Source organism: Pomacea canaliculata, linkage group LG9 (genome assembly GCF_003073045.1).
Source record: "Pomacea canaliculata isolate SZHN2017 linkage group LG9, ASM307304v1, whole genome shotgun sequence".
NCBI lineage: Eukaryota > Metazoa > Mollusca > Gastropoda > Architaenioglossa > Ampullariidae > Pomacea > Pomacea canaliculata.
In genome coordinates, this window is record NC_037598.1 from 18,221,535 (window position 1) to 18,291,597 (window position 70,063).

Genomic DNA, 70,063 nt, shown 5'->3' on the forward strand with positions numbered 1-70,063 from the left:
GTCCTTCAGGCGTTTTACCTGAGATCAGGAGGGTCTGGGTGCGGAGGGTCAGGTGGGAGGGTCTGGTGCCAAAGACTTTTGAAAATTTTTCTACATGCGGAGGTGTCAGGTGCTGGAGGGGTGCGGGTGCCAAAACTTGAAAATATGTACGTTGGAGAGTGAGGGTTCTTGGTGCGAGGCCTGTGGCCAACTTGTAATATGTTCGTTTCGAGGGAGGGTCTGGGTGAGGAGGGTCCTTGGTGAAAGTCTTGGAAATATGTATCCGTTGGAGGTAGGTCTTGGTGCGGAGGGCCTGTGTGCGGAATACTGTGTAAATGTTCGTATCGAATTGGGGAGGGTGTCTGGTGCGTTTTGAGTGGTCCTGGTGCCTAAATCTTGGGAAATTAATCGTTTGGAGTAGTGTTGGTCTGGTGCGGAGGGTCCTGGTGCTGATAACTTTGTTAAATGTCGTTCGAGGGGAGGGTCCTGTGTGAATGGAGTGTCTGGTGCAAGAACTTGGAAATATGTACGTTGAAGAGGTTAGGTTGGTGCGGAGGGCCTTGTGCCGAATTGTTTAAGAAGTTTGTCTCGTTCGGGGGAGGTGCTGGTAGGGATGTCTGGTGCATAAACTTGGAAAATTGTTATCGTTGGATGAGGAGGGTCTGGTGGGTAGGGCTCTGCGTGCCAATTACTTTTGTAAAGATGTTCGTGTGTCGTATGGGGAGGGTCTCTGGTGATGAGGGTTGGTGCATGATAACTTGGAAAATGTATCGTTGGAGTAGGAGGGTCCCTGGGTTTGCAAGGAGTGGCTCTGGTGCAAATCTGTGTAATAATGTAGCTTGTTTCGAGTTGGAGGGTCTAGTGTGCGAGGGTCGTGGACGGAGCCCTGGTCATAGGGGAAGGCGTGGGCACATGAGGCGGGTAAGGTGCTAAAATTTCGTGGCGCATATATTAATGGGAGCAGTCGTGTTGCCGACAGGCCGCAGAGACGTGGATACATGCAATTTGAGAGAGAAGGTTTACTTATTAGCCATTGTATGTCTTACCGCAGTTTTTGGATTTTGCATCGGCGAATGAGCGATCGCTCGGCGTGCGACGCCGCTTGGACTTGGGGTCGAAAGTGATCGTTGTCTGCGTCCCGTCCTGCTGCGAGCCGGTTTCGAGCGGACCGAAGGAAGGTGTGGTACGGGTTGGCTCTGCTGCGGTCGATTTCGCGCGGCTTTCGCTGTCGCGTTTCCACGGGCTTTTGCTCAGGCGTGGCGCGTGAGCGGAGAGAGGGTTCGTCGTCGTGCTCCTTTCGGCAGCCCGCGTCGGCGCATCGAATGAAGGCGCTTGACTGTGTCTCGAGTGAAAGTAGCGCGCTCGTGTCGATCGTGGTGTTGGTCGATGCGCCGCGCGAGGGTGTTGAAAATTTGTTTGAACCGATGAGTTCGGTTGCAAGAGCGAAAGCCGCGAACGCCAGAGGCGAGCTTTCTAGGCATGCGGCGACTGCTTCGTGGGAGTCGGTTACATGTACACCCACGACAGCATTCTGGTTGATCCTAAGTAAGTCATGAACATGGCTTGTTTTTCATAGATTAAGCCATGCTTCGTACGGTGCAAAACTGCGCCCTGCGCGAATGGCTCATGAATCAGTCGAGGTTTCCTTAGATTGATAACCATTTCTATTGGATAACTGTGGCAATTCTAGAGCTAATACATGCAAACCCAACTCCGACCCGTCAAAGCCCGGGAAAGAGCGCTTTTAGTTAGTTCAAAATCAGTCGGGGTCTCGGCCCGTCCCTTTTTATGACATCGGTAATACTTATGTGCCGATCGCACGGCCTCGAGCCGGCGAACAGGCATCTTTCAAATGTCTGCCTCTATCAACCTGTCGATGGTAACGTGATAGACCTAAACGCGCCGCCATGTTTGACAATGCGAATTTGGTAAGCGGGAATCAGCGGTGTGATTCCGGAGAGGGAGCATGAGAACGGATACCCACATCTCCAGGAAGCACCAGTTCGCGCGCAAAACTTACCAGCTCTCCGGCTAGCTCTCAGGGAGGTAAGTGACGAAAAAAATAGCAATAGAACTCTTTTGAGGCTCGCAATTGGAAGGAGTACACTTTAAACCCTTTAACGAGGATCTATTGGAGGGCAAGTCTGGTGTCAGCAGCGGGTAATTCCAGCTCCAATAGCGTATATTAAAGTCGCTGCGCTTAAAAGCTCGATAGTTGCATCTGAGGCATGGTCGTGCGGTCCGTCTCGCGACGGTCACTGCGCGAAGCCTGAGCCGGTGCGCGGCTCTTCGCAGGGTCGTCTTCGCAAGACGAACAACTGCGAATAAAAGCATTTGCCAAACAGTATTTTTCATTAGTCAAGAACTAGTCAGAGGTCGAAGACGATTAAGATTACTGTCATTGTGTCTGACCACAAAACGATGCAACTAGCGTTGTGCAAGTGTCGCGTTCAATCGACTCTGAAATCCAAAGTTTCGGGTTCCAGGGGAAGTATGGTTGGCAAAGCTGAAACTTAAGGAATTGACGGAAGGTCACCACCAGGAGTGGAGAGCCTGCGGCTATAATTGATGATTCAACATGTAAAAACACACAGTCCGCACACTGTAAGGATTGACAGATTGAATATCTTTTTTCTTGATATTCGGTGGGTGGTGGCGCAATGGCCGTTCTTGAGGTGGTGGAGCGATTTGTCTGATTAATTCCGATTACGGGCGAGTCTCTAGCCTGTTAATTAGTTCAGCGATTCTTCACGCATCGGTGGTAACTTCTTAGAGGGAGAAGTGGCGTTTAGCCACAAGAGATTGAGCAATAACAGGTCTGGCTGCCTTTAGAAGATCAAGGTGGATGTGACCATGCTTTGAAAACAGTGCAAACCTCTTGAACGTCCTTCGTGATAGGGACTGGGGGCTTGAAATTCTTCTTATCAACGAGGAATTCCCAGTAATTACGTCGATGCCCTTTCTACACACCGCCTGTCACTACTACCGAGTGAACGGTTTAGTGAGGGGTAGCTGGCCTCCACGTCGAGAGTCTGAAAAAGTCTATCAAACCGGAGGGAAAGCTTTTGCCGAGTCAGGCTCTCAGTGACGCCCCAGACTCTCACCTCGGGGGTGGCATCGGCGAAAGTGTAAAGAGAGGCACATTCTCCCGTGGCTGCTCCCTAGCTCTACAATTTTTTTATTCATTTCGCATTTTGTTGAAACCTTTCAAATATCGTTGCAAAGCAGATGAAAAGAAATGAAACAACTTTAGGCGGTGGGATCACTCGACCCGCACGTCGATGAAGAGCGCAGACAGTTGCGTGAATTAATGTGAATTGCAGAACACTCTAACCCTAACTATTTTCGAAAGAAAAAACCCAAAAAACAAACAAACAAAAGCGAACAATCCAGGGGAGGAGGGCCTGGTGCAAAACTTTTTTTTAACAAAAGTTCCACTTCGATGGGAGGGTCTGGTGCAAAGGGAGGGCCTGGTGCAAAACTTTTTTTTAACAAAAGTTCCAGGTCGATGGGAGGGTCTGGTGCACAGGGAGGGCCTGGTGCAAAACAAGAAAATTTGATTCATCAGTTTCTTCGCTTTGGCATTAGAAGACTAACAAAAAGTTCCACTTCGATGGGAGGGTCTGGTGCAAAGAGGAGGGTCTGGTGCAAAACTTTTTTTTTAACAAAAGTTCCAGGTCGATGGGAGGGTCTGGTGCAGAGAGGAGGGTCTGGTGCCTAGGGAGGGTCAGGTGCCCAGAGGGTCTGGTGCCTAGGGAGGGTCAGGTGCCCGGAGGGCCTGGTGCCTAAGGAGGGTCAGGTACCCGGAGGGCCTGGTGCAATGGCGTGGCACAAGGCAGGTATGGTTAAGGTCGGCGCTATATACATGGGGAGCAGGCGTCCCGAAAGGTTCGCGAAAGGGACCGTGGCTATAAAGGTTTCTATATATGAAATGCTCACCCAGTTTTGTATTTTTCATCTGCAAATGAGCGCTCGCACGGCGTGCGACGCCCTCGGTCGAAAGCGATCGTTGTCTGCGTCCCGTCATCTGGCGAGCCGGTTTCGAAGGTCTGGTACTGGTTGGCTTGGTGGCGATTCGCGCTTTCGTTGCCGCTTTCTCACGCTCAGGCGCGCGCTGATGGTGTTCGAGCGGAGGGTCTGGTGCGGAGGGTCTGGTGCAAAACTTGGAAAATGTACGTTCGAGAGAGGGTCAGGTGCGGAGGTCTGGTGCGGAGGGCATGGTGCCAAACTTGTAAAATGTTCGTTCGAGCGGAGGGGTCTGGTGCAAAGCGGATTGTCTGGTGCAACACATTGAAAACACACTTCTAGTCATTAGTAACTTCATTTTGGTACTGGAAGCTTAGGGGAACCTCGTTTCCTTCACGTTTACCGAACAGGAGGGTCTGGTGCGGAGGGTCAGGTGCGGAGGGTCTGGTGCCAAACTGAAAATTTTTCTTACAACGGAGGGTCAGGTGCGGAGGGTCTGGTGCCAAACTTTGAAAAATGTACGTTCCAGAGGAGGGTCAGGTGCGGAGGGTCTGGTGCCAAACTTTGAAAATTTTTCTTACAGCGGAGGGTCAGGTGCGGAGGGTCGGGTGCGGAGGGTCTGGTGCATGGGGAGGCGTGGCACAAGGCAGGGAAGAGATAAGTTGGCGCTATATATATGGGGAGCAGGTGTGCCGAAAGGCGCTAGAAAGTGAACATGGCAAATGGAGACAGGTTGCCATGCAGTGCTCACCCAGTTGTGGTTTTATCGTTGGCAAATGAGTGCTCGCTCGGCGTGCGACGCCCTCGGTCGAAAGTGATCGTTGTCTGCGTCCCGTCCTACCGCGAGCCGGTTTTCTACGCGGACCGAAGAAGGTGTGGTACGGGTTGGCTCGCTGGCGATTCGCGCGGCTTTCGCTGTCGCGTTTCCCACGGCTCAGGCGTGGGCTGGTTGAGCAGAGAGAGGGGTTCGTCGTGCTCCTTTCGGCCAGCCGCGTCGGCGTATCGAATAAGCTTGACTGTGTCTCGAGTGAAAGAGCGCGCCCGTGTCGATCGGGTGAACGCTCAGCAAGTGGAAATGTTTGAACCGATGATTCGGTTGCAAAAAGAGCGAGAAGCATTGTACCGAATGAAATTGCACGGCCACGAACGGCAGAACCTGCGGCCTCGCCGCGGCGACTGCTTCGTGGAGGTTACGGTATTGCAAACCACAAAAACAGCATTCTGGTTGATCCTGCCAGTAGTCATATGCTTGTCTCAAAGATTAAGCCATGCATGTCTAAGTTCACACCTCGTACGGTGAAACCGCGAATGGCTCATTAAATCAGTCGAGGTTCCTTAGATGATCCATTTCTACTTGGATAACTGTGGCAATTCTAGAGCTAATACATGCAAACCAGCTCCGACCCGGTGTCACAGCTGGGAAAGAGCGCTTTTAATAGTTCAAAACCAGTCGGGGTTTCGGCCCCGTCCCTTTTGGTGACTCTGGATAACTTTGTGCCGATCGCATGGCCTCGAGCCGGCGACGCATCTTTCAAATGTCAGACGCCTTATTAACTGTCGATGGTACGTGATAGACCTACCATGTTGACAACGGGTAACGGGGAATCAGGATTTGATTCCGGAGAGGGAGCATGAGAAACGGATACCACTTCCAAGGAAGGCTTACCCAGCTCGGGGAGGTAGTGACGAAAAATAACAATACGGAACTCTTTTGAGGCTCCGCAATTGGAATGAGTACACTTTAAACCCTTTAACGAGGATCTATTGGAGGGCAAGTCTGGTGCCAGCAGCCGTGGTAATTCCAGCTCCAATAGCGTATATTAAAGTCGTTGTGCTTAAAAAGCTCGTAGTTGCATCTCAGGCATGGTCGTGCGGTCCGTCTCGCGACGGTCACTGCGCGGCTCTTTGCAAGGTCGTCTTCGCAAGACGAACAACTGCGACAGCATTTGCCAAGCATATTTTCATTAGACAAGAACGAAAGTCAGAGGTTCGAAGACGATTAAATACTGTCATTGTTCTGACCATAAACGATGCCATCTAGCGTTGTGCAGGTGTTTCTTCATCGACTCTGAAACCAAAGTTTTCGGGTTCCAGGGGAAGTATATTTGCAATGCTGAAACTTAAAGGAATTGACGGAAGGTCACCACCAGGAGTGGAGCCTGCGCCTTAATTTGATTCAACATTGTAAAACACACCCAGTCCGCACACTGTAAGGATTGACAGATTGATATCTTTTTCTTGATTCGGTGGGTGGTGGCGCATGGCCGTTCTTAGGTGGTGGAGCGATTTGTCTGATTAATTCCGATAACGGGCGAGTCTCTAGCCTGTTAAATAGTTCACCGATTCTTCACGCATCTGTGGTAACTTCTTAGAGGGAGAAGTGGCGTTTAGCCACAAGAGATTGAGCAATAACAGGTCTGGCTGCCTTTAGAAGGAATCAAGGTGGATGTGACCATGCTTTGAAAACAGTGCGAACCCCTTGAACGTCCTTCGTGATAGGGACTGGGGGCTTGAAATTCTTCTTATCAACGAGGAATTCCCAGTAATTACGTCGATGCCCTTTCTACACACCGCCTGTCACTACTACCGAGTGAACGGTTTAGTGAGGGGTAGCTGGACTCCGCGTCGAGAGTCTGAAAAAGTCTATCAAACCGGAGGGAAAGCTTTTGCCGAGTCAGGCTCTCAGTAACGCCCCGGACTCTCGCCTCGGGGGTGGCATCGGCGAAAGTGTAAAGAGAGGCACATTCTCGCGTGGCTGTTCAGCTTTACAAGTTTTTTCATTCATTTCGCAATTTGTTGAAACCTTTCAAATATCGTTGCAAAGCAGATGAAAAGAAATGAAACAACTGTAGGCGGTGGGATCACTCGACTCGCACGTCGATGAAGAACGCAGCCAGTTGCGTGAATTAATGTGAATTGCAGAACACTCTAACCCTAACCATTTTCAAAAAAGAAAACAAAAATCAAAACAAAAGCAAACAAACCCGGGGGAGGGCCTAGTGCAAAACTTTTTTTTAACAAAAGTTCCAGGTCGATGGGAGGGTCTGGTGCAGAGAGGATGGTCTGGTGCAAAACAAAAAAATTTGATTCATCAGTTTCTTCGCTTTGGCCTTAGAAGACTAAAAAAAAGTTCCACTTCGATGGGAGGGTCTGGTGCAAAACTTTTTTTTAACAAAAGTTCCAGGTCGATGGGAGGGTCTGGTGCAGAGAGGAGGGTCTGGTGCAAAACAAAAAAATTTGATTCATCAGTTTCTTCGCTTTGGCATTAGAAGACTAAAAAAAGTTCCACTTCGATGGGAGGGTCTGGTGCAAAGAGGAGGGTCTGGTGCAAAGGAGGGCCTGGTGCAAAACTTTTTTTAACAAAAGTTTCAGGTCGATGGGAGGGTCTGGTGCAGAGAGGAGGGTCTGGTGCAAAGGGAGGGCCTGGTGCAAAACTTTGAGAAAAAAATTTGATTCATCACTTTCTTCGCTTTGGCATTAGAAGCTTAGGGTACCTCGTTTCCTTCAAGTATACGAAAAGGGAGGGCCTGGTCTGAGTGAGGGCCTGGTGCATATAGGAAGGTCTGGTGGTAAGTGTGAATGTGAGTGTATGCGTTTGTGTATGCGAATGTGATTCGTGACCTATAATTTCACAGTTGTCATGCTCGCACTTGTTTTGTAAGACTTCTGTAACTAAAATATGTGTATGCTCCTTAGCCAAAGGAATAGGAAAAGATTAACATCTTAGAAGTAGTCGTATGATACGCCATTTTTGTCTCGTCTTTCTATTTTTCCGTATGCATGTATCTCGAGTTAAACAACATTTGCTGCTTACAGAACAGAGCTGAGGTCAAAGTACAAAGTGGTCACGGAGCTCGCCTATCGCAGGAGGAATGTTTGCTGCGCAGGGTACACTGAAGATGGTGATACATGTATCCGTAAGTCCTCCAACTCTTCTGACCTCGTGATTCTGGGTTGCCCTCTGCATAACTTTGTTTGGATGGTTGATTAGGCGTATCCATCCACATCCGCGCACCTGCATCCTGTCGCTAGTCGACCCCCTCACACCTTCCCTCTGTCACGTGGCTGTCACCCGGCCAGCGACCACCCGACCCCACATCGCCAGCCTCCACCCTCCCTGTGTGCGTGCTATGTTCCATCCCCACTAACTGCGATGTCGCACACTACCATACAGTATAGTAATCGAGTTTATTGGCAAATAGCATTTGACAAGGCAGGAACATCAGTGTCAATGAGAGTGACTAGAGTCTCAAATTGACTGACAATAATGAAGTTTGTGAGAAAAGTTCATAAAGTTTTTAGTCAGCAGGTAAAATGACAATATTAGTACTGTATAACTTTGTTCTATGAACTATTACGATTCAGCTAAAATATGCTAAACATTTCTATTTTTATGTCATTTTTACAAAACCTTCTAATCTCCTTAAATATTAAAAGTATTAACACTTACTAGCTAACTAGTCTTTAAAACAGTTGCTTTGTCTTCTAAAACTCAGCAGGTATTTTAACGGCTAGTGACTGATGGGGGTTGAAGTCGACCGAGTTTATGCTTCGTAAAAAGTTGGATGAATTCAAAATTTCTGCTTTAAAGAGTCTGAAGGCGACAGTTCAGTTCAGATATTTGTTTACGTGTAACAGCATGCGTGTGTGTGTGTAGTTATTGTGTGTATGTGTGCGCGCGCGTGTGGTTTTGCTAAAGGAATAATATAGGAAGGGACTTTCGATAGGTGCTGCGTGTTTGTTATGTAAGTTGATAAAAATGATAACTGATGTGTTCTGCTGTTCGTAGCAGCAAACACTTTTTAATGAGGTTATTAACGACACTCGATGAAGACTTGTTTAGGCATTTACTTCTTCGGTTCTTCCTCTTTCCATGTAGAAGTATAAATCACTTACATAGAGAACATTTCCTTGCACGTCAGTGAGCTTAGTACAAAAGCGCAGCACTTAGAACAAAAAGGCTTTGTGATACCTCTACCCGTTGTTCTAATCTGTCGAGGTTTTGACATCGCTGCTGACGTAACAGTCCTTACTAAAGGGGGGGGGGGGTCTGTGGAGCGGGGTGCTACAAGTCTGATCCTTTAACATCCTTTGTCCTCATTTACTAACCACTCGCATGTAAACAACTTTATGTTCAAGTAGTGATGTAGATCCTAGTGCACTTGTCCTAATGTTTGCAGTCTATATTTCGTTACTGAATGAAGTGTAGATATTGAGATTCGAATTGTAAACATACATTATATACTGGGAAAATAATTTACGATTACAAGTACAAGGGGCCCGGAGAGGTCGTCTGCCCCGGGGCCGGGGCTGGCTCTCGGCGGCCCTGTATGTAACAACATAGGTTGCAACAGGGAAGAAGTCAAATATTTGATTTTTTTTACGCTTGCCTGTAAGCGAAGGGTTTGGTCAGAATAACGGCTAAATGCCTACGCTAGTGAGAATGGGCATATATTTGACAAACAGGAGGGGCTATAGCGGGTCGTTACTTGTGTGTGTGTGTGGTGTGTTCTTTTTTTTTAACTGGTGCTTTTCATACCGCAGCGAATGAAAATAATGTTGGAATAAATCATAAGGGATCCCTTGTTGGGTTCTAAGTGGTTGGAGGGTGGAATTCTCTTTCCTAGCCGACATTCACACCTGTCCATTGGTTTCTCCTACCCATCTCCTTGTCACAGGCTATATAAAGGGAGTGAATATTTGTCTTACATAGGGTATGTCGTGAATCTACTTACTCCCCCTTACAGACCGTGACCACATCATCATCAAGTTGTCTGATGCATAGATGATAGATGATATCGGAAAAAAGCGTCAGAAGGAAACAAGAAAGTTGCACGTTGTATGATCTGATTGCAAGCTCAGTCTCGTCAATATGGAAGGGAGTCAATATTTCATGTCTGTAAATAGGGATTAACTGACTATATTAAGGAATCTGTGCCAGGAAAATATAAGATTCAGGTAAGTGTGCATTGAAGAATCGAGATTCGCACAGAGAAATGGCAAAAGAAGAGGACAAATATTCTGGATGTAAAACTACATCATCAACTCGTCGTTCACAACCCTGCCTCTCGCTACCATTGTGGCAGAACGGATTTCCCCCAGCATGATCCCTGGCTATGGATCAAATATGCTCGTTATGTCACCACCCTCGTCTTGCTCAACATGGACTCATGGTGACGAGATACCAAGTTGTGAATGCATATTCTGTCAAACAACAATGTATGCTCGTGTGTATGGTACAGAGAGTGTCCGTGTTTTTTATTTTGGTTTATTTTATTTGTTTGTTACTTTTTGTTGTTTAGAGAGCTACTCTCATTTAGACTATTGCACACCCGGCTAAAAATAGCCAGTTGCCTCAGTCAAGGTGCGCTACTGCAGCAGTGGATCATCTTATTCTCAGTTGTCTCCCGCTGATGTAGAGCAGCGCGTCAGTGCATGTGCAGGCGGACGGAGTTGAACAGGTAAGTCACAAGGAACCATTTCTGACCGATAACTTCAATGTTAGAAAGGGTTTGGCTGACATTCCTTTACTCTACCACAGACAAGGGTTTTTGTGTTTCAGTGAGTGAGTACAGCGAGTTTCCAGTATGTCAGTAGGTACTCAAGTTTACCCAGTGTCAGACAGTCTGGCAAAAGTCTCGACAGAATCCACCCTCGCATGTGCTGTGGTTTTCAGTGGCGGCGGCTGGAAATGTCATGGGGAAGGCGGGGAAAGGGGATGTTCGCGAGGGGAAGGAGAGTGTGCAAAGCTGTAGATATGTTGTTCTCTCTCTGGCGAGTGCAGCAACATATGTTGTCAGGTAACCTCATGCCGCCTTCAATTCTGAGGGAGGATGGCTTCAAACGCATGAAATGTGTCAATGCCCTTTGATCCTTGACCTTTGATAGTCTCCTGAACACGAGAATTATTTTGGTCATGTTCGCGTGAACCCCTCCCCACTCCATACCTTTTTGTTCAATGGTTTGCAAGATATTTTGGAAGCAGGCTGCTTTTATCAAAAAAAGAGAGCACGTGCATGTGTTGGCACTATTCACGTGTTATCAGATGCGTGAAGCAGCCTGTGCAGTGTGTCTGCAATACAGTCAGGGGCCTCCTCACGTTTCGGTCAACGGAAAGGACATTATTCTCGAGCTGAACGTCTGGTGACGTCGTAGCCGTTGTAAGTAGTACAAGGTGTTAGTGACGTGTTTGTGGTGACGTCATGATGGTATCAACACTCTCGCTATTCTGGCCCTCGTATAACTGTATAGCACATACCATTATGTGCAGTAGATAATACTTGACAACGATAATAACAATCTGTGTTTATGTCAGAACGTTTTATGATGTTTGTACAAGCACGGCACTGCCTAACGAACCATTTCTGACAAATCTCTCCGTCGTTGAGCCACGCACGACTCTTTGTACTGTTATCATAATCATCATCCTTTGTAAAACCTGATTCCTCCACATAATGAGGCTTAATGCTTTCTTATATGGGACAGACAAACAAATTTCCCCCACAAAATACTTCATAATAATAATAATGTTGCAGCGACTTACATCAGCGACTGGTAAAGACACAACCTGTTGTTATTTTACCTGAGAACAAACACCATTACGATGGAACAATTTTTTCTTGATTCAGTTTATGAGTCAGTATTACGAAGCATATCACAAGTAGTAGTACTATCGCTCGTGGGTAGCTAGCATTGCTGATTACAATGAACCAGGGAAATAGCCCATGTTTTTATGTGGAATGAAATTCTCGTACTTCATGGTGTTGTCTAATCTAATCCAAGCACATTTCACCTTATCGTCATCAGCAGGCTTGTAGTGTTGTGGTTTTTATTCCATCGGATGGATTTACATTTCACCTGTTATCTGTTTTCGTCCAGTGGATGGTGGTCTGACAGGACGGTATCAGTCGCATAGTACCCGTGTACCGATGCACTGCACCACCACACTGACATCATGACAGAGATGTGACAGACGGGTAGTTCTTCCTAACACCTGGCCGAGGCCGACATCACACAACCTGAGGTGTTTTTATTATGAACTTGCTTCATCTAATGTTACAAACAGGTGGGATCCTTCAAATACAGGTCACAAATCATGTCTCCAGTGAATTTATAGTGGGTGAGCTTTTGATGTCAGCTGATTACCAATACGTGTTTATGTGTAGTTTATACCAGGTGAAACTTGGTTGTCAACTGATTATCATGTGTGTGTGCGAGAGCGGGCATGAGTAGTCGTGGCTAAAACCTATATGTCATGAAGGTAGTACTAAGTGTACGATTTGTTTGACTTTTCAGTCTGTACAAAACAGCGGATGTATCAAGGACAGATCATTAAAGTAGGAATTGGCCGGAGAGCCTTGGACAAAATTTCTTGAAACGGATACACTTCACGACCAGGTCACCAATCCAGGGACAGTCTTGATGAAATCACAGAATTCCTGAGATCCTGGGGCACTGTCTTCGTGGAGACGTTTGTTGTGCTGGAGGAGACATCTGCACTGCAAACGGGTTTAAGCCTTTGTTGAGCATATCACGAGACTTGATATATATATATATAACACTTATTCCAGCAATGAGCACTACATACAGCACAAGACATGAACTTGCCGCACAAGACCCTCTGACTCAGCCTCCCAGCTCAGCAAATGACTATGTTGAGTACGATGGTGATGTCATGTTTAGTAAGAAAGGGGCCTTGGGTCTGTTGAACACTCCTCTCAACGCTCCCGAGCCCTCGCTGGAGTCCGTGACGCACAGACCCTTGCTGGGCTCGACAGACTCGGCGGACCTCGGCTGGATCATCCCTGTCGCCCTCGTCGTCATCGTCGCCATGGTGGGCTTGGCCCTGGGCTGCTATTTCGGCATCCGGGCTCTGGAGATGCGCATGTTGGGATGGTGTTATCGGAAATGTGGATGTTGCTGTGAGCAAGGCGCTTCAGGGACACGGCTTCTGAGTGGCGAGCGCTATGGTAACCTGAAGGAAGAAGATGAAACCAGACATCGCAAGGATGACGTCCGGTTGAAAGGTAAATGCTAATTATCGTCACTTTTGCTTTATGGGTCGTGTTGGACTGTCAGCTGATGTTGGACAAAGAAGTAACTTACTCTGTTCTTTATTTTTATGACAACTCAGAGGCTTCGCCTCCCTCTTTCAACCGAAAGCGAAAAACAGGTGAATGATTCGAAGGACCATTCTATTCCCACAAAGCTGTTGGAAAGAAAAATGATGATGAGGCACTAGATTTACAGAGTCGCTATATTTACAATAACCGATATAAAGGAATCTTAATCCCGCCATTCTGTTATTTAACAGTAAATGTATATTTTCGTATAATACCGTGGTTTTTACCGCTCACACAGTCCACAGTGTTGTAGATGATGTGATCTCTATCATGTATAGCACAGACTAATGATCTTGAACAGGCAAGTGACTGTAAGCCCTTGTCCACTCTAACAATGGACTTATACATTATAATTCATCTCTAAAAATAGACTTATATACAGTGGAACCTCGGTTAACGAACTTAATCCGTTCTCGAAAGCTGTTCGTTATCCGAAATGTTCGTTATCCGAAACAATGTTTTCCATAAGAAATAAAGGAAATAGATTTAATTGGTTCCCAGCCCCTGTTGACTCGCTAATATTTGAAAGTTACAGTAACAACATCAGAAAACTTGCCGTTTTGACGGCGTGGGTGGAGAGGTGAGGGGAGGAAGGTGGAATTACTGCTTGATTCCCCTCCATGAGCACACTTGACATTTTAAAATCTGACTTCCCTTTTCTGTAGCAGGAAAAAAACTTGTCCAGTGTCTGTTGCTTCTGACTTTTTTGTAAAACACTTCGGTAATACATCACATATCCGACAGACGCATGTGAAATCATTTCCTTTTTAAATTCATTTGTTGCTTCCTTATCATTACCTCACTACTATTAATTGCTCTTAATGGAGCCATTATTGAGGATTATCTTATTAAAATAAAGCACAAAATCACTAAATAAGAAGGATGCGCACAGGTAAGGAACGACCGATCGTAACTGTGTCTCGAGCGCGAATGATGACATGCTGGTCGGTCACGTGTGGTTCACGTGGCTGTTCGTTATCCGAAATTTTGTTCGCTATCCGAGACAAACTTTTAACGAAATTTTTGTTCGTTAACCGAAATATTCGCTATCCGAGGCGTTCGCTAACCGAGGTTCCACTGTATTATGATTCTTATATTCTATTTGCAGATTTCCGTCAGATGTCACCAAACTACAGCGGCAGTAGTCCTGTCTCCAAAAGCATCGTAGACTTCAACCCCTTTGACGAGGACTAGTGACCTCTGTGGCGAGGGGCCAGATGTTTGTCAGTAGGTCTGTACACAGGAGTCGGACATCAACACCTCAAAGTGCCAATGTTGTCAGTGGTGTCAACTGCTTCCATTGGTTGTCAGCAGCCAAGGTGTTATTTCCTCTCTCTCGCTGTTAATGTTCTAGAGATAACGTAGCTGAAAAAAGGGGTTAGACATATTGGATCACGTTGAACCACGTGACTTGAGACGTTGGGTGTCGTTAAATGAAATGTGTATATCACAAACTCGCGCCAAGTGACTTAATATGCGTCATAAGCTGACAAGAAGAAAACAAATGTGACAATCCGGGTATTTTATCTTTCTGCTCACTGCTTTCGTGCTTTTATCTTCTTTGCTCACATGACGGCGGCTACTGCCATCTACAACACTCCTGACCCGCTCAACTTGTTCTCCTGTAGATGCTTTCCTGCAGATTTACTTGACCGAGAACTACGGATTTTATTTGGCTTCTGGAAAATGCCAAAGAAGCATTGTTTAGAATTGTAAGGCACTTTCGAGTGGTTTTTTTTTTGTTTTTTTTTTTTTTTTTTTCTCGAGGCACAATCCAGTCAGCCGTGCAGCAATTGGTTGCAAAACCCGGGATTTTTACGATGGGCTACATCGATATTGTAAAGAAATGACAAAAAACACTCTTTTCGTGTGTGTGTGTGAGTGAGTGAGAGAGTAAAATGATTATAACTGTAAATAAGTATTTATTTGAGATGCAAAACTCGGAAAGCAAACTATTTTAAAAGATTGGTGATGGTGTGTTTCCCTGTTCTGGTGCACACTAACTCCTGTCCAAGAGTTGCCTTGCATGAAACGTCTGTCAGTAGATTTGGCAGCTTGAGTGTGTCACTGACTGACTGACTGACTGACAGACTGTCTCTATCCAGAAAAGAATAGCACATACATGCACGCTGACACACACTCTCTCATCACACACACACTCGTTGCCATATAAACACTGTCACTCACCATGCACACGTGCTCTAGATGCCTTCTCTCTCTCTGTCTCTCACACACACACACGTACAATACACTCAAGCCGTCTCTGTCTCTCTCTATAGCGCACACACACGTACGCAGACACAAATGTTGTCAGAAAAGTTCGTTAGGTTCGAGTGGTGGTGTTCCCGATGATCGTCGATGTTTACTTGCTGATTACATGCGATGATTGATGTCGGTATCTGCTGCATGTAGCTGGGAAAAATTAAATGACTTACTTTGATGATATTACTTTTGTGCATGCGTTTGATTGTTGGTTTTTTTTTGTCAGGCGCGCGTACGTGTGTGTGTGTGCCGTCAAATGTATCTGCGAGCTAGCGTACACACGTATGATTGAGCATGCGAGAAGTACACACACACACACAAACACTCACTCACACACACACACACATTCACATTATGTGACATGAATTTGTGTACTATCCTAAATAACTTATGCAAGCCATCGTCTACAAAGCTCGCGCTGTTAAGAATATCATTTTCACGATAGCTTCTTAACACCGGAGAGTGTTTTATTTATCTCATGTGATATTATCGTATTATCATACCAGGCGCCCTACAGCTACCTATCTGCACCAAGGCTTTCTATCTCAGCAGGTCCTGCGATAAGAAGATTGAAATTATTCAGACGATAAGTGCTCACGTCTCCCATAGTCTCCCCGTGTAAGCGAACAGCAGCTTAGCTATGTAGATGTCTGACCTCTGACCTCCAGCTTCTTCCCGGGTAGCTTGATTTCTAGCATCATCACTAGTTGGTAGGTCCATTGTATGTTTCATAGGACTAATAGCACCAGTCAAGGTTGCGGCATGACAGGAGGGTGATCCAGTAAGATGAATCTTATTCTTTAGGATGATGTGTATGTTAATTATATTTGTACCATCTGACATCAAGGCAAAGTGGAATCAGATGAAAGAGCAACACTTCAGGACTTGCCACCATGACAAATAGAGAAACCTTTACTCAGTGCCACGACAGTGAGAAGGTCGGTCATGAGCTTGACAGTTCCTCCACCTTGCTGGCTTGGAGACATTCTCTGGAAACACAGATATATATATATCTCACACATTGATGTCTCTCTACCACAAACTCAAGAAACTCACATGTCTAAAGGTGCCGAAAATCTCTGAAATAACCATCGCCTTCTAGACCTTCTACATACACACAAACACATGCAAGCACACACATATGACAACAACGAAAACATTTTTCATGTGAGAGAAGGATTTGAGTTTCATCTTTATGACCAAAGGCTTATTGGAGAACTGTCCGTGCACTTGACAAGATGTCTGTAGCCCATCGACATACACCTGGTAGGTAAAGACTGATAATGTCATAGGTCTTGGAAAATGGCAGAGAACTACTGACAGTCAGTTCAGGTGACTCCAACACTGATTATTTTAGTCAAAGGTGAACTAAACATCGTTCATAGAAACATTCCCGCTCTGTGCGATGACTACCTTTGTCATTCTTTGCGCAGGCTGACATAGGCACAGGTAGACTTGTCTGTCATCATTTCTGACAGAATACACTAACAATCACAGTAGTTCGTGTGCAGATAGTCAGAGCTCCAGACTTGGGTTTTCGTAGTAAAAAGTAATGGTCAGTGTAAAGACCCACAGAGCGATCACACGGAGGTGTAGAGCAAATATATTTTAACCACGTGGCAGAGTCGTTGTACAAAACCATAGTGTGGGTGGAAGAGTGGAGACAATACACATCTACCCGACCTGCTGTCAAACTTTATAAGGTTTCCAGCATGTCAGTCCTCACTGGCTTCCCTCTCACAGTGAGTGAATGTGAGGCACGCGGTAAAAGCTCGTTGGGTGGTCCAGAATTTTGGACCACGTAGTGTCCACCATCAGACATGGAGCGAGGCGGTCAAAGAAAGGGTCTTTTCGGTTTTTCACCACGGCCCGGCCATGGCGCAGGATGTTATTGCTGTAGATGTCCACTTCTGCCACAAACCGCCTGTCTCTCCTCTTCATTTTGTGCAGATGAATGGTTTTGTGCACAAACTGACCTGTGATAACGAGAGAAACCTAGTTAGACATAGATGCTGCTGAAATCCACGTGGTCGTAAAAGTGTCACAGTTTTATGTCTCACTCCTTAAAATACCAAAGCGACGATAAGCTAGGAATTAAACCGCCAGAACACTGAGCTTTCTTACCCAGAAGTCCAGATGACGCAGGCGATAGCTTAGCCTCGTTCTGAATCTCCACGTTCAGGAAGCCAGGCTCGTTGCCTTTGCTATGCGCATGCCTGGTGACGTCAATCTCAACGCCCTCGTCCGGTGAGAAGCGCAGCGATTGGCCTGTCAGGATGATCCACGCGCCGGGCGCGCGCAGCGACAACGTGTTGTTCCACGTCATCACCACGTGGTTCACGTGCACGTGCGTCAGCGTCACGTCGAGGATGACGTCTTGGTACAGAATGGCCGCCTTCACCAGGTAAGTTCTGTTGCGACCAGCGGGACTGACACTCGGACCTTCCCCGACTTCCACGTTGAGCGTTAAACCTGATGACACGTGAACAAGATAATAAACAATAGTTGTTGTTGTCTGTGGTACTGGAGACGAGGCACGTGGTATTTCCGTTAATGACAGAAGAAAATGAGACGAGAATAAAGATTCAAATCGGTATCGGCACTCTTGCAGGCATATCGCCATGACCGATAAAGACTGGCTTAAGTCTGCTTCTACACATTGTCCACAATAAATGTTTGTCTTCTTGTTCTGTGAATTTTTCTTATCATCATCATCATCGTGGTTGATTGTGTGTACAAAGAAGTGGTCTATTAATTGCACACCTGTGACAGGGTCTCTTAGAAGTTGGAAGACATCCCCGCTGTGGCCGCTGACATCAAAGCAGAGTGGGTAAGGGAGATCACCGGACTCGATCATGAAGTGTGGGTCGCCTCCGCCTAACGACAACATGTTTATGTTTACAAGTTAGTATATTGCATATCAGAACTTGACAAATACTTTACTAAACGTGTTTTTAATGACAGCATGATGAATAGTTTCCGAACACATCCTTCTCGTGATATCATCGGCTTCAACGGCCAATAACTGTGTGGGGGGCAGATGTAGGTACAAATAAAACACCGTTTGTAGAACTGTAAGCAACAGAGTTGGTGTAGCTGCTCTAATTCAGTTTGGCTCGTAACTATTACCACTTCCAATACTTCTTTTACTTTTGTGAACACATGTCCCGTCAGACATACGTGCACTTTAATGTTTAGTGTTTAGTTTGTTCAGTAAGTTGGTTTCATGTAGCCTACCGCCCCATCGTCCAGCCCTGTGGGTCGTTGTGTTAACCTTTCTGATGTGTTGGCCTGCAACTCAGTTTCTTGAGCCCTTGGCAGATCTGAAGTCCGTTTAGGAAGATCTGTAACAGGGTAAAGAAGTTCTAAACCAGTTTAATAGTATATTTAATAGTATATATTGTGACATGCCAGCTGTCTCTCTTCGGTTTGCAAGATATTCAGATATGTTTTATCTACACGACAACCATGTCCAAATATCTAACAAACATATTCCAGCACAGAGAACATTATTATCTCGCAATGAACTTATTGTCGAAAATCAGTAGACCAGAAATTCATCACATAGGCAGAAGAAACACATTATGTCTTCCTCTCATGGAGGTACCACGAAACCCCAGAGAGTGTACCTCCATCCTGGCAATAGTGCCCAGCTTTTGCTGAACTCTCGTTGTCGTAAACCTCTGACCCTATCTTGCGGGTCACTACATATCTTTGAACTTACCTGCGTCGTCGATAATGTCGCTGTCATCTTCCTGCAGGTAGGCCAGCTCCTCGGTGTCTGGTTTCCTAACTACCAGGGATGTCACTGGGGTGACGAACTTGTACTGTCGCCAGCAAAATTACTAAAGGTCAGTGACTGAAGCTGAGAGAGAACTACATCTTTGTAAAGTACACGTGGCTACACGTTTACGGACTACACATAACATAACTACAAGACGCAAGCCCAAGTAAAACAAAATCATGGCATATTTGTGTATTTGTAGGTATTTCGAAAAAAATCTGTAACGAGAAAAAATCCCTCACGTCTCATACTCTGAAGTAAATTATGTAACAGTCGCAGCTTTTCTGTTATTAAATATTTTGTTCAGACCGTTTTTAAGTCATCCTCATGGCAACAAGCATTCAAATGACTGCTTTAATAATTACATTACTTCAGAAAACAAATCTTTGTTTTGAAATCAACAGCTCGACTGAACTTTAAAGAGTTTGTTGTTGTATTGAGGGCTGAGTTCTACCAGACACCTTCAGGGAGAGTTGCACGGCCTTGGCCTTCAGCTCCTGTTTCTTCTGCACGTCTTCATCGTCCTCGCCGACTCTCCTCTGCAACATCTGGCGGATGGTCAGGTACGCCCACATCTTCTCGGCGATCTGAGCCAAGTCTTCCACACTCATCAGCCGACACGAAGCCGCCAGGTCAAGCTCGGGCACGTCGGGTTCAGGGGTCACGGTCAGATTGATATTGCCTTATAAGGAAAACAAAAGTAAACGTTGAATACAGAGGCTGGCGACATGATCGAGTGACACATCAGGTTGTACATATATAATAACTATAAATGTAACCTGACATTAAAAATATACAACTCGTTTGCAATTCTTTACGATCATATCAAGCTTCAGCAACAGATATACAGAATAAAGATATCAACAACAGAGACTGTAGTTTTCCCCAGTTGTTGTAGCTTCTGAAATTTATCAGTCACTCACTTATACACTCTCTCTCCCGCTAGTTTGCTCATTCTTTCATTTGCTCAAGTGTGGCGACCTAAGCACAAAAGCACTTACCTGTTGACCCCGTGGCCTGCACGAGGACCTTAAGGGAGGTCTGATTGAGGTTGATGAGCTTGCCAGCCACCAGCAGCTCCGAACCATTGAAGTACTTGTTCAGGAAGGTCTTGGTCAGGCTCTCCCCCTCCACTTCGTTCTCCACATACAACGCCTTCACTCGAGTCAGCAACAGACTGGACACCTCAGAGTAGAAGCCGTGAATCTGAGGACAGCCAAAGATTTCAAGTAAACAGGTGGTCAGCTCACCTGAACCTGACACCATGCAGCATTATTTTGTCGCTCACCTGTAGAGCCGCATCAGCATCCTGGTAGATCCGTCGGCCCACTCCGTCTGTCTGGGAGGCCAGGCGCTTGACCAGCGGCCAGTCGGCGTCCTGTCCGAAGGCCAGTCCGTACACAGTGATGTTCTTGAGGTTCTGCTGACGTACGTTGCTTAAAATAGCCTCGCGACTTGTTTCACCCCGGGTGGGTCGCCCATCGGTGAGGAAGATAATCAAAGTGTTCTCTCCCTTGACTGTGCTCTCTTCGTTCAAGAAGCGCAAGGCACGTGCAAAGGCCGAGTCGATGTTGGTGTCTGTGAAATAAAATGTTAATAATTGTGCCCGGTCTAAAGGTGTCTTTGCCTCTAGTTGAATGGGTACCTAGAGTACACGATAACTAGCAAGGTAGAGGAGACAGGCAAAGTCTACGACACCAAACTGTCTCTTAACATGTTTATACATCGAGCAAAAGTCTTGAAATGCAATGTACGCTGTCAGACCATCACGTGACTGTCTTAGGTTCTTTGGTGGGAAACGCGCACAAATAAAATAACATTGTTAGTGACACGCAATTCTTTATTTACATCCATGACCTAACAGCTGACTGTCTAAGATATTTAGGTACGGAAGTGACGTCACAGCCGTTGGTCTGACAGTTATTTACTTACAGCCATGAGCCTTGAGCGTGCTGACGTAGTTCAAAGCCGCTTTGATGTTTTCCGGTGTCACGGCCAGCAGCTCCCGGCGCCAGAACGTAGCCTGCGAGTTGAACTGCATCAAGGCAAATCGGTCACGTGGTGTCAAGTCCTGCAAATTGATTGGACAGAGGTATCAAGGTCATCAACCATCAGCTTATAATCACGTTTTATTCTGTTACCGGGTCAGTTCCTACCTCGTCAGACACTCAAACAACTCAAGCATGTCTTCAGTATTGTTGTGGTCTCACCTGCAGGATGACCCTCATGGCATCTTGTAGCTGCTCTAACTTCTGCCACATCATGGAGGTGCTTGTGTCCAGGATGAAGAGCACGTCCTTGGGTAGCGGCTCAGAGATGTTGGGTGCGATGAAGTGCACGAAGTAGCCGTTGACGCTCTGATACAAGGAAAACACACGCAAACATCGTGTATTGTGAACATAGTGTATTGTACAGTTCAGGATGTGAACATAGTGTATTGTGAACATAGTGTATTGTACAGTTCAGGATGTGAACATAGTGTATTGTGAACATAGTGTATTGTGATGAACGTAGTGCAACCTCCGATGACGACAGTCTTTCCAAGATGGCCGTGCAGAGAGCAATTTACAGACAAGGCATTGAGAGGAACTACATGTACATGTATATACAAACCAATAACTCGCCGGCGTCTGGCCTTCTGCTGACGTCATAGTGGACAGTGAAGAGGCCGGACAGTCCGTGGCGGGAGGCGCCCTGCAGCTGCTGATGGCGGACACTCGGGTGGTAACTCACGTGCGCCTGGCGCGCGTTGGGCCTCAGTATCCGAACCAGACTGTTGGTGTCTGAGCAGAAAAGGAATCAGGGTAATGGTGTCTGGACAAAAACTAAACTGAAATTGTTGGGGTCTGACAGAAGCCAAACCATATTTTGGGGTCTGAAAGAAAGATGAACCATATTTTGGGGTCTGAAAGAAGATGAACCATATTTTGGGGTCTGAAAGAAGATGAACCATATTTTGGGGTCCATTCATCCTATCAAAAATAAAAAACAAACATAAGTTTAAGTAAGACTTGTTCAACTTATTCTTTGCAGGATATCATTACTTGAAAAACGTCATTCAGTTTCACTTTCTCCCCGTTACGACTAAATTAATATTCTATCAGAATGTTTCAACTTATTTCTCAGTCATCTACATGAAAAAATTCGACATTAAAGATCCCAAAGAAAAGTGGAAACATTCAGAACAGGGCCGTGGTGGCATGTAGAGAGCACTTCAAGACTTCCTCAGAGTCTCGCTGCTCCTGGAGTGTTTATAAACTTAGCTACGGCGAGGTTGATGCTGATCCATGTTTGAAATGATAAGAGGTCTGATAACTAAACAGTCTTCCAGACTTGAGGGCATCTGTATTTCTCTTTCTCTGTGAATCACCGTGACACAGTCTTAGAATCGTCAGTATTCCTTAGAGCCGTCCTTAGAAGAATTGATACACAAGGATTTGCGCTCCTCCTACACTGCCCCAGGCAGGCCATCCCTTGTGCTGGCACTGATCATGGATTCTGTAAGGGTCTGTGTACAGTTATGTATACGTGTGTCGGTTTTAAACAAAAACATTAAAATATAGCCAAGCGAGCTCCATGTACTAAATAATTTACAGGTTTATGACTTTCCGTAAAGACGAATGAAAAACAAAACAACTTGTGCCATCAACAGGTGCGAGGTCACTCACCTGTCTTTGGCGCGTCTGTAAGAAGTCCACTTCTGATTGGCGGCACGTGCAGAAAGGTTATCTCTCTGTTTTCTTCTATCGTCACGTCCACCCGCATGTCGTCCACTGGGTGGCCGGGGTTGATGTACAGCACGTGGTCGTACGTGCCCTGTCGGCGCTCAAGGATTTCCTGGTAGGTGAGGTTAAAGGTCACTCCATCATGAGGCGCCAGTTGCAGGGAAACTCGGAAAGTGTTTGTTTCTCGGAGTCTGACCAGGCGGCAAGTTCCATCATATCGTTTGACAAATAAAATACATTCAACCACTCGTTGGCTTTAGTACATAGAATATATGTAATCCGTTTACGGCATATAATCAACAGCATGCACAGAAATCAGTGTATTGTGGTATTACGACTACTTTTATTTGGAATCCACAGTTAATGTTGACAGGACAACTGACAAGAGAGAAAACAAAAGTCCGAAATTAAGCATAAAAGCATCTCACCTTTGTGTCACCTGCCCACCGCTGGTCCGTCCCTGCACGGAGTCAACAGCGAACTTGTTGAGGGCGGAGTCCCGCTCCTCCACCACCCCCACGTACACCTCGCCACCCAGGCCGCTGAAGCAGAGTTCAGAAAGGTAAGCAGTAGGTAATGTAATCACATGACTACAGTGACAAGTACCTACCTAATATCTTACATCTCTGTACGCTTTCAACTAGCTCTCTCTCCCTTAGTGTGTTTTATCTCACTGTAGGAAACTAATATGATATGAGATATTCTTTATACTGGGATTCAGTTGGTGTCACACAAATTCAAAAGAGTTTTGGTGAACGTTTTGAAAATTTACAAAAATGATAGATAGAAAAAAATTTACTTACAGCGTAAAGTTTGAGATGAAGGCATCATTCGGTAAGGTGATATCGAAAACAGCCTCTCGCGTTTGATTGGTTGGATTTATCACGTGACTTGTGATGCGCGTAGTGGCGAAGCGGTATTTTATATCCGTGCACGCGTGTAGTGATGTGATTCGAGGAGCCTATCGAGACAAAATTAACGAGCATAACTCACAATCAGAAAGACAGACACCACTAACACACACCCCTCACACCTACACACACACAAATACATTCAATAAGACAGACACAACCAGCACCCACCCACACACAAAACACACAAAACACACAAATAAGTACAATAAGACAGACATAACCACAGGAGGGATTATTTTAGCTGGATTTGAAATGAAAAGAGGAAAGTATTGCAAGCCATCGCTGCATTATCAGGAGATAAGGATTCACTGTGGGGTACATGAGCGCCAGGAGGACTAGGGTAGCGCAGTACCCCGGTAAATGAACTCAGACAAGTCTCCTCATCGCATGATCCCTAGCACATCCATCTATTTTCACGAGAGTGAGAAAGTTTTAAAGTCAGAGATAGTAACCCAGAGAAAGAAAGCACCGCAGGAAGAAACAGTCTCCCGCTGTTCACATCAACGCATCGTTTCAACACTCAGCTCGTGTGTTTTACAGGTTTCCAGGAATTCGAAATTCATGAGCTACTGCAACACACAGATGTATAAATACTCATAGGTCTTGTGGAATTGCGAAATTGTGTCAAGGATTTGCAACCTTCTGACAGCAGGAGCTCACCCTGACGATAAGGTGAAGATTTTTCTGTTTGAATTTCTTGTAGCGCGAAGGGTGAACATAACGGAATGTTAAAGGGCTTTTGGCACGATGATCCTGATTTGTTAGAAATAGTTCCTGTAAGTTCTTTGATGGGTTATCATCATGCAGGAGTAAGCTCCATATACATCTATCTGCTAGCTATCTAACTCATCTAGTTATCTACTACTTTTCTTCACAATCATTTAATCGCTACCATCTTGGTATCATCCCTCAAACATCACCCAAAAGAAAAAAATGTTTATTTTTGGTGAAGTGTTCACAGTAAGGGAGGAAATTTAGTTCGATAAAGGTTCACTAGTCTAGAGGTTATTTACAAACTTGCGAAGATGGTAGACGGCAATCATTCTTTTCTCCTCTTTTAATCCATCTCTCCTTCCGATCTCGCGCTCTCTCACTCTCTGTTTCTCTTTGAATGTATTCTTCCTTCTCTCTAACTCTCTCTGTCCCTCTATCTGTCTATCTCTTGAGAGATCCATACAGCAGAATGTAATCGACGAACCTAGTTTTTTTTAAATAGCGAAGTGACAGACTTTTGGGGAGGAAAAAAAGCCGAAATGTTCCCCCAAGCTGCACTCTAGCATCAAGTTGGGTGTCAACACTTGACATCATCCATTCTTCCAACCCTCACCCCACCCTGCTACTGTTTCTTGCAGACATTAACATTTCGAGAAAGCGATCAAAGACCGTTTGATATTCCACTGCTTTACCCCTCTCCTCCTTTAATCTGACTCATTCAATCTCTCTCTCTCTCTGTTGACAGTTTTATAGTTTACATCTACAACTGTTTAATTGTTATTCAAGCCATAAGCAGCCAATTAATTTTTATTGAAAAAGAAAACTGTGAGACGATGATCGGGTGTGACACAATCTTTGAGGCGCAGAAGGATGTTACAAAATGTGTAAATGTTTATGAATGCGAGTTTCTGAGTGTAAGTGGGGGAGGTTAGGAGGAGCGCACACCATGGCATCAGTTTCATCGGCAAAGTTCAGACAGAGACACGTGCTCGCACGATTGTACGAGGGTTGCTAAAGCACAGGAATGGAGGAAGAGAGAGGGGAGAGGACATCCGGCATCCTCACAAAGCCTCCCACAGTTTCCAAGGATTCCAGCCTTAAAGGCCAGTCACGTGACGACAGAAATGCCTCGCCCTGCACAGAATTGTGTCCAGAGGCGGGAGGGAGTGGCTGGGAGGAGAGAGAAAGAGAGAAAAGTTATGCACATGGTGTTCCAACTAAACTCACAGGTCCTGTGCAACCTCATTATAAAGGCGTGGTGCTTGAATGCCAGAGCTAAATTGTCAGTCTACCCGAACTGTCCTGGTACACAGAGCTAATGTACCGAGCTGATCAATGTACCCAGATAATCAATGCATCTACCCGAGCTGTGTAACCTAGCTACAAAGCTACACCAGATCTGTTGAGCATTAGTTTGTGCCCCGACTGCTAATGTACCCGAGTACTGATCACGATGTACCCGAGCGTGATACTCGAAGAGTCGATGTCTTGCTGACGTGTCGCTGGCTTACAGGAGTACATTGTATGGAGTGTCGTGTACAACCTATCATGTCAACAAGTTTTAGGCTGAATGATGGGCTTGATACGGGTGTTCTCTACCTCCATTGTCGATAATCTACACATCAGAACTCTCGGACACTTTTTGTTCATTTCCACTCCTGTAATAATTTTATTTCTTCATTCCATCCCTTCTATTCTCTACAGACAATGTGACTATCTGAGGTCATAACTGACTGCCTGCTGTGTTTGTCATCACGTGCTGCCTTTAAAGTGCTTCCGCCGAGGGTAGCTGTGTGCCTGTGTGAACAGACAGTCTGGGTGGGGGATTCGGGTGGTTTTATCAGCATTTGAAGTGTACAGGACCGCCCTTCCTTGCCTGCATGTACATCAAGTAGATAAGACACTTTAAAGATGTTTATCTTTTACCTACATGCGTCTGTAGCTGGTTCCTTTTGTAAGCGTCTTTCTGTGTGTGAGAGGGAAAAAGTGTGAGTGTGTGTGTGTATATGCAAGTGTGTGTGCGTGTGAGTGGGTGGGTACGAATGTGTGTATGTGTATGCGTATGTAGGTATATATGTGTGTGTTCGCATGTGTATGTGTATGCGTGTACGTATGCGCATTTCTGCCTGTGTGTGAACACTAGTGTACGCGCGGTCGGTATGATGGCCGCATCCTCAAAACATAGCAAGCACAGGTAAATAATAAAATAAAAATAAAATAATAAAACAAATCATATTCCAGTCAAAAAAAACAAAAAAACAAAAAAACCAAAAAAAACCAAAACACCCTATCTTTTGAAGGATTACTAGACCAGAGAGCAAAGCAGCAGCCAAAGCCTGAAAATAACATTATCTTCGGTTCTGTTATATTCCGTTGTTACTGACCCACAGTTGTTGTTGATATACCCAAAGTAACTATCTGAAAGGTGAACTGACTCTTGGACTCCAACCTTCTGCACACAGACCCTATGTGTGTGTGTGCCGATAGCTGGCTTCAGGGTTTGCCAAAGTGTTTTTATTTTATTTTATTTGCCCTTGATACCTGCCTCTGATACAACACCTTCCAACTGACAAGACAGCCAAGTGCTTGATGATGTGAAAGATGTTTAGAGATTTCTCGCAAATGTTTTCTGCTCACGAGTAAAAGATGACTTAATTTATTACTTTTTGGGAGTAATCGCTAAAGCTTCTGTAGTTTTAGCAAATTTGTTTTGGAAAATTAGAATAGGTTAAAAAAAAATTCCTTTAAAAGGGGTCACAGCTGATGTACACCACACCTTTCAACTGCATCATAAACACCCCCTAAATAATTACAAGTGTAAAGCTGCTCTATCCAAAAAAAAAAAACTTCCAGGAGTAGGACTACAAGGTCTGGAAGACATGCGATTTCTCATCATAGCAGACCGTTAAATCGGTTATTTTCAAGCCAAAGACTTAACGGATGTTTCCAAACAGGGGATGCAGATTTAAAAATTCGTTTTTGACCTGTCACATGACCGATAATGCCATCACCTCCTCCCTCCACCCTGCATACACTCTTCTCTGAAAAGCATGAAAAAGGATGCAAAGATATTCTGGAAATATTTTCCCGAATAAATGATAGCCCTTGATAAATAAACGGGAAAAGTGTTCGCCTCAACAGCTTTGAAGCCTGAAGAGCTTTGCTCGTAGCTTTCTCCGCTCTGACCGTCCACATGGAAACAAGTTAAAGACCATCCACATGGCGCCCCACAGGCCTCAGCTAACTCACTTTATTGTGCATCTCTATTTAAACTAAAATTACTACCGGGTGGAAGGGGAGCACTTATCACAAGACTTTTCTGGAAAACAACAAGAGATATGCATGCAAGCATAAACATACACCTACATGTTCCGACAACAAGCCAGCTGGGAGAGGCAGAAGGTTGGAGAGGAGGAAAAGGCAAGGCTGTTTCCGAAAACAAACAAGCTGGGACAAGTGAAAGGGACAAGTAAAGAGGCAAGCCTGCTTTCGAATCTTATCGAGAACACGAATTCATGTTAAGAGAGGTAAATGAAATATTTTCTCAAGAAGAACTGGAGGGGAAAATAGCAGATAGTCCAGGATGTCTTCCAAACTATTTCTTTACTCTTTGAAGATTTAACTAAAAACATAAAATACGGGTACAACGATTTGAACACAATGTAAACACACGAACAACGCATGAAGCAATAGAAGCCTTCTAGCAACCTTTTACAGCAGATTAACTTTTTTCTCTCCTTTTTAAAACTTACTGTTGCGGTAATTTATAACAGCAGTTTCTCTTCACGCTTACGTGTCTCGGTAATAGCAGCTGAACGGCTAGCCCCCAACTTCCGCTTTAACCACCGACTAGCGCGTACTGCGCATGCGCTGAATAATTGAAGAAATACTCTCATTTTGTAGAATTTTTAGCTTTTTTTCCCAGAAACAGGATTGTATTTTAACCATCCGTTTTTGCACCTGTTCACAAACTGAGGATTTTTGTTTTCAAATTGTGTTTGTGTACATCGCTTTAAAGATGTAAATAAACAGTTTATATTGGATTGATATATTCTCATAGCTATTCAAACAACAGCAGTATAATCAAACTTTCAGCTATAGTGAGAGTTTTTCTCTCCCACCAATGATGAATAATGAATAATGATTTCATCCGGTCTGACAGAGCTTACACCAACTTGATGCTAATACCTCTCATTCCCTTCAAGGACTAAGGGCAGGTGCACTTCATTTTCTTCTTATTGTACCACTCTTTCAGCTTTTTCATCAAATTGGAAAGGAAAACACGTCCAACATAACATGTGACTAGTGAATATTGTACAGTTTTCAAAGGCAACAATCTCAAAGCCCTCTCAGAACCTCGGTTGTAGGTGTAGAAGGGCCCTCGACTGTTACATGCCATTAGTCTTTGTTTTGTATTCATCCTTCTGTATCACGGCAGGCAGTCGAAGCAGGAGGTGTGTATTGAATGTTTCCCTCAACACCTGACTTTCTCTTTTCTTTCCCCAACGAAGATCGCTGATACCGCCTGAAATTGATTGGCTCGTCGGCGGGAGAGGTTGTTGTTGTTGATTTGTTACGTTGATTCCATGCTGCTAGCGATTCTCCGCGCTGCGGAAGGTCTAGTCGGAAGTGTGTGTTGAGCTCCATCACGCCGCATGCTGCGCTTAAATAGGTGGGGAGGGGAATCTCATTGAAGGTAAGAACGGGGGTTATAGAAGACAAGACAATCCCTGGTAATAGTCTTACTTCTGGGGAGTGAACTGCGGATGGTAGTAGCAGACTATGTTCTTACTGATTCACGTGTATGGGAGAGAAGTCGTCGGTCAAGAAGCAGAGGGCGCCATGGATTAATTTCCCCAAATCGTGTCCGGCACGTGATTAACGTCTCGCGATAAAATGGAAGAAGACTTGCGGGAGGGTTTCCTTATCTCTGAACACCGTGGGTCTCTCAGTGATATGACCGCAACCTTCGACATGAAGCTCACTGCACTGGAGATGGCGTCTGTACGCTGACTGCGGTAGAGGCTCTGACACATGATGACGCTCAAGATACCAGCTCACCCTGCTTGTACCCTAGATACTGGCGCAATGATTGGGGTAAGGGTACCAACAAACCCTGATTGGGCTGAAGATGCGAGAAGAACCAAGTGATATGTCTACACAATCGACATTGGCTTGCTTGGACACTGGTGCAGCCAGTTGTACTAAAGACACTGGTACAACCCAGTTGTACTGAAGACACCGGCACAGTTTTATTGTACTTACGACACCGACTTGTTCCGATTGTGCTACAGACACTATGGGACAAGCCTGATCCCGCTAAAAATACAGGACAACCTGAGTTGGCCAGAAGACATTTATTACAATAAATACCAAGAAAACCATGACACAACTCTTACTGTAGCTGAGCAACCCTTCGACTTTTAAAAACAGAGATAAAGTGTCTTTTGTATACGACTCTTTGGTGAACACCAGTGACAGGAAATGTTTACTGTCACATAATGTTTAGTTTTTTTTACTTTTATAAAAATGTTTTTCATATTTAGTAAGGATCCCAACTCATCATATTTAACTTTTTAACGTTTAAATGCATCTTCTGCTTTTGCCCCCTTCCCCATTCTTTTCATCCTCCGAAAAGAAGTCGTATCTTCACATCGCACTTCTGTAAACATTAACGAGAATGCTTTCATCTTGCGCCTCCAATATCTTTGACATGGACGAGAGATTTCGTGTCGAGATGGCAGACACCTTCATTATGAAACTGAACGTACCGACTGCATCTTTCCTTTGATAAATAATCTTCTGTCTGCAGTGGTTACGACATTAAGGATATCGCAACCATTATGTAGCTAACGGTTGTTCATTTGGGAAGGATGGAAGGACGACACAAGGGGAGCGGAGATGAAAGTGCCCCGGGATGTTACGAAGGAAAAGCAGGAAGTGAGGCTTCTGGTCACAGACTGCAAGTTGTGAAGTTGTCTCAGACCTGAGGTGTGACGCGTCTCGGGTCAAAGGTAAAGTAAACAGGTAAAGTAAACAGGCGGATCTGACGCACGGCAACCGCCACAGACCTGCTGCTCGCACTCCATGCACGTGCTGAGCAAGGGGTCGAGGCTAAAGGCCGGGACACCCAGAAAAGAGATAAAGACTCGGAAAAAGAAATGAAGAATAATATGAAGACATCAGTACGGGAGTTTGTCACTGTGAGATAAAGATAGATGGATACTCAACTTAAGGTAGGCAAGAAACAGTCAACGGACAATTGAGAGATCAGAATGTCTTTGTTTGCATGTGTTCAACACCTTTTTGACTTTTTAATTCTTACTGAAGGAAATGATGGAAATCGAAGGTTAATTTTAAAAACAAATATCAATTAAGTGCATCACAAAATGATAAAATGAACAATTTGTTTTATAGAGCGAGATAGAGACACGGGGAGACAGAGAAAGAGATTGTTTCTATCAGAGACAGAGAAGGAACGATGGTGTTAGGTCCACATTACAAGGGTGACTACAAGCAACACTACACACTTATCATCGACAAAACATTTTTCGCGCAGTTTTAACGCCTGAAAACTAAATATTCCGATGTTCTAGATTAGTTGCACAATGTGTATATTTTATAATGCTTTATACTTACACTTTGTAAGGACAAGGATAGTATATTACTGTAAGCAATCGTCAAAACAAAACCAACATGGAGATGCATCTTTCTGCCACTTTTCGTGTTTTCATATTATTTACATCATGTTAAACATTGCTACACAGTAGTTTTGAACACTGAAGTTTTGAGACAAAGATTTCAGCCTTAAAATAAGCAAGTCGGAATTCTCTGTTCATATTGTTTTCCATCTCCTAGTGGCCAGTTTATCTGACAAAGTAAAATGAGACTAATGTCAAATGTGATGTTCCTCCACGTCTGAATTTCCAGCCAAGCATGTGGCATGAGGGCATATTCAAAGAAGGTGAATAAGTTTCTTCTGAGCTCTTACCAAAAATAAAATCACGTATACTGTAACTAAAGAGAGTCTTTGGTCGTTCTCAAATATAGATAGCGGCCTGTCCGTAATATAAACTGCGCTAAAACCATGTAAAAATTGCATCATTTTTCTCTTAATGAAGTTTTGAAAAGATTTCACTAATGATAGTTTTGCATGCGAGTATACGGTGTTCCATTTTTTAACACCTTTCACTGTGAGTGCTGACAGGAGTTGGGGGGAGGGTCATTAATAAAGTCTTGGTGATGATTGTTCTTGTCTGTCTTATCCTCGTGCACACGGCACACGGCGATCATTTATCATGTAATACACAGACACAAAGCACAATGATTTCTCTGTCCACATTTTTATACTCGTTGACCTTTGTTTGGTTGTTGCCGCAGGGCCATTTTTTGTGAAGTCTGTGAACTGCTGCCATGTTCTCTCTATTTACCCAACCTTCAACATGTTGTCAGAGAGGTCAAGGACTTTAATCTCGACATCTTTCTCTCTGGACTTGGCTGCCAAGTCAGTCCCTGCCATTTCTTCCCCGTGAAATACTGAACATATGCAGAATAAGAGTTGCTGTCCTCCGCTGAATTTTCCACTCTTTCGGCAGTCTCTCGTGTCTCTTGTCTACTCTACATGACTGACATTTCTTCAGAATTTAGTTTAAACGGTACTCCTAGAAATTCTTCATTTCCAGTTATCTTGATTACTTTCTTGTAAACAGTCCTTTGACACATTTGTAACAGAGGCCCTGTAGTTTCTTCATTAAGGTCTTTGTTTAAGACTTCTCGGTGGGCAGATGTGGAACGTCCTGAGAAGCAATCTCTTGTTCAGCGACATCGAGTGTGGACTTTATTTTATATTTTTTTCGGTCTTCAACATTTTGATATTTTGATGTATCGATGCTCTTACAGAGTCCTTACCACCACGCGCTGCTAGTTCTACTCTTTATATTTATTTATTTTTCAAAAGTCTTTTTATATTAACACAAACATTATATAAACATGCTCCTTTCATCTGAGACATGAACTTAAGGCAACGCTGACGATATTCGCTGGCTACAATCCGAAAAGGATCAACAATATTGCACCAAGATTCACTGCATCCATGTTTTATTCAGTAAACAGAGTTCAGATCGGGAAAAAATTGACAAGCTTCGATTAACTATTACATTAGAAACAAAACTTTAAGAGAGAGAGAGAGAGCTTGCAGATGTCAAGAAGCTACGTCGCACTATGAAAAAAATCCGTACAAGTAACCGGATGTTGACCATACGAAAAAAGCCCGCATAAGGACCACCCAATGGCAAATACGAAAAAGTGCGAAGATGAAGAATAAAAATTGAGAAGAAAGCCGAAGTTCGCTGTACTAGGTATTCCAGAAAAAAGTAGGTTTTGAGAACAGACTTAAAAGTTTCGATCGTAGTCACGGTTCAATGGAATATGGTGTGAGTTACCGAATGTTTCTCGCCTGATGTGTTGCTCAGAATGGACGAAAGCATTTGCAGATGGAAGACATCAGCTTGGGAGGCAGGGGGCAGTAGCTGAGACAGGTACAGGTATGTTGGGACAAGACATGGATCAAAGACAGAACAAGTCAAAGTAAGAGACAGTGTGCGAAAAATCAGAAACAGAGTGAAAGAGAGCGAAGATTCTTGTACTTACTTCCTGGCCATGAGATAATTGCCACAGAACTCCTACAAGAATCGCACATTTTATCAAAAGCAGCATCGCTCCCACTTTTTCTCGTGCTGCAGTCTCCACTGACTGTTGAAGCCACAGGCGGAGTTCAGGCCATCTGCGCCGCAGTCCCCATTGCGATGGGCCGGCTGCAACTTGGCATCGCGATGCTGGAGCCACACACACCCCAGCCTGGCTCCGGCTACAGGCGGGTACTGGGAGGGAGAGAGGGAGTGGGTACACCTGTGACTGCTCACCTCTGTCGGCCTGTGTAGACAAACGACTTTCCCTGACAAACAACGCCCCGACCTGTCTGCGATTGTAAACACCTGTTGTGAAAGGTCACCATCATTTTCTTTCTCCTTGGCATCGGTGCCAGAGACATAAAAAATAAGTGTATGTTGTCCTCAGTATTTCAAAAATTATTCACATAAATACATAGCACACACGGTGTCACACGGTTACAACTTGTCAATGAAGCTAAACTCAATATTTGGTTTTCTTACAGTTTGCTCACCGTCAGTATATTGACATGTGATATAGACCTGACATGTGGTTGAGTTTTTTTTATACATATCTAAACGTTTCTAGGAGGGCTTTTCAAGAAATATTTATAGTAGTTCAGTAGTTACTAAGTCACAGTTGACTGCAAAAATATTGACAAGTGATATACACATGAAACTTGTTGCCGCTAATATTCGTAGTTTAGTAGTTATACTCTTGAAATCTTTAAAGTTTAACACAGAAGTAAGCTGGTTTGCAAAAGTAGATGCTTGTTTTGGCGGCATTTTTGGAGTTTCCCAGAGACACTTCATAGTCCCAGACACTTCATCCCCAGTCAGCGAAAATTTAATTCAAATTCAAATTCAAATCATGTGGTTGTCGGGATGAAGTGTCGGGGATGAAGTGTCTGGGGATGAAATTAAGTGACTGGACACGTTAGTGTGATAAAAATTGAGGTAGGGGGTTAGAGAGAAAGACGACGACGATGATGACGACGACGACGACGACGACGACGACGATGACGATGACGACGACGACGATGATGATGATGATAATGATAATGGAACAATATCTGAAGTGAATTTTAAAAAAGAAATAAATCGAAAACAGAGAGTAAATGTGTTTTTAACAAACGAAATCAGACAACGGGACAAAAGTAAATCCAGTGAGGCAAACAGAACAATATTATATAGTTATCGAATTATATATACAGTATATCTATCTTCCTTATTCGCTCTCCCTCTTTCCCCCTTCTCTCTCTTCAATTCTCTGTCTCTGCCTCTCACATGGACACAACAGAAACACTCGCAACATGTTACTAATGTGAAGAGAACAAGGGACTGTAATCTTCGATGTCTCCAAAAACGTCGTTGAGGAGTAGCTTCCCTTAAGACGAGGTCCATCTGCTTCTCCACAGACTTTGGAAGAAAACAAATTGGAGTAACACGGTAAATCGCTATGAACCACTTTCAAACTAGTTAAAACAATTTTGTCTTGAGACCACGGAAATGTGCTTTCTAGAAAACTCTGTCTGGACCACGCCACTGTTCTGTTTTATCTCGTGTTGTCTGTGTCTCCATAGCTCTCTGCAGCTCGTCTCATGGCATTTTCTTTTAGCAACACATCTCCAACTGTCTTCCTTATCTTTTATCTCCCTTTAACTATTTTACACAATTACTACCCGGAAAAATATTAAACTATAACATTTAAACAAGTAGTGACCCTTTCAAAACGGTGTTTGAGTGATCAATTTCAAATACAAGTCTAATCCGCCTTCATGCAAGTGAACATTCTGGTGATCTTTACAAATATTGACCAACTTTATTAATCCCAACGGGCAATTATTACTTGGAAAGTGTGTCAAGATAGGAAAAGTTAAGACGAAAACATTCTTTGGCGACAAACATTAGTTCCGCCAGTATAGTTTCAGTCATCGCTATAGCAAACTCCCTCTAGCAACACCGGTCCAGTCGCAACAACGACCGGAAGGCCTGTCGAAACTTGGAGTAGGTGCAGTAGTAGATGAGCCAGTTGATGGAGGGGTGGAGGTGGGCCCACACCACAATGGCGCTGTGAGCCTCGTGCGAATAGGTGTCGTCTGCGTCCAGGATGAGCAGCAAGGAGTAGGGCAGCCAGCACGCGGCGAACACGAGGTAGAGGATGAAGAGCGTGCGGGCCACGCGAAATGTCGTGCTGCTGCCTCTTTGCTTCTTCTTCAATTTCTTCTTCGTCTTTCTCGACGACAAGTTTGGACGTGGTCTTGCCGTCTGCCGTGTTGCTGTGCTGAGAGGAAAGGTCGCGACTGCCGTCTGTGAAGGTGGCTGATGTCTCGCCGCCCGCCGCAGTGTCTGATTCCTCCGTGGCGTTCGTGTCGCTGTCGATCACTGATCTTCCTTTTGCCAAGCTTCTGAAATATTAAACGACACGAAAGGTGGACCTCGATCTTTGAGTTTTTCGGCACTCTGAGCTACATTTGCTCCAGCCCATCAGCTGGACTTTTCCTGGCACCGAAGACGTGCATCAGTTGCTTACCCGGCTGTCCTTTGGTGCCGCGGTCCTAAGCCTCCGGTAGTCGCCATTTCATTGCCCTGGTCCGTTCTTGTGTTGTCTGTGTCGGAAGACATCATTTTGGTTCCCTTGGTGCGGGAGAGGATTTTTTTCGCGAAGCACGCACGTGCAGGAAGATGTGCAAGTAGGAGAGACCAATGATGACGATGGGGATCCAGACGAGGACGATGGCGAAGACGATGGTGTAGTTGTGGTTGGCCATGCGGTCCCAGATGCATTCCAGACTCTTGTGGTCGAAGGCGTGGTCACCCACATCCGCCAGGTTGAGGAGGACGAGAAGGAGGCCGACAGTGTAGACGGAGGCGCACATGGCGATGCTGTTTCGCAGCGTGAAGAGGCGGGGGTACAGGGAGGGTCGGCAGATGAGCACGTAGCGGTTAAAGCTCATGGCGGACAGCGTCATCAGCGACCCCACGCACGAGATGGTGCACAGGCTGCCCACCGCACGACACAGGTAGGGGACAGAGTCGAACCAACGCCACCCCACAGTCTTGGCTAGATGTTTGAAGAGAGATTTTTCGTCCGTTATCTTTCGTTTTTATTGGTGTACAGGATAGTGCAAACCGGAACACAGGAATAGCATGTGATAAATCAGATACTAAAAATTCATTTATTATAAACTGTTATTTGCAACTAAAGAGATTTTGGCAGAAGGACTCTCAATTATCCCAACTTTTTAACACAAGCTAGAAGCAATAGTTGTTTTATTTTTAAAGTGAATAGATTACACATTCCCTATAACATTCTGATTAAATTCCAAAACAGCATATTCTCAAACTGATTTTCAAAAAAGAGCATATGGATTAAACTAAAGATCCTATTCTTTGGGACTTATTTTTCTGGTTTTGACAAAACCTTTACAAACTTCACGTCAAGGAACTTTCATGAGCTACAAGCCATAAATTAATTGGATCTCTGTGACAGGCTTGATGGTCTGAGCATCAAAACCTCGCGCCGAGTGCAGAAGGTCGCTGGGTTTTACCGGGATGGTTAATGTCAAGAAGTCAGCTGTATGTTCATATAACTTTTTATCTAAGTGCTTTGTTCGCTAGCCTAATGACGCACGCAGGCCGGTCCCTGTTGCTCTGACTACAATAACTTCCGGCTTGTAGCTGCTACACGTACCCACAATGCTCAGCGGGTCAGCCAGCATGGTGACGTAGAGGTCGCTGCAGGCCAGATTGACAATGAAGACAGACTGCACGTTCCGCAGTTCCTTCCGCGTGGCCACGGAGATGAGGATGAGGAAGTTTCCAAGGGTGCCCACCACCCCTGCCACTCCCACCACCACCAGCAGCAGGACGGCAAACGCCGGCTGCCGGGAGACGAACTCGTAGGGTTCAAAGCGCAGTCGGTCGTCGGCCTGACCAGAGGAGTTGTCAATCATGCTTGCCCCAGTCCCAGCCATGCTCATCGAATCTGAAATCATTGTACGAAGAACAAAGCAAATAAGACAAACAGTAAACAAAACAATGAATCATACCAAACCACGCCCCTTGGGTTTCCCCGTCATCACATGCAGTTTGATGCTAACAAACAGAATCAGCTTCCGTTCCTTTTAAACAAAAGTGGAGAGTCATTATAGTTGTTTAAATACACGACATGTTAGACTTACACATAGCAAGACAGGTTGCCCAAACTATTTGCATGTTTCCATTTTGACTCTCATAACAGCTGCTCGCTTGTCCAAGAGACCTTGGGTTAGTTCAAATTCAAAACATTTAATTATCACGCACTTTTCGTGGGCTTGAGAAACTGAACAGAGCAGCAAGCAGTTTACATCAGACAGTGTCTAAAAATTTCAAAACTTATTTCAAAGATCTTTATGCGAAGACAACAATCACATACCTATACCACCCAGGTCGGAGTTAGACTGAAGAGCTGTGTGCCGTCTGTGGCTGTCATCACTTCCTAGATGAGAGTGTAGCTGAGTTCTGGATGATATCCTTTCGGGACATTCATTAAAGAGTACATAAGTATGGTAGAGTCTACAGCCAGTTTACTGAAATTTTTAAAGAGAAGTAAATCCTTTTATATTTCTAGATATTTCACTGTGGCTAGTGTCATAGGCTAGTGACGAGAGGTCAGTGGCTAGGCTAGACTGGAAGAAGATGGCTTACAGAAAGTTACCGAAAAACTCCCTCTCAACTCTCAACAAAATTAATTAATTAAACAACCTGATTTATGAAGGAGCAGAAGCAAACTTGTGCTCCGCATTCCACCTATGCTGTGACTGAGCCACTCACAACAACTGTCCGGACACTCGGACATGAGACCTTGACCTCCTTACAAGGAAACCAGGTCAATGTTTCTGACCCCACGGTCAAAGGTATTTCAGTTTTTCTAAGCGACAACGTTCTCTCTAGAAATTGCCATGAAAATCTGTCTATATTAGGAAACATGGCAGAACAAAATGAAGAAGAGACGGATGGGACTTCACACACTCCGTGTTAATCTACTCATCAGACTCCGCCTATCGTTAGAGCAAAAGAAAAGAAAACCTTCCTGATGGAAATGAGGCTTAAGTGTTCAGAGACTTGGAGGAGGAGCCTCGGCAAGTCTAGTTTTTATTCTTAGAGGGAAATAATTTCTTAACCTAAACTTAACACACCGCTATTTCTATGACAACAACTTGCTTGTAATGACTGCTTTAGTGTGTGAACAAAAAGAGGCACGCATACATACACACGCACGCACATAGAAAGGAAGAGATGAGGGAAAAAAGAACAATAAGCTTAATGTGAGACCATCAGTATCCTTTCTAGATGGTGAAGCAAAAATAAAGAAATCAACTGTGAGTGAGTCTCTTACTTGTTCTCAACACTTCAGTCGTTTTTTGTAATTTTATAGACGGTTCGCTGTTTCATTGTTTGTGATTATTGCATTAGGAAAGGATTCTGTGAGAAGGGTCTGCATGTCGCGAGACTGAGGTTTACTTCTTTTTCTTCCCGTTGCCCACCCTCTCGCTGTCACCCTTCTCTTCCTTGGGATTCTACAGTTTTGTGAAGAGATCGGTGCTCAACGTACTTTCGTCGGTGTTAGTTACTTGTATTCTCTTTATTTCTTGGGTTGATTTTTTAGGGGCCATATTTTCTTTCTTGAAGCCAGAAGAACGGAGCACAGATGAACCACCGCCACAGCAAACACAACGCATTTCAGCCGCTGTCCACAAACATGTCCACAAACATGTCCACAAACATGTCTACAAACATGTCCACAAACATGTCCACAAACATAGCCACAAACATGTCTACAAACATGTCTACAAACATGTCTACAAACATGTCTACAATACAAACATGTCCACAAACATCATTACAAGCTATCACAGTCTGGCCCTCACCCGTGGTGTCCTGCCCTGGACTATGCTCATTCTTCGCTACAACTGCATTAAAAATCCAGAGAAAAAGGAGAGAGTAGGAGAGAGAGTAGGTTAGGGAGAGTGTTATTGTAATAGGTAACTAGTATCACGTGTATGTAAGGGATAGAACTGTAATCTGCTGTATTAAAATACTGTTGTTCTGACTGTACATAAAACTTGGTTTTGTGGTAACGAGTTTATTGTAAGATTTTAAAAAGTCAAAATAAACTATTCAACTTTTAAAATGTTACTCACCAACTGATCACTGCTATAGGTAATGTACATGTTTACATTTTGTAGCTGAAAAAATAAATCCAATTTGCAGTCACTTAGAAATGTTTTTCAAATAGAAGTACTTAGGACATACTAACAGAAATTAATTTCGTTACGAATTACAATACACAAATTGTAGACAGCCGCTGCAGCTAGCTTAAGTCTCATTCAAGCTAAATATCATTAAATCCTTCAATTACCTGTTCAACTGCTGATTATAGCAAAGAATTTATGTAATATACTGTTTTCGATGATAAAGACTTTGTCTAATTTATTGTCTTCGATTATAGTGAGTTTATATATGATATCGTCTTTGATTATAAAGACTTTATATTATATATTGTCTTTGATTATAGTGAATTTACAGACGATATCGCCTTTGATTATAGAGACTTCAAAAGTCAGAATTTAAAACACCCGTTGCTTCCGTCAGGTTTCAAAGCCAGACTTGTCACAGACATGCAGGGGGAGGAGAAACAGGTCTAACGGGTTTTCATTATAAACCTGATACTTTTTCAAGCTTATCCGGTGGAGTATTTTCTCTAAAACATCAAAAGGTTGAATAACACTTTCAATGCCTTTGACACAACTAGAGAATTTTGTATGTTAGCTGTACAACTAAAGACTTAAATAGGATTACATGTCTTACTTTCCTATTGCCACTACATCATTTGACACTACAATGTCTGTGAACTTTTGTATAAAGTAAGAAAATAAAAGTTTCAATGACTCCAAGGTTGGCTGCGCGTTGTCCAAAGCAGTTTTTTTTTCCCGACGTTGATGTGGATGACACTGTAAGCATAACAACTTTACAATTTAACACACAGAAAAATCACCCGACAGACTTTATTTACATTAATTAATACAAGTGACTAGGTCAACGTGTTTTTATTAGCATCAGATTAGAAATAAACACGTGGCTTGAAATCGCTGCGCCTCCGACATTCAATATGTCAAAGTGAAACTAAGTGAATCAGGCAAAGTAGCAACATTGCATAAACAAACATTTCCTAAAAAGGCAAAAACAAAAGTTGATTGAAGGGTAATGCAATTTAATTTACTAATCTTAGGCAACAAGGGGCTGTTGACGAGAGGTCTGACTGTGGACCTTAATCCACCAAGTCATGTAGGTCTTCACTTCGTGAGTCAGTGGGTCTCGCACCGGACACGTGATCAACGTCCTTTTCCGTCATGAAAGTGCACGGCCGGCAGTTGCAAAGGTATTGCCTGCTGGATTCAAGTGGGTTAGCGGGTCCACGAGTCCTGGTCTACTCTCTCCTGTCGCCACTTTAAGGATGTCTGCTTCAGTGACGTCACAAGTGTCCGGTGATGCGAGGAAGGAGGAAGTAAGATGCAGTAACCTTGAGTGTCGGCACTTCAGGATAATCAGTCAGCACTTGAACTAAACACTTGCACAGCCTCTGTCGTCTGCTAATTCACTCAACAACAGATGGTTGCTTCTCGTGTTATTGTTTGCTTTAAGTGATGTCCGTTTCGTCTTACCGTTAGCGGGGTCAAACGGGTCAAATGTATGAAGTGGTACAATATCCAAAAAAAGGAGTATCCGAAATAAAATTACAATGTGCCACTAAAAAAAAAACCGTACAATGTTAAGCGGGCACAATTGTTCTCTTTTCTCCAACATAAACAAGAGAAGATGTGTGGTGTCACCGGCTTGTGTCAGTGACACTGGATTTGTTAGAATAGTCGCCATTAAAATTCGCCATTTTCCTGGCTTGGTACATTTGAACACCCAACACTAAAGAAATCATGGCATTAAAAAACTATTCAAGTACTACTAGTAGATACTAAGATGACTCTTCTAGGGAAATCTTTTATTAATTCACTTGTAATTGTTTGTGTGTGATATTTCTTCTCATTTCGTTTGTAACCACCTTTTGCGATAATTTTAGTTTCATTTATAAATTCTTTAAATAGAACCTATTGTTCACGACCTCTATAGATAGACATTGCAATAATGACAATGAAGCTTGTCCGCCGAAATTATCACGACTGTTGGAAACAATCACAATGACCATCGAGGACGATCGGAACTCCCTCCCGAACAACAACAACAACAACAACAACAACAACAACAACAACAACAACAACAACAACATGCGCCGCATCCAGCTTGGATGGACACTACCCTGCTCTGCTCTCTAATCTCAACTAGAGAGATTTACATGTCGTGACTCGGGTACATCTTCCTTCAGTATCTCAGGCCTGAGTAAATTTTCTCCCTCGTTCCTCGTTTGGTTCACCAAACACTTTGTGTCACAGTTAACCCTTTCCCATCTAATGTTCTCATCCATTCACCATACCCTTGCAGTCACTAAGTCGTAAAGGGGTTAAATTAATCTGAAAAACAGGGAGGCACGGACTGGTCCGTGACAGATAGTAAAGTGGTCAAGTTCGCGACTACTGGAGACTGATGCTAGAGTTTCCATTGTTTCAGAAGACAATTAGGAGATAAATTCTACTTTCGTAGGCAAAAACAAAACTGCAGACTTCCCTACAACGGATGACAGACAATGGACTACGTGACCTCTGAAGATGGCGGAGTTTTTGTGGCTGCTGAAGACAATCAGATGTTTGACCACCACCAGTGAAGCAATCGTATGGTAGAGATTTTGGAGAACAATACAATGTCTCACATTCTGCACACTCACAGTAAACTGCTTGGTGGCAACAAACATCCAGTGCTGACAAAATGTTTTTTCTTGCCATCGAGCAGATTACTTGCTAGTAAACAAAGGCAATTAATTCTTTTCTTTCTTTCCTGTATTCTTTCTTCTTTGTAACGTGGGGAAGCGGACAGCCGAGTGGTTAGAGTGATGGCGTCGGGACTGAAAGCCCCGCTGGTTCGATACCCGAGTAGCCCAGTCGACGTAGCTGGCGGAGATGAGTACCTGATTCCATGGAGGGTTGGGGAAGGTAAGCCAGCGTGGGAGAGATGGGAACCGACCTCACATATGTCTGGTCCTGAGAAAAGTGAGACTCACCTCACTCCCCAGTGACCGGAAACGTTTAGGAGATGACCTTTACCGTTACCTTACCTTGTTACTTTCTATTCTTTCTCTCCCTCTTCAGTCTGTCCGTCTATCATGTGTCAGCCATGTTTCTATGCCTGCCCTTCTCTCAGCTTGGGGCTCACCGGTGATAGAAAGGTCTGACGTCATATTCCAGGCTGTTTTTAACCGGTTCGCTGACTGTAGCAACACAGTAGCTAGTAGTGACCACTGGTCTTGTCGACCTTGTCCTGGTTCTTGTCGTCGCTGCATTTCTTAAACATCATCTCATTCTTCTTCGCTCTTTCCGCGCCTGTGTATGCTGAGTCTCAACCGTTCTACGTTTTGTCCTCCCTTCGTTTCTTCGTTCGTTCCGTCGCCTTCATCGTTCGGTCCTGCGCCGTGTAGTCAACGAGGCAGCTCGGACTGTGGACCAGCAAAGGGTCCCTGCACATATCGGACACACAGTGCGGTGGAGGTCAGCGCGAGAGAGTCGCTAAGGCCACAGTAAGTGAAGGAGACAGTGTCAACAGAGTACACAGTGCTCAGGGGCAAGAACTCTAACAGTACTGTGCTGCAGTGTGTTTGGTGGGTTATTTCCCTTACTAACATTTCTCATTATCATTTATTTTGTGGGGTAGTTCCCTGTTTTCTTACGTGTGCGTGTACGCGTAATTATATTTCATCAATCATTTTTTTCTTCTCTTTTCTCGTTTTCTCATTTGTTACGCTCATTTCGTCCTTGTTGAGGTCTATGCTCATCAAAGGTTCGACAGGTAAGTCGTGTCCGGCATCTGTCTGAGGAGTGGGTGTGTGTTCGCGCTGTGTAAACGGTTGTCAGAGTGCATCCGGCGACGCTGGGGATGATACTCGACACTGTCTTTACTCCTGAACGAAAACATTTCCCCCTGTTTTTAGTTCTCTATAGCTGGACTAACAGTCCACTTCTTGTCGACAGCCATTTACACAACACACCTGAGTTGCGCTCGGGCAGGCCATGGACGTAGGTGGGCTGTGTTGACATATCTATTCTGGTCAGTTCAATGAAAGTTCTCTGCTCCAGATACCGGGGGATTTTGCTATTGCGAACATTATCTGTGATCAAACTTTCCTCTTGGATATTTATCCACTTAGAAGACAATATCGGGTATCTGTTTCAGTGGCCGTGTATGACTATAAGCGGGTGGCCAGATAAATCGGATGTAAGTAGTACTCCAGGGAATCTAGGGCGGTGTGCCTGGACGAGCTTCAATATGAACTTAGGCTTACCTTTGATGACTTAACTTGAAGCACAGGGAATATGTGTACACAAGGAAACTTAAATCACTTTGTATACGATTTCTTTTTTATTTTAGGACCACCATTTCCCCAGGCATAACCACTTACTTAGCTAAGTCAAACAACTTAGAAATTTGTAGGCTTCTTCGATCGAAATACAAAATGAAAATGGTAGAACGAACTGTTTTTCTCATGCTGATGTTTAGAAGATATTTTATTTGTCAGACTGATGTTTGAAAAATATTTTAGGAGAGACCATAGGTATATTTTGCTTGAATCCATTTTACCAGTTCAACGACATTCAGTCATATGTCAGATTTCATTCTGATAATTAACACCTTCAAATTCAATCAGTGCTTGTTACGTGGCCCACTTCCATTCTATGGCCACAAGGAACACTCATCATCGTCGTCGTCGTCGTAGTAGTAATAGTAGTCAACACAAGATAAGAAGTCATGGGCTCAGAAGTCGTGGGCGAAGAATTGCTGTGCTGCTGCTTTCTCTAAATCCGTCAAAGTGTTCTAGTTTCAATTTCCCTTTGCTTCCAATCTTTCATTCTGGACCGACCACAGCCGCTGCCAATGAAAATCAATGAAAACCGACAGAAACTCGAATGGAGACATGGAAATTACAGCGGTGCCCAGACGAATTTTGCATCCTGACACATTGTAACACATTCTGACACATGCCGACTGGCTGTCCGCCTGTTCTGCTGATTCTATGGAATGAATGAACGACTTCATCCTTTGCTTGTAGACTAGCCGGAAGCCGATAAGCATTTCCATGGCAATTGTGAAAGGTTCCAACAATGGAATTAGCCGCTTGGGTGGTATCTATTTATTGTATGTAATCAGATACAACAGCTTTTTCATTTTAGCTCCCTTTCTTCTTTTTTTATTTTTTACTCTCTCTCTCTCTTGTTTAGACCGGGAGATATTTTCTTCAAAAGTGCAAAAATTACCCACCCCCACAAAAGAAACAAAAATTAAAATAAAACAAGGAAAAACAATTAGGACAATAGCGGGGTGGAGGGTGATCTGTGTAACTGTCGTCATGCATCCCTGACTACGCATGTCTGTCTATGCGCAGCAACTTGCGGAATGCTTTCCTAAATTTCGAGTTGGTGTAATAATACACAAGCCAGTTGATGGACGGGTGCAGGTGCGCCCAAGCCACGATCACCACGTGTAGCTCGTGCGCGAAGGAATCTTGGGCATCCAGGATGAGGATGAAGGAGTAAGGTAGCCAGCACGCCGAGAACACGAGGTAGATGATGAAGAGCGTCCTCGCAAGCCTCAGGGTGGGGCTCAAATTTCTTTTCTTAAGGCTCCCGAGAGTTCCCCGCAGCCTCTGGCCCAGCGACTTCGACTGTCCCGAGTCTGATGTAGGAAGTTCTTTGTCTACCACGTCTTCTTTTTCATCAGGAATCGTGCTTCCGGCCGGTCGGACAGACGTGAACATCACGGATCGCGGGAGCTTTGGAGTTAGCGTTCTTTTGTCATCTGTCACCACGCCTCGGTTGTTTTCTGCTGCCAACATTTCTGGCCTGACATCATTGGTGTTGCAGTTGACATGACTGTTGTTTGGTCTTTTAATTGTTGCTTTGGTTGCAGGATCAGATTCTTCATCCAATTTTATCCCTTCTTTTGGAAACGTTGTCCTTTCTTCATCTGTTGCCAGGCTTTGGCGATGTTCCGATCCTGAAGCTGCAGTTGAGTCGTCTGCCTTGGGGCCACTATCGTTGCAGTTGATATCACTAAGGCCTGACTTTTCAATTGTTGTATGGTTGGCCTGTTCGTTGAGCTTCCTATTTGCCTGACTTGCTTCCTCGATATCAAGTTGTCCATTTGAGTGATTCGTTCCGTCAGCGGAGTGCTGCATGTCAGCCTGTTTAGGCGGGTACTCATTGTCCGTCTGTTTATCGCGGTACTCACTGGGAGTCTTCTTCACAGGAAAGTCCCTGTCCACGCTCCCATCTTGTCTGCTAACTTCGTCTTTCTGAGCCATAGAGGAAACGACATTCACGCTTGAATGGTTGTGCACGCGCTTGCGGGAGGCGCGCACGTGCAGGTAGATGTGGATGTACGACAGTCCCGTGATCACTATAGGGATCCAGACGAGGACGATGGCGAAGACGATGGTGTAGTTGTGGTTGGCCATGCGGTCCCAGATGCACTCCAGACTCTTGTGGTCGAAGGTGTGGTCGCCCACGCCCGCCAGGTTGAGGAGGACGAGAAGGAGGCCGACAGTATAGACGGAGGCACACATGGCGATGCTGTGTCGCAGCGTGAAGAGGCGGGGGTACAGGGAGGGCCGGCAGATGAGCACGTAGCGGTTAAAGCTCATGGCGGACAGCGTCATCAGCGACCCCACGCACGAGATGGTGCACAGGCTGCCCACCGCACGACACAGGTAGGGGACAGAGTCGAACCACCGCCACCCTACAGTCTTGGCTGCAAACACAAGCATAAAAGGTTAATACAGACGTTTGTTTGTACAGAAAAAATTTAATTAATAAAATTTTATTTCTTAAAATTGAATTATTATTAAATTATTTTTTTCTGTATAATCTTCAGTTTTCTTTTCTTACAATACTCTTTTCCACTTCGATAATGCTTGGTTAGACAATGTTCGCTTGTTCATACGCTTGATTCTGAAAGCATTTTAAGGTTTTATGTTGAAACATCCCATCTAATTTGAAGACTAACAAGCGCGAAAAACGAGCGTGGGGTTTATAATGTATGTGGAGCCAGGAGTAGAGGAGGTCGCCATGAATTCTTACGTGAAGCAGCCAGCTAAACTGCTAACAGTTAACGGCAGTTAGCTGACTAATTGACCATTCAGCCAGTGAAGACATTGTCTCTTGTCCAAGACTGCTCTTCACGGTTCGTTGTCTTTTGTAGAGGTTGTTCTTTGTTATTTTCTGTCAATTATGACATTTTTCTCCGCACGCCCTATGAGTTTATGTCCAACGAGACTTCTCGACATGTCCTTATGAACGGCCGACGTGATAGATGATGTAATTACAGTGATGCAATACAGAGCTCACAACTGTAGTCGAGGGCACTGTGACCAGGAGCCTACATCTCCCAAGGAGCCAACAGTGGTCACGTGACATATCGAAAAGTGGAGGGAGAGAGAAGCATGGAGACACAAAGGGCAGACAACTTAAAGACTCTCTCCGTTTCCTGTTTGTGGTTGTGAATATGCTTTCTCAATAGTTATACCTTTGTGTCAGTGTTAAACAACGACATAAAGGAATACGATAAATCATATCTTTAAATTTCAAACTGGACATTTAAATGGCAGTCGTTAAAATATTTTTGTATCCGCAATTACTATTTTTCAAAGCTCGATAAACGTCTAGTGTGACAACTAAAACACTCTACTGTATTCCGGAGACAGTCATGTAGCAGATGTCAACCAGAATGTAAGGTCCTGACATGATTACCGTGAGACAGCAGCCATCAGTGTTGTCGTGCCAGGGGTCGCTACCAGGACGGCGCAATTAACTTTGTTGTTGTTTTTTTCCCCATTAATTGTCGTCGATGCACGCTGGTTTTCTGAGATTTATCGATAGTTGTCATCTTGTCAGACGCCAGGAGAAGTGCTACCCCCGCCCAGCAACTGCTGGTTTTGTTGTTGTTTAAATGTAATCTGCGGTTTCTTTATCACATCTAACCGTTACACAAACGAGCCTGCTGCACGTAAAGGTTCCTAAAACGGTCGAATTACAAACAAATATTACATATTACTTTCTAAATTCTCGACATCTGCTGCACTTTCTGTTCACTGGGTCCTTAATGTTCGAAACAGGAATGAGTCTGATCGGCAAAGATTTTGAAAATCCAGTGTACATAATTTTATGACTAGCAATACCTGATACATCTTGTTCCTTCTCGACTTTCATTTTAAAATGTTATGTAATAGATATCTGAGATGAGTCTTTATTCAGTTGTCTTAAATAATATGTCTCTAAAAATAAATCATATTGATAATACCACTCTCCAAATAGTTCTCTAGGAATTTGGAACCGAAGTCTGGTGAGTTCTTGCCATGTCTGGCTGCCTTTTCGACTCACTAATGCTTCTCCCGATACCATGTATATTGTATATATTTGTACCACCTGACCTTCCTTGTGTTCTCTGCTGGCAGATATCCTTGTATCACCATGTATATTTACTGTATCGTTAGTTGCATTATGTTGAAATTATATATATATAGATTTATGTTGTGCTTATTTGTGGCTGCACTCAGAGATGTGCAGACAAACCAGCTAACGATCATAACGTGGCCGCCATATCACAGCCAAGAGATGCAAGTGAACGCAGCTCACAACACGTTTTAAAAGGACAAAAGTCATGCCAGCCGGATATCGAGAAAACTACTTTTGTTAGTAAAAGGCCGTTCTGCAAATTGCTGAAAGAAAAACAGAATGGAGGCAAACTAGTGTGTATAACTTGCATTGATTTGACCGCACCATTCCTCCACGGCATTGTGCAAACACTCATCAATGAGGTTCGTGCAAAGCATTGTGGGATAGCCTCACACTTTCATGACTGCCACTGCCTGGAATTAGAGGAGAGCTCTTCTCGTCTCCACCTGCTTAGACGACAGCCTATAGACCGTGGATAATAGGCCAAAATATGAGTTTGGGTGTAAACTCCTTACTGCGCGTGCACTTGCTGACGTGACACGCTGATGTCCCTGTCACCACTACAGGTGTAAAAACGCTGATAAAAACCTCAGGTGAGTCCGGACACGACACTTGTGATGGTTGTTGTATTGATGCCATGTCTGCGAGCAATGTGTGTAGCGACTTTGCTGTTGAGAAATGCGCTGGTTTAACAACAACAACAACAACAACAACAACAACAACAACAACAACAACAAAAACGACAACGACAACAACAACGACAACATCCAAGATGTTCTGCCAGATAATCTAGCAGACGACGTCAGAAGCCTGCTGTCCGGCACCAGGCAAGGATCAGAGAAAATGTAATTTCCGGTGGATAGGAGTGACGATTAAACGAAAGATCGAATGAAACATTTTGAAAAGGGAGGTCAGGCTGACTCTAAGCTCATCCACTGCACGAACCGGTTTCAAAAAAAATGTTTTCCAATTCTTCAAAAAAGATCGACTTCTAGATTTCACGTTGTCTCACGGGTAAAGAGTCGCAATTATCATCCTGCGTGGAAAGCGTCCTCTACCTTGAAGGTAAAGTAGGATGTAGTTTATTTCCTAGCGACTAGGTAAGTCTGAGTATCACACGCATGTAGACAACACCATGCAGAGTCACGGCGCTGCTTGTACATTTGTACACGTTGTTTTCTGAGAGCCAGGGATTGCAAGGAAGTAGAATTTCATCCTGTAAAATCCACCATGGATTACGCAGAAAGTGTGTGACATGACAGTCCGCTTACCCACAATGCTGAGTGGATCCGCCAGCACGGTGACGTACAAGTCGCACATCGCCAGGTTCACGATGAAGACCGACTCCACGTTCTGCAACTCCTTCTGCGTTGCCACGGAAACCAGAATGAGGACGTTGCCCAGCGTGCCCAGGAGCGAGGCGATGCAAAGGACGATGAGGAGGAAGATAGCTAGCCCCGGCCAGGTGTCCACAAACTCTAACGGCTCGAGTCGCATTGTGACGTCACACCCTGTGGCTGTGCTGCGTCCTTGTGACGTCAGAGAGGCTGTACTAGACAAGGGAGAGAACCGAGACAAAGTAATCAGCAGTAATAATCGGACAAAAACAAAAACAACAAAACTCAAAACATTTTCGCTGACTGCCAAGTGTCAGCCATCTAGGAGCTGTTAGAAGTGAACTGCACTCGGTCCTAACGAGAGATTGTAATGAAAAATAAATATGGCGTACATTCTACTCAAGGTTTCTTATCACATACACAGATATTCGGATAAGTAAATACTTTAGTATGCTTGGTATATAATTTGTCATTCATAGTCGTATATTGTACAATATAAGTTTGGTTCAGAAAATCTTTTCTCACTCCATTTAGAGATCGCTTTTGCGAAAACGTTCAGGGAGAAATTATTTCTTGTCTATAGTAACCGATGAAGAATGTAAGAGCTCATAAAAAAGAAAGAAAATAACAGATAATCCTCGCCTCCTTCCCTTGGCTGCTGGGAGGTATTACACGATCGGGTGCTGATGCACCAAGCCATGGCCACCCTGCTCTCCTTTTAATTTCACTGGCTTCCTGATTGCTTTTCTAAAGTTTCAGATAGCGTAGCAAAATTGATTGTTTATAAACCACGCTGAAGATTTTTATTTCAGTTGTTGAGATTGCAGTCTCATGAAGTGGAATTTATGAACAGTAAAGCTTCAGGCACAGAAGCAATTTGCTTTTTTTAAAGGCGAACAATAAAAGTAAGATTGCGAAGCTGCACACCTTTCGTTCAGGAACTGTGGTTTGTGTTTGACACATCAGCAGACACAGCTTGACCAGCGGTTACAGCAAGAAATGTCACATCCAGTCTCATCATCTGGCCAAAGGTTCTCACATAGGACAGTCTGATTGCCCCTCCTGAGTAACTGCAGGAGGCATGGCCTGCAATCTGATCACTTGCAAGTATATAGAGTATGTCAGGAAGAGACAGTGTTGGTGGCTGGATATTGTGTATACGTCCTTCAATCCATTCTTCCTACACTGGATTTATGGCTGGCCGGTTCTTTCTACTTAAGGACTCAATCTGTCAGCATCACAATTCTTGCAACAAATTTTTCAGAGTTAAACATAGAACTAAATGGAGAGTTTATAGTTCTTTTGGAAGGGTAATATTTGTTGTTGGCTTTGTCCTTTTTGGTTTGAGGGATTTACGGACCTCCAGAAGAACAATTCGTGTTCAGGTGCTCTGTGTTTCGGGATAAATCACTCCAGAAAAAGAATTCTTAAGTGGACATTAGAAGTGATATTATTATATTTTTGATTTACTAGTTTTTGGTGCTATCAGGAAAGGGTTAGGGTCAGGTCATTTGGTTATATGAAAACGAATAAAAAAGATGAAGATGTACAGGGAGAAGAGTAGAGAGAGGACTATCATCAGTCATCTGTATTCTCATGTCTATTGTGCGCGTGGCTCTCCATACAGTCTTGCTGCCAAGCATGGTTGTCATCGACACAACGGACATGTTGGCTGTCGTATTATCGTTGATGTGGAGCTTAACATTCCGGAGGTATCTGGTATTGCCTTCATGCCTGAGTTGGCGAAGTTTTAACATCTTCTGCTTGGTTAGGGTTAAGGTTAGGGTGAGGTCAGCTGCCAAGTGAAATTCATCCCTGAACATTGCTTCTCTAATCTCATGATATCGTAATAACTTCATCTTACCTGACCATCTGCAATTTTATGATCTTTGATCTTTGTTTGGTGGCCTGTGGTTCGAACTTTTGTGGGCTTTCTCGACATCAGCAGACATCGCTCCGTCTTTTGTAATTATCGTAATTGTTTCAAAGAAAGCTCCACTGGCATCTCACAATGGTGATCTTACTCTGTGTCCACTAAGCCCATGTTCTTCAGGTTGTGGAGTGTGGAGTGCATTCCCAGACTCTGTAGTTCGCTTGACAGGTGGAGCTGTTTGTCTTGCTTGTAGAGAGAAGGAGGAGGAGAGAGTGAGTGGATCTTAGAGGGATGGATGTGGGGAGATGGGCGCACAATGGACTCCAGTAATTTTTCTTCTTACACAATCACCGAAGGAAATCTGTTCCGGAAGTAATGATGTCTAAGCTAAAGTAGCAGTCATTCTCTTCCCCCGGGTGCATGCCATACGGGGTGAGACTAGTTCATCAATGCGTGTCTCACAATAGTGGGAGACATGTCCTTTTCATCCGCCATGATTTAGTGACGACCATTAACCGAGAAGCCGGACGATCTTATTTCCCAGAGAAATATTTCAAAAAGCTCGAACAGGATGGAGTCGCCCTCCCTTCCCACCATGTAACATGCAGTCAGAACTCGCTAGCTTCCAGCGTCCATTTGAATGTAACATATTTCTAAGTTGAATTAATGTCTCTTCAAACAGCAAATACCGCTTCCTCCAATGTCCTGATATTAGGTGCTGTCTGACATACATAAAAATGTGTGTTTTGCCAATTTTTCTTCACATTAAAGCGTTAGTACACGCGAGTGATTAAAAAAAATATCGAATAAAACATTAGGAACATGATTTAGTCATCACCACGTGTGAAACTTTTTTACCGGGGTTATAATTGAGAACGAAGGGAAAACATTCTGTTAAATGTACAAATATAGTGACAGACAGACAGACAGACAGACAGACAGACAGACAGACAGACAGACAGATGAAATTACATTAAAACAGTGATTTATTCAAGTATTTCAAAGGCATTACTCGATGTGTGTGTGTGTCTGCGCGTGTTTGACTGTGTGAGTGTGGTGCGCACAGACTCTCGGAGACAGAGAACCGTGCAGCTGTGCAGTGTTTTCTAGAAGACCAAAGGACCAAGAAGCACTTTAGGAGACCACCATCCATCAACAGCTGTGTCCGACAGCACTAAAGGGCGCAGCACAAGGCTGTAATTATCGGTTGATAACGAGACAGACCCTCCATTTTTTTTTCTTCGTCCCTTTGTCCCTGTCGTCTGTCTGTCTCAGTCAAAGCAGGAAGTGCCGCCATTTGTGGCGCCCAGTTCTCTTGATGACATGCGCAATGCTTACGTGTTTCACGCCAACACCCTGAGGGCACTTCCGGTCGTGTAAAAGTAAAAGAAGTCTAAAGAGAACAACAGGACCGTACAGGTTGTGTTACAGCAGCAATGGTCTTACTATAATGTGGTTGTAATCAGTAATCACACTTGCATCATATGTTGCCCCTGGTGTTACCAGAAACAAACAGGCGCCAGGCTGAAGCACTGGGTGGGTTCCTGGGGGTGATGAAAATTTAATAAATGTCGGGGAGTGTCCTTGTACCCTTTGATTTTAAGCTCTGCCGCCTTGTCCTGGTGCTTAGGGGAGTAGGTCTGTCGTCAGAAGACTCCCCCTTAACCACCCAGAAGAAATGGAGAAGATAAATCGGAGGAAGGAGAGGGTTGGGCGTCTGACAGCCCTGCTCTAGATAGAGTGGACCACTTAGTTCACTACACCCACCCCTCCATAACGAGATTCGTGACCCTCACTTTTTACCGCCATATTGCAAGACTGTTTTACAGATCGTCACACACATCAAGTGAGAATTGAGAGTCTTCGCAGAAGTGCGAACAGCTCGATCATTATGATACCACTCTGATGAGGAGGAGTCACATGACTTAACGGTGACACGCCTACTGCCATCAACATTTCCCGTTAGACAGCACGTTACATTTAGTAGCAAGTGGACAGAACTGGTGCTTACTACACCTTCAGTTAAACATCCAGGTCACCAGTTCATCCTCTTGACATGTTAACTTCTAGCTTTAAGTTTAATTTTAGGTACATTTAAACACAGGAAAAAGCTCGACTCGAGTTAGTTTAAAAAACGCCTGATATTCTTACAGGCTAAACAGACACTACTCACCGCCATAAAAATGTCATCATGTTTACTTTTATGGAAAAGAAAGAAAAAATCTCGCAAAATGGAGTTACTGTATCTCACATAGCCCGCAGTCTTTCATTTTCAGAGCGGGGTGCATTGTGGGAAGGATGGGCGAGATTTGTTGCCTTATCACGATGCTGGGCAACATGGCAATGTGTTGCAAGGATCATCTGGTGCACATCTTCACTCAAGAACATAAAAACTGAGTGGCAGAAACAACAGTATCACAAGAAACAATGAATGGATATTTGTTCACCGACCTGTAGTGAAAGCACGTGAAAGTCAACCTTGTCTTTTTCCTCGAGGGCTTCTCTGTGTCCGTGCTGCCATCGGGCCAACTGTCTGTGCCTTTAAATTATAGATGCGAGCGTTTCCCGACGACACGTCCCAGCATGCCTCTGGACTTGGGGGAGGTGTGAGACAAACACTGCCCAGCGTTTAGTGCTTTTACACCCGAACCTACTGCACGCTTGTGAAGATGGACCGATAAGGAATGAGAGAGCGATGAAGAAACGGAGGAATGCATGGCCGCATGCAGACATGCACCACTGTGCCACCGCGGAGCGTGCGATCTCACGGAAAGTGCGAGTTGCTGTTCCTGATTTCCTCCCGATGACGTCGCTGCTCCTCAAGTTTCGGCTTGAAAGAGTTGAACTGAACTGCCGCCTACCGACAGCTGTGGCACCTCCACAAAACAAAAAACAAACCCTTGACAACTTCTCTTCATCGTCTATAATGAGGCGACTGTTGTGTGTTTACTTGCTGTAACGGACGAGTGTACTGGAGTGTGGCAGCCAGGAGTAGCGCCTGTGGAGGATTGCAGAGACTGGGAGGTGGTGGGGGATGGAGCACGATTTGAGGACTGCTCTGATTTCCTCGTTAGTGTGCAGTTTGCTCCTCCCCCTCGCTGCCGGCCCCTCGCAGTTAGTAATCTCTTTGATCTGACCAGCACTTCCGAACTCACTGGCGAGTGCCATCGTCGACACCTTGTCTGCAGACAGGCAGACTGGCAGACAGGCAGGAAGGAAGGCAGGCAGGCAGGCAGATTTAATTAAAAAAACACAAGTGTGTTGAAAAAAACATAGTATTTGTTCAGAAGTAAAAAGGGAGATGTATATATCCTGTGATGTGATGTGTGTTGGGGTGACAGTGAATGTTTCTTTGTATGTGTTCATGCGTGTGAGCGTGTGTGTGTGTGCATGTGTGTGTTAGAGAGAGAGAGAGAGTTCGTGCATGCATATTTATTGTTTGCATAATTGTTTTCCATCTGCACTTTCAAGATGATTTACTCAAACCATAAAATATGATTATCCCAAATGCAATGATCTATTAACTTTAGGTCGTAACATTGCATAGGATGACATCTGACCTTAGGTAGCATCATCAGACTTTATATATCATCTTTGGTATCATTACCTCGTCTATACTTTTGCCTTTTCGTATTACGCAGCACGACTATTCACACTGAGGTCGTATAGTTGCAGCAGGACATATTGTAAGGCCTGCTTCCCCCTTTACCTCTCTCTCTCTTAGGTTTCTTTATTTCTCTCTCACACACTCTCTCTTTCAGTAGCTTCCAATTGACTTGTGTTGTCCATGATTATCGTGGATAATGTCTGTCCTACTCCTGTCGGCCACCTCTGCCTTTTCCATCTTGTCGCTGGGGACATTGCATCTTACATTAGTTAGTGCCGCGGGCAGTGCACTTTATCTACTCGCCAGACATCAAATCGTCTGCTGTGTTCCTCAACCACCACCCCCCTTCCCTCCTTTACCCAGACATCGATCTGCGCTGTTTTGTTCAATTTTGTTCTCCAAGCTGAGAAATACACGTGTGAACTCGATTCCTTCCCGCCATCTCCCCTTCCAATGCGTCTCATTCCATCTTTTGTCTTTTTTTCTTTTTTTTCACATGTTTCCTCTGAAAGTAGTGTTTGAGAAACTGTTTCGTTTGTATAATACATAGAAAAATCTCCGTTGGTGGCCAGCGCCGATAGAGTCACATGAAGCGAGCCTTCAAAATCCTCCTCCACCAAAATCACGAAAAATAAATTATTTTTTTTATGAAAACACTTGTTTTACAGTCCAGCTGATGTAAGCATCATGTTTTCCTTAATAAAGACGAGTGGAGAGAGAGGAGTGTAGGCGCGCGTTTGTGTGTGTCGCTGTATCATAAAAATGAAGACACTTGACCAAATGGTTACATTTAGTTTATTTTTCGTTTTGGGATTTGGATCTGTGACAGGATTTGGGGGTTAACATAGTAACTCTTAGCTGACGAGCCACTCAGCAGGTAAAATTAACCCCTCGACCAGCGTGACGGGAATTCTCCGAAGAAAAGTGTCACCGCGTATGAATTATTAGGTGAATGCGATAAACACAAAACTTCATAAACATCGGAGATTAAGTTAATTTAACTTCATTAACATTTAAAAAATAGAAAAGTCAGCAGGAATTTGCGGAAAGTCCAATTTATTCCTTTGACCAAATGCTGCTCCTTGAGCATTTATTAGATGACAAAAATATTTATGTATTTTCATTCGTCAACAAACAGATCAGCGGAGAAAACCAAAGGCATTGTGTCGACTACAATGTTCAGGGTTGTTTTTCTGACATCTGATATCTCAGTGATCTCAGTCTGTTACCATAACAGTTGTGTGCCATTATGTCTGCCTACCTTATTTGTTGTCTAGAAACATTCGGCATTCACTTCGTCTGCACTAAATCATTCAAGAGCCTCTTTGCCCTTGTGTGAGCTGGTTGTCGGAACCGGGCCCATCCGATGAAAACACCTTTATTACTTGTAAAATGATTCGGGTAGGGCTTCTGTCAATCCATGTACTCAATTTACCCATCTCGGATGGGGTAACGGACTGGGTAAAGGTTTCGCTTGAGTACGAACGATTCTAAGGTGAGGGTTAGGATAGTTATAGAGATGTGCCCACCACCATTGCTCACCAGGGATCTCGGACATTTTTTACAGTAACTTTCTGAGAAAGCTGAATAAAATATAGATTTTTTTATAACTGAGAACCTTAATAAACCGAGGAGGTTCTCTGTTTGCAATATAGTTACACTTACATCTAGGATTTTATTCTCAGTTTGATGGATTTGACAAACAGGAGTTGGCGCCTGTGTTTGTGTAAATATGTCCGCATTCACACAATATTTCAGTAGAAAACAAGAAGTTTTGCTGAAAGAGTCAACCACATGGAACTCTTCAGTTTGCAAATATCTAAAAATATCTCCTGTAAGTCAATCAAGCAGGACAATGATGGATGCTTCAGGGAGCTACGAGACATGGCCAACCATGGTAGTGTTTGCCTCAGTTTGCTGAGGTCTTCATGTCTGGCAGACAGCAAACTTCTCTCAGAGAGATGATCAAGAATGTTTTCATACCAGGAAAAGAAATGTTGATTTATGTAAAAAAAAAAAACTATTAAAACTATTTAAAAGAAACTCAACTCGGTCAATGTCTGTTAAAAAGGTCTGGTGTGTAGTTTCCCTGGGCTTTATTGGTGAGATATATTGTTATCACATGTGCAAGTTTTTTTAAAAACTTGGACACTGTCGACACAGGAACCAAAAGGAAAATCTAAGAATAAACCGACTTGTTCTTGGAAAATCTTCTCTCATTTGTCCTTTATTGACAGAGATATATTTGTTCATATCTTGAGATGTGAACACAGAACACAGACTTTGTTGTGTAAGATTTTACATTGTTTGCTTGTTTAGTAGATGGGTGTAGTCTTAAATGACTGTTACCTTATGTGCACATGTTTGTTTTATATTGTGAAAAATTGTATTTTATGTGTTATGCATATGTGAGACAAAATAAATGTTTTTAAAATGTTCATAAATTAGTGAAGTTATCTGTTTTCTGTTGCCCGTAGAGTACAGTGAACTATCTGTTACCACTCCATACAGACAAGGATATTGGTATACTTATTGTATTGTTAAGCTTCAAGGAGAATAGTATATTTGTTATATTGTTAAATTGAAGAATAGTCTTAGTGGAAAAGTTTAAACAAGAAAACACCTTAGCTTTATTGGTTAAAGGGAAAGAAGAATTTCATGTAAGTTCTCTTGCTCGATAAAAAGAAAACAACAGGCTAGTTTTTTTCCCAGTTCTAAGCTAGTTCAGAAATTTGTGTATCAGGTTATCTACCTGCTTATCTAACTTTTTAAAAGAACATTCTCTTTTCGCTGTTCTGCTCTCGTTCTCTTCTTTTTTTTTTATTTTGTTACAGTCGTATAAAGGAGGTTGATTAAACCTTTAACCTGGCCAGCACGGTGGTGTCCAGTCTTCACTTCTCTCAGGCTATGAAAATCTCTGAAGCAGTGGGAGAAAGCCTGGAGTCATCTCACCCTCACCCATTGTCAGTCCACTCGGCAGTGGTCTCGCTTGTAACCAGACCTGGCACCAGCGCCCCTTGTATCGCCTTGCTTGATTGATCGACCATCGATCTGTGGGGCAGGCACAGGTGAGAAGCCTCTCCTCACACCCTGTCATTGTCTGTGGTTACCACACAATTCTACCTCGGGTGTTCGTGTGTCCCAGGCGTCTCAAGCCAAGCCCCTCCAGTGGTCGTCGAGGAATGGGGGAGTGGAAAGGAGGGGGGAGGAAAGGGAGAGGAATGTTTATGTGTTTTGTTTTGAATTGTACGCTGTTGACGCGCGTATGGAATCAACAAAAGCACGGGGACTATACAGTTCCTCCAGGGGAAGGCTTGGGTTGCCACCCTTTATTTCTCTCAATCACTTCAGTTACTGTTGGTTTCACGTGACTGATATTTAGACTGAACCAGTGAGAGGCTTTTTTAAAATGTGGAAAGCCGGTATGTGCAAGAATTTAGTGGATAATTAGTCATTACTTTTCCGAGATTTTATCTTTAAATGTTTCGTTCAAAAACTTTCATGTGTATATTTTTTTCATAAAACCTTAAAGGGGAGTGGTTACTGAGCCTCTTCTCCTTTTTTTTTCCTCTCTATCTCGCTTTATTAGAGACATACACACGCACGCATGCACGCACGCACATAAATCAACAGAAAATACTTTTCTCTTTCTTATTTTGAATGTAGTCTGTTAACACAGCTATTAATTCCTATCACCATACAGTGAGAACCTGGTGAACTAGGTTCAGGTTCCGTCTCCTGTTAACATTAAGTCGACTACACTGCAATGATACATTGATACAGTCTTTGTTGGTGGCTCGGAGTAAATCTTAAGTTTATGCACCAGACCGTGCTACACTGACAATAGATCCAAGAGATCCAAAGTTTACGAACCACAGTACTTATCATCCTACAGGTACTTATCATCTTACAGGTATCTTGTACTTAGACCAGTGAGACGTTTAACGCCTCTTCACGCCGTTGCCAGTAAACACACGATGATGTTGTTGTTGACAACTACTCTTTTTAATGTCCACCGATTTAATCTCTTTTGACTTTTTGTGTTTCTTGTCTGTTAATAATTCGAATAATAAAAGAAGTGTTATTATGACTGCATTGAGGCCTTGTGGCTGCTTTCACCTGTAAGCCTGCACAGGTAAAGGTATTTGCTGTGTGACAGTTTCCATAACAGTCGAGTCAACGACATTTGTTTAGACAGAAAGACGCTGTAACCGTTTGTGATATCCATTAAACATTTTTTACGGTTCCCATTTCAGAATTTTGAATGTCCTGAAAATCGAAGTCACATTTAAAGAGACTTGTGTGGAAACATTAAGTATTATTAAACAGCTTGATTTATTGAGAGGTAACCTCGCCATGCCACTTATCACCAACAGTGCAGTGAGTGCAAGCTTTTGTAGCAAGTCATCATAACTGCTAGTCGCTTGTAATAAGTTTTGAATGTCTTGCGATTAAAAAAACTTGCATTGTTCTCTCTATTTTTTTAATATCCAAACAGTACTAGCTTCAGCAGGTACACAACCCAGCTTCTGATTTCTGACGAGAGAATCAGTTATCATCTGAACTAAGCGACCACCATTTCTGTCAAACAAAGAAACAGCCAATCTTGCAAGTTTGTGGTTTTGGGGTTATTTTATTAACAGCTGATGATTATAAACTACTTTACGAGGAGTGGAGGGTTTATACAACTGTGGGGAAATCATTACGAGTTCCCCGGGCAACAGGAGCACACACAAACACAGCCAGGCATCCATTAAGGGGTTATCAACTGTAATTGTGCACGAACAACAAAAAACAGCATTACACTGGCTTTTATGCAAACAAACAAAGACAATCATCAAAACATTTCAGTTTTGTTCAGTGGCGATTACCTCCACACAATACAGTCCGTGTTGAGAAATATAAGAGAGAGGTGCTCTGACAATGTGTCCAGTGATGCTTGTGTGTATTTAGTGTTGCTTGGACGACTACACTGAAACATGTACATGGTCTCCATATGTAGAGTAGGTGGTGTACAGCTGTGACGTGGGCATGGTGTACAGCAGTGACATGGGCACGGTGTACAGCTGTGACATGGGCACGGTGTACAGCTGTGACATGGGTATGGTGTACAGCTGTGACATGGGTATGGTGTACAGCTGTGACATGGGCACGGTGTACAGCTGTTGACATGGGCACGGGTACAGCTGTACCATGGGCACGGTGTACAGCTGTGACATGGGCATGGTGTTACAGCTGTGACATGGGCATGGTGTTACAGGCTATGGACATGGCATGGTTACAGCTGTGACCATGAAGGCATGGTTTACAGCTGTGCCATATGCATGGTGTACAGCTGTGACGATGGGCATGGTTGTACAGCTGTGTACATAGGCAGGCGTACAGTTGGTGACATGGGCATGGCGTTACAGCTGTGACATGGCGCATGTGTACAGCTGTGACAGGGCATGTTGTTACAGCTGTGACATGGGCATTGGTGTACAGATGTACATGAGCATGGGTTTACAGCTGTGACATTGGGCATGTGTACAGCTGTGACATGGGCATGTGTTGTACAGCTGTGACATGGGCATGGTGTACGCTGTTTGACATTAGGCATGGCGTACAGTTTGTGACATGGGGCAGTGTACAGCTGGCATGGTGTTAATGTGGCATGGTGTGTCAGCTGTGACATGGGCATGGTGTACAGCTGTGACATGAGCATGATGTTACAGCTGTGACATATGGATGGTGTACAGCTGTGAACTTTATGGGCATGGTGTACAGCTGTGATATATTTGATGGTTTACAGCTGTGTTACCATAGGCCATTTGGTTGTACAGCTGTGACATGGGCATGGTTGTACAGCTGTGACATGGGCATGGTGTACAGCTTGTGAATGGCATGCTTATTTTTGGTGTACAGCTTGTGGACATGCAATGGGCATGTGTGTTACCGCTGTGTTGTGCACTTGTCTTAACACTTGTACATGATTCTCGTTTGTAATAATGTTACACACACGCTTTTGTATCATGCTAACATGGTCTTCATTTAATCAGTTTGAAAGAGCGAAAGAATAGATAACAGAAGAGATCAGAAACTGTGTGATTTTAGTGGAGTGTAACGATATGTATCACACGCTTTCGTCATGGTTAAAATCAGGTTTATTTGATGGACCCACTAATAAGCCAACCTTTGCTTACTGGTAAAGGTAGTGAGGTGTTAGAGAGCTCACTTTTTCGGACCAGCTTAATCCATCTTCCTCTCCCTCGCTGCCTTACCTCCCCCAATCCTCTAAGAGTCAGGTACGCTAGTAACATCCTGTCAGACTGAGGTAGTTTGATACCACTAAACGGGTATCCACCGGTCGATCGCCTTTTCATTTGCACACAAGGCACTCTAACCACTCGGCTGTCAGCCCAGGGACCAGTGCATCATTAGTTCGTGTTGAGTTTTTTTTTCAGGGGAATAAATTTATGTCTCCAGAAATAAGTGGAATTGTGAGCTTTGAAGAAAAAGATGAGTGCAGTATGACAGGGTTTAGCAGGGAGCTGAACACGACCGGATTCAGTATTAAAGTACATGTACTCTTTTCCCCAATGAACGAATTACTTCTCTCAGTTCTTGAGACACACGTCTACAAAGTACCAATATCAAATGATCCCACCATTAACTCAAGCCAGCGTAAACGTAATCATGGACTATTCTGACCTCCGGGAATATTTGTAAACTTATCTCTTGCGAACGGAAGAGAGGGGAAGGCCATTCACCCATTTCTGGAAACAATCTGCTGAACTAAGCTCTGCAGCGTATGTGCCAGGCCAGACGTGACCAATCATCTCACACAAAAATGATGGGAAAAGGGAAGCAACTTCACATACATATCTATCACATGGCAGGCTGACATAAACATCCATACGCTGTCTACTCTCTTACTCAGGGCCGCCGAGAGCCAGCCCGGGCCCCGGGACAGACGACCTCTCCGGGCCCCTTGTACTTGTAATCGTAAATTATTTTCCCAGGTTATATAATGTATGTTTTACATTCGAATCTCAATCTCTACACTTCATTTCAGTAACGAATATAGACTGCAAACAGTAGGACAAGTGCACTTAGGATCTACATCAACTACTTGAACATAAAGTTGTTTACATGCGTGGTTAGTAAATGAGGACAAATGATGTAAAGGATCAGACTTGTAGCACCCCCGCTCCACAGACCCCCCCCCCCCTTAGTAAGGACTGTTACGTCAGCAGCGATGTCAAAAACCTCGACAGATTAGAAACAACGGCTATGTATCACATCGCTTTGTGTTCTAAGTGCTGCGAGTTTGTACTAAGCTCACTGACGTGCAAGGAAATGTTCTCTATGTAAGTGATTATACTTCTACATGGAAAGAGGAAGAACCGAAGGAGTAATGCCCTAAACAAGTCTTCATCGAGTGTCGTTAACAACCTCATTAAAAAAGTTTGCTGCGACGAACAGCAGAACACATCAGTTATCATTTTTATCAAACTTACATAACAAACACGCAGCACCTATCGGAAAAGTCCCTTCCTGTATTATTCCTTTAGCAATAAAACCACACATACAACCACACACACACAATAACTAACACACACACGCATGCTGTTTACACGTAAACAAATATCTGAACTGAACTGTCGCCTTCAGACTCTTTAAAGCAGAAATTTTGAATTCATCCAACTTTTTACGAAGCATAAACTCGGTCGACTTCAAACGCATCAGTCACTAGCCGTTAAATACCTGCTGAGTTTTAGAAGACAAAGCAACTGTTTTAAAAGACTAGTTAGCTAGTAAGTTAATACTTTATATTTAAGGAGATTAGAATGTTTTGTAAAAATGACATAAAAATAGAAATGTTTAGCATATTTTAGCTGATCGTAATAGTTCCTAGAACAAAGTTATACTGTACTAATATTGTCATTTTACCTGCTGACTAAAAACTTTATGAGCTTTTCTCACAAACTTCATTATTGTCAGTCAATTTGAGACGCTAGTTCACTCTCATTGACACTGGTGTTCCTGCCTTGTCAAATGCTATTTGCCAATAAACTCGATTATACTGTATGGTAGTGTGCGACATCGCAGTTAGTGGGGATGGAACATAGCACGCACACAGGAGGGTGGAGCTGGCGATGTGGGGGGTCGGGTGGTCGCTGGCCGGGTGACAGCCACGTGACAGAGGGAAGGTGTGAGGGGGTCGACTAGCGACAGGATGCAAGTGCGCGGATGTGGATGGATACGCCTAATCAACATCCAAACAAAGTTATGCAGAGGGCAACCCAGAATCACGAGGTCAGAAGAGTTGGAGACTTACGGATACATGTATCGCCATCTTCAGTGTACCCTGCGCAGCAAACATTCTTCCTGCGATAGGCGAGCTCCGTGACACTTTGTACGTTGACCTCAGCTCTTTCTGAAGCAGCAAATGTTGTTAATCGAGATACATGCATACGAAAAAATAGAAAGACGAGACAAAAATGGCGTATCATACGACTACTTCTAAATGTTAATCTTTCCTATTCTTTGGCTAATGAGCATACACATATTTTAGTTACAGAAGTCTTACAAAACAAGTGCGAGCATGACAACTGTGAATTATAGGTCACGAATCACATTCGCATACACAAACGATACACTCACATTCACACTTACCACCAGACCTTCCTATATGCACCAGGCCCTCACTCAGACCAGGCCCTCCCTTTCGTATACTTGGAAGGAAACGAGGTACCCCTAAGCTTCTAATGCCAAAGCGAAGAAAGTGATGAATCAAATTTTTTTCTCAAAGTTTTGCACCAGGCCCTCCCTTTACACCAGACCCTCCTCTCTGCACCAGACCCTCCCATCGAAGTGGAACTTTTTTTTAGTCTTCTAATGCCAAAGCGAAGAAACTGATGAATCAATTTTTTTTGTTTTGCACCAGACCCTCCTCTCTGCACCAGACCCTCCCATCGACCTGGAACTTTTGTTAAAAAAAGTTTTGCATCAGGCCCTCCCTTTGCACCAGACCCTCCCATCGAAGTGGAACTTTTTTTTTAGTCTTCTAATGCCAAAGCGAAGAAACTGATGAATCAAATTTTTTTTTTTGCACCAGGCCCTCCCGGTGCACCAGGCCCTCCCTGTGCACCAGGCCCTCCCTTTGCACCAGACCCTCCTCTCTGCACCAGACCCTCCCATCGACCTGGAACTTTTGTTAAAAAAAAGTTTTGCACCAGGCCCTCCCTTTGCACCAAACCCTCCTCTTTGCACCAGACCCTCCCATCGAAGTGGAACTTTTTTTTTAGTCTTCTAATGCCAAAGCGAAGAAACTGATGAATCAATTTTTTTTGTTTTGCACCAGACCCTCCTCTCTGCACCAGACCCTCCCATCGACCTGGAACTTTTGTTAAAAAAAAGATTTGCACTAGGCCCTCCCCCGGGTTTGTTTGCTTTTGTTTTGTTTTGTTTTTTGGGTTTTTTTTTTGAAAATGGTTAGGGTTAGAGTGTTCTGCAATTCACATTAATTCACGCAACTGGCTGCGTACTTCATCGACGTGCGAGTCGAGTGATCCCACCGCCTAAAGTTGCACCAGGCCCTCCGGGCACCTGACCCTCCCTAGGCACCAGGCCCTCCGGGTACCTGACCCTCCTTAGGCATCAAATCTCCAGGCACCTGACCCTCCCTAGGCACCAGACCCTCCGGCAACCTGACCCTCCATAGGCACCAGATCCTCCGGGCACCTGACCCTCGCTAGGCACCAGGCCCTCCGGGCACCTGACCCTCCCTAGGCACCAGACCCTCCGGGCACCTGACCCTCCCTAGGCACCAGACCCTCCGGGCACCTGACCCTCCCTACTCACCAGGCCCTCCGGGCACCTGACCCTAACTCTACCGGCACCAGACCCTTCTATTGAACTGAAACTTTCAAGATGATGGGTGAATTCTCATTTGGCACGGTTATCAGGCTGGGTATTGTTGTGATCGGTTTTTGTCGGTGTACAGAGACACAACGTTGTTCGGAATGCGATCAACCGGTGAAAGGAGAAAGCGTTGCTGCTATAGACAACATTTGTTCAATTTTTCCCCTATTACTTTCCTTTTTTTTTTAAACCAGGCCCTCACGCACCAGACCTCCTCTTCGCACCAGACCCTCCTCTGCACCAGACCCTCCTGTATGCACCAGACCCTCCCATACCACCAGGCCCTCCATTTTAGTATACTTGAAGGAATCGAGGTACCCCTAAATTTTTAATACCAAAGCGAAGTTAATGACGAGTAAAGTTTTTTCAAAGTCTTTGACCAGACCCTCCTATCTGCACCAGACCCTCCCATCGAACTGGAATATTTTCATAAGTTTTGCACCAGACCCTCCTCTCTACACCAGACCCTCCCATCGACCTGGAACTTTTGTTGAAAAAAAGTTTTGCACCAGGCCCTCCCTTTGCACCAGACCCTCCCATCGAAGTGGAACTTTTTTTTAGTCTTCTAATGCCAAAGCGAAGAAACTGATGAATCAATTTTTTTTGTTTTGCACCAGGCCCTCCCTGTGCACCTAACCCTAACCCTTTGCACCAGACCCTCCTCTCTGCACCAGACCCTCCCATCGACCTGGAACTTTTGTTAAAAAAAAGTTTTGCACTAGGCCCTCCCCCGGGTTTGTTTGCTTTTGTTTTGTTTTTTTGTTTTGGTTTTTTTTTTTTGAAAATGGTTAGGGTTAGAGTGTTCTGCAATTCACATTAATTCACGCAACTGGCTGCGTTCTTCATCGACGTGCGAGTCGAGTGATCCCACCGCCTAAAGTTGTTTCATTTCTTTTCATCTGCTTTGCAACGATATTTGAAAGGTTTCAACAAATTGCGAAATGAATGAAAAAATGGTAAAGCTACGGAACAGCCACGCGAGAATGTGCTCTCTTTACACTTTCCGCCGATGCCACCCCGAGGCGAGAGTCCGGGCGTTACTGAGAGCCTGACTCGGCAAAAGCTTCCCTCCGGTTTGAGAGACTTTTTCAGACTCTCGACGCGGAGTCCAGCTACCCCCCTCACTAAACCGTTCACTCGGTAGTAGTGACAGGCGGTGTGTAGAAAGGGCATCGACGTAATTACTGGGAATTCCTCGTTGATAAGAAGAATTTCAAGCCCCAATCCCTATCACGAAGGACGTTCAAGGTGTTCGCACTGTTTCAAAGCATGGTCACATCCACCTTGATTCCTTCTAAAGGCAGCCAGACCTGTTATTGCTCAATCTCTGTGTGGCTAAACGCCACTTCTCCCTCTAAGAAGTTAGCACCGATGCGTGAAGAATCGGTGAACTATTTAACAGGCTAGAGACTCGCCCGTTATCGGAATTAATCAGACAAATCGCTCCACCACCTAAGAACGGCCATGCGCCACCACCCACCGAATCAAGAAAAAGATATCAATCTGTCAATCCTTACAGTGTGCGGACTGGGTGTGTTTTACAATGTTGAATCAAATTAAGCCGCAGGCTCCACTCCTGGTGGTGACCTTCCGTCAATTCCTTTAAGTTTCAGCTTTGCAACCATAGTTCCCCTGGAACCCGAAAAGTTTGATTTCAGAGTCGATGAAGCGACACTTGCACAACGCTAGTTGGCATCGTTTATGGTCAGAACAATGACAGTATTTAATCGTCTTCGAACCTCTGACTAGTTCTTGACTAATGAAAATATGCTTTGGCAAATGCTTTCGCAGTTGTTTCGTCTTGCGAAGACGACCCTGCGAAGAGCCGCGCACGCTCAGCTTCGGCGCAGTGACCGTCGCGAGACGGACCGCACGACCATGCCTCAGATGCAACTACGAGCTTTTTGAAGCGCAACGACTTTAATATACGCTATTGAAACTGAAAATTACCACGGCTGCTGGCACCAGACTTGCCCTCCAATAGATTCCTCGTTAAAGGGTTTAAAGTGTACTCGTTCCAATTGCGGAGCCTCAAAAGGAGTTCCGTATTGCTATTTTTTCGTCACTACCTCTCCCCTAGCCGGAGTGGGTAAGTTGCGCGCCTGGTGCCTTCCTTGGATGTGGTATCCGTTTCTCATGCTCCCTCTCCGGAATCACACCCTGATTCCCGTTGTCAACATGGGTAGGTCTATCACGTACCATCGACAGTTGATAAGGCAGACATTTGAAAGATGCCTCGCCGGCTCGAGGCCATGCGATCGCACAAAGTTATTCCAGAGTCATTAAAAGGGACGGGGCCGAGACCCCGACTGATTTTGAACTAATAAAAGCGCTCTTTCCCGGCTTTGACGGGTCGGAGTTGGTTTGCATGTATTAGCTCTAGAATTGCCACAGTTATCCAAGTAGAAATGGATCATCTAAGGAACCTCGACTGATTTGCATGAGCCATTCGCGGTTTCACCGTACGAGGCATGGCTTAATCTTTGAGAACAAGCATATAGACTACTGGTAGGGATCAACCAGAATGCTTGGGTGTACACGTAACCGACTCCCACGAAGCAGTTCGCCGCTGGAGCGCGGGTCCTGCGTTCGCGGGTGCTTTTCGCTCTTGCAACCGATCATTCGGTTCAAATTTTCAACGTGCGGAGCGTTCAACCCGATCGACACGGGCGCGCTCTTTCACTCGAGACACAGTCAAGCGTTATTCGATAACGCGACGCGGCTGGCCGAAAGGAGCACGACGAACCCCTCTCTCTGCTCAACAGCCACGCTGAGCGTGGGGAACGCGACAGCGAAAGCCGCGCGAATCGCCAGCGAGCCAACCCGTACCACACCTTCTTCGGTCCGCGTAGAAAACCGGCTCGCGGTAGGACGGGACGCAGACAACGATCGCTTTCGACCGAGGGCGTCGCACGCCGAGCGAGCACTCATTTGCCAACGCAAAATCCAAAACTGGGTGAGCACTACATGGCTAATAGTAACCTTTCTCTATCGCCATGTTCACTTTCTCGCGCCTTTCGGCACACCTGCTCCCCATATATATAGCGCCAACTCTTCCCTTCCCTGCCTTGTGCCACGCTCCCCTTGCACCAGGCCCTCGCACAGCAGACCTCCGCACCAGACCCTCCTGTTCGGTAAACTTGAAGGAAACGAGTTCCCCTAAGCTTCCAGTACAAAATGAAGTTACTAATGACTAGAAGTGTGTTTTCAATGTGTTGCACAAGACCATCCGCTTTCTCACCAGACCCTCCGCTCGAACGAAGCCGTACATTTTACAAGTTTTGCACCAACGCCTCCTCACCAGGACCCTCCCCTGCGAACGAACGTATTTATTTTACAAGTTTGGCACCAGGCCCTCCGCACCAGACCCTCCGCCGAGACACAGTCAAGCGTTATTCGATGCGCCGACGCGGCTGGCCGAAAAGAGCCACGACGAACCCCTCTGTGCTCAACCAGGCGTGCGCCTGAGCCGTGAGAAACGCGGCAGCTGAAAGCCGCGATCACCTCAAGCCAACCCGTACCAGACCTCTTCGGTCCGCTTTCGAAACCGGCTCGCAGATGACGGGACGCAGACAACGATCGCTTCGACCGAGGGGTTCCAAATTCCTTCGCACGACAACCGCAAGCGAGCGCTCATTTGCAGATGAAAAATACAAAACTGGGTGGCATTTCATATATAGAAACCTTTATCTCCCACGTCCCTTTCGGCGCACCTTTCAGGACGCCTGCTTCCCATGTATATAGCGCCGACCTTAACATACCTGCCTTGTGCCACGATCTCCCCCAGTTGCCATGCCAGGGTCCCTCCGGGCACCTGAGCTCCTGTGCACGGCCCTCCGGGTACCTGACCCTCTCTTAGGCATCAACCCCTCCGGGCACCTGACCTTGTTCCTAGGCACAGACCTCCGGACCTGTTTGACCCTCCCAGGCACCAGCCCCTCCGGGCACCTGACCCCTCGCTAGGCACCAGGCCCTCCGGGCACCTGACCCTCCCTAGGCACCAGGCCCTCCGGGGGCACTCCTGACCCTCCCTAGGCACCAGGCCTCCGGGCACCTGACCTTGATTACTCGTTGATAGAAGAATTTCAAGCCCCCAATCCCTATCACGAAAGGAGCTTCGTTCAAAGGATTCGCACTGTTTCAAAGCATGGTCTCAGTTCACCTTGATCCTTCTAAGCAGCAGACCTTTTATTGGAGTGTCAATCTCTTGTAGGCTAAACGCCACTTTCCTCTCTAAGAAGTTAGCACGATGCGTGATGTTAGAATCGGTGAACTATTTATACAGGCTAGAGACTCGCCCGTTATCGGAATTAATCAAACAAATCGCTCCACCACCTAAGAACGGCCATGCGCACCACCCTACCGAATCAAGAAAAAAGATATCAATTTGGTCCTGTCAATGCTTAGTCGTCCAGTGTGCGGACTGGGTGTGTTTTTACCACGTAGCTCTTCGTTGATCCCTGTTGAATCAAAATTAGCCGCAGGCTCCACTCCTGGTTGGTGACCTTCCTGTTCTTTATATGCTTTGTTCCTAAGTTTCATTGCAACCATACTTCCGCTGGAATCCCGAAAAGTTTGGTTCAGAGTCATGAAACGACACTTGCACAACGCTAGTTGGCATCGTTTATGCTTTATTATGGTTTCAGAACATGACAGTATTTATCGTCTTCGAACTCTGACTAGTTCTTGACTAATGAAAAATATGGTGTGCTTGGCAAATGCTTTCGCAGTTGTTCGTCTTGCGAAGCGACCCTTTGCGAAGAGCCGCGCACGCGTCAGGTTCGCGCAGTGACCGTCGCGAGACGGACCGCACGAACATGCCTCAGATGCAACTACGAGCTTTTTAAGCGCAAGGGACTTTAATATGAGCGCACAATTGGAACTGTCATTAGCACGGCTGCTGGCACCAGACTTGCCCTCCAATAGATCCTCGTTAAAGGCGGGTTTTAAAAGTGTACTCGTTCCAATTGCGGAGCGCAGGCCTCAAAGATCCGTATTTGCTATTTTTCGTCACTCTACCTCTCCCCTAGGCCGGAGTGGTAAGTTGCGCGCCTTGGTGGTGCCTTCCTTGGATGTGTGGTATACGCTTTCTCATGCTCCCTCTCCGAATCACACCCTGATTCCCCGTTGTCAACATGGTAGGTCTATCACGTACCATCGACAGTTGATAACGGGCAGACGTTATTTGAAAGATGCTCGCCTGCTCGGCCATGCAGCATGCGATCGCACAAAGTTATCCAGAGTCAGTTAAAAGGACGGGGCCGAGACCCCGACTGATTTTTTTTGAACTAAATAAAAGCGCTCTTTCCCGGCTTTGACGGTCGGAGTTGGTTTGCGATGTATTAGCTCTAGAATTGCCACAGTTTCCAAGTAAGAAATGGATCATCTAAGGAACCTCGACTGATTTCATGAGCCATTCGCGGTTTCAGCCGTAGAGGCATGGCTTAATCTTTGAGACAAGCATATGACTACTGTAGGATCAACCAGAATGCTGTTGGGTGCATACACGTAATCGACTCCACGAAGCAGTCGCCGCTGGGAGCGCGGTCCTTGCGTTCGC

General features: G+C 44.6%; 4 protein-coding genes across 9 annotated transcripts; 1 reads left to right on the forward strand and 3 right to left on the reverse strand.

The window, feature by feature from the left end:
* Positions 1–10,136: 10,136 nt before the first annotated feature.
* On the forward strand, positions 10,137–15,520 carry LOC112572745. Of its 6 annotated transcripts, none has more exons than XM_025252584.1 (4): positions 10,137–10,406; positions 11,824–12,064; positions 12,241–12,971; positions 14,176–15,520. In XM_025252584.1, the coding sequence occupies exons 3-4, from the start codon at positions 12,518–12,520 to the stop codon at positions 14,259–14,261; spliced, it is 540 nt and encodes a 179-aa protein (XP_025108369.1). In that variant the 5' UTR covers positions 10,137–10,406; positions 11,824–12,064; positions 12,241–12,517; the 3' UTR covers positions 14,262–15,520. The 6 variants fall into 6 exon arrangements, with proteins under 6 accessions (XP_025108369.1, XP_025108370.1, XP_025108366.1 ...); XM_025252585.1 differs by having other exon boundaries at positions 11,824–12,060; XM_025252581.1 differs by having other exon boundaries at positions 11,824–12,010.
* Positions 15,521–16,488: 968 nt separating this feature from the next.
* On the reverse strand, positions 16,489–33,627 carry LOC112572213 (inter-alpha-trypsin inhibitor heavy chain H3-like). The gene is made up of 15 exons (XM_025251786.1): positions 33,116–33,627; positions 23,642–23,799; positions 23,267–23,380; positions 22,782–23,029; positions 21,727–21,896; positions 21,324–21,470; positions 21,046–21,184; positions 20,402–20,691; positions 20,115–20,319; positions 19,575–19,795; positions 19,054–19,156; positions 18,563–18,673; positions 18,093–18,206; positions 17,454–17,801; positions 16,489–17,305 (listed from the first exon to the last, which is right to left on the reverse strand). Exons 1-15 carry the CDS (start codon positions 33,179–33,181, stop codon positions 17,067–17,069), a joined length of 2,673 nt encoding a protein of 890 aa, XP_025107571.1. The 5' UTR covers positions 33,182–33,627; the 3' UTR covers positions 16,489–17,066.
* Positions 33,628–35,531: 1,904 nt separating this feature from the next.
* Positions 35,532–37,684, reverse strand: LOC112572550 (melatonin receptor type 1B-B-like). Its single transcript, XM_025252283.1, has 3 exons — positions 37,550–37,684; positions 36,827–37,120; positions 35,532–36,196 (listed from the first exon to the last, which is right to left on the reverse strand). The coding sequence occupies exons 2-3, from the start codon at positions 37,113–37,115 to the stop codon at positions 35,757–35,759; spliced, it is 729 nt and encodes a 242-aa protein (XP_025108068.1). The 5' UTR covers positions 37,116–37,120; positions 37,550–37,684; the 3' UTR covers positions 35,532–35,756.
* A 6,075-nt stretch (positions 37,685–43,759) lies between these two features.
* On the reverse strand, positions 43,760–53,882 carry LOC112572893 (muscarinic acetylcholine receptor M2-like). The gene is made up of 3 exons (XM_025252873.1): positions 53,442–53,882; positions 49,052–49,332; positions 43,760–46,077 (listed from the first exon to the last, which is right to left on the reverse strand). The coding sequence occupies exons 2-3, from the start codon at positions 49,275–49,277 to the stop codon at positions 44,690–44,692; spliced, it is 1,614 nt and encodes a 537-aa protein (XP_025108658.1). The 5' UTR covers positions 49,278–49,332; positions 53,442–53,882; the 3' UTR covers positions 43,760–44,689.
* Positions 53,883–70,063: the final 16,181 nt, after the last annotated feature.

Bases quoted from the DNA above. Each gene is read 5' to 3' on its own strand.
- LOC112572550 (XM_025252283.1), bottom strand. From the start codon at position 37,115: ATGAGCATGGCTGGGACTGGGGCAAGCATGATTGACAACTCCTCTGGT. The intron at 36,197-36,826 runs GTACGTGTAGCA...TCAAACATCTAG, and splicing joins TGACCCGCTGAGCATTGTGG to CCAAGACTGTGGGGTGGCGT.
- LOC112572213 (XM_025251786.1), bottom strand. From the start codon at position 33,181: ATGCTGCTTTTGATAAAATGTGCGATTCTTGTAGGAGTTCTGTGGCAA. The intron at 21,897-22,781 runs GTGAGTGACCTC...TTTTCTGCTCAG, and splicing joins TACAGACGCGCCAAAGACAG to ACACCAACAGTCTGGTTCGG. The intron at 19,157-19,574 runs GTGTCTGGTAGA...TGCTGGCGACAG, and splicing joins CCGTGCAACTCTCCCTGAAG to TACAAGTTCGTCACCCCAGT.
- LOC112572745 (XM_025252584.1), top strand. From the start codon at position 12,518: ATGAGCACTACATACAGCACAAGACATGAACTTGCCGCACAAGACCCT. The intron at 12,972-14,175 runs GTAAATGCTAAT...TTCTATTTGCAG, and splicing joins GGATGACGTCCGGTTGAAAG to ATTTCCGTCAGATGTCACCA.
- LOC112572893 (XM_025252873.1), bottom strand. From the start codon at position 49,277: ATGCGACTCGAGCCGTTAGAGTTTGTGGACACCTGGCCGGGGCTAGCT. The intron at 46,078-49,051 runs GTAAGCGGACTG...TTGTGTTTGCAG, and splicing joins GGATCCACTCAGCATTGTGG to CCAAGACTGTAGGGTGGCGG.